At 37.5% G+C, this 72,089-nt stretch overlaps 2 protein-coding genes and 1 long non-coding RNA gene across 9 annotated transcripts; 1 reads left to right on the top strand and 2 right to left on the bottom strand.

The window, feature by feature from the left end:
• Positions 1-4,767: 4,767 nt before the first annotated feature.
• On the top strand, positions 4,768-29,759 carry NEIL3 (nei like DNA glycosylase 3). Of its 4 annotated transcripts, none has more exons than XM_067297930.1 (10): positions 4,768-4,788; positions 7,229-7,344; positions 13,459-13,593; positions 14,714-14,927; positions 16,677-16,751; positions 19,554-19,720; positions 23,077-23,246; positions 25,533-25,935; positions 28,156-28,330; positions 29,164-29,759. In XM_067297930.1, exons 1-10 carry the CDS (start codon positions 4,783-4,785, stop codon positions 29,338-29,340), a joined length of 1,638 nt encoding a protein of 545 aa, XP_067154031.1. In that variant the 5' UTR covers positions 4,768-4,782; the 3' UTR covers positions 29,341-29,759. The 4 variants fall into 4 exon arrangements, with proteins under 4 accessions (XP_067154031.1, XP_067154030.1, XP_067154034.1 ...); XM_067297929.1 differs by having other exon boundaries at positions 4,785-4,918; positions 29,164-29,758; XM_067297933.1 differs by lacking the exon at positions 28,156-28,330 and having other exon boundaries at positions 4,785-4,918; positions 29,164-29,269.
• Positions 24,764-41,771, bottom strand: LOC136992262 (uncharacterized). 2 transcript variants are annotated; one of them, XR_010884410.1, is made up of 3 exons: positions 37,252-38,112; positions 36,507-36,561; positions 24,764-24,845 (listed from the first exon to the last, which is right to left on the bottom strand). It is a non-coding gene; the product is annotated as an uncharacterized lncRNA (long non-coding RNA). The 2 variants fall into 2 exon arrangements; XR_010884409.1 differs by lacking the exon at positions 24,764-24,845 and adding an exon at positions 41,152-41,771 and having other exon boundaries at positions 36,133-36,561; positions 37,252-37,866.
• A 7,479-nt stretch (positions 41,772-49,250) lies between these two features.
• Positions 49,251-68,188, bottom strand: AGA (aspartylglucosaminidase). Of its 3 annotated transcripts, none has more exons than XM_067297934.1 (9): positions 68,062-68,188; positions 66,042-66,195; positions 65,225-65,337; positions 58,094-58,206; positions 56,994-57,114; positions 54,937-55,012; positions 54,048-54,155; positions 51,690-51,823; positions 49,251-50,869 (listed from the first exon to the last, which is right to left on the bottom strand). In XM_067297934.1, exons 1-9 carry the CDS (start codon positions 68,186-68,188, stop codon positions 50,769-50,771), a joined length of 1,047 nt encoding a protein of 348 aa, XP_067154035.1. In that variant the 3' UTR covers positions 49,251-50,768. The 3 variants fall into 3 exon arrangements, with proteins under 3 accessions (XP_067154035.1, XP_013797609.1, XP_013797608.1); XM_013942155.2 differs by lacking the exon at positions 68,062-68,188 and adding an exon at positions 67,641-68,032; XM_013942154.2 differs by lacking the exon at positions 68,062-68,188 and adding an exon at positions 67,237-67,615.
• Positions 68,189-72,089: the final 3,901 nt, after the last annotated feature.

Below are 72,089 nucleotides of genomic sequence, written 5' to 3' on the forward strand. Positions count from 1 at the left end.
ATGAGGCTTCTGCTCTAAATCACTCTCTGATGAGGTGCCTACCTTTTGCCATTGCTTACATACAGAGTTTAGAGCTTGCAGTATCTTCCAAATTTTAAGAGTTTATGTACCTCTATTATTATTGAATTATGAGCAGTGTGAATAGCTTGCCTCTCTCAAGTCTTACTCCCTTTTGTGAATTTAACCCTTTAGTCTACATACAAGAAAAATTCAGATTTGAGATAGATGAGTTCTGCTTTTTTTTCCCAGTGAAGACAGAAAGATTAATAAATACAGTACAAAGGTCTCTTAGAAAATAAGTATGATTCTCAGTGTTTGAAAGCAGTCCACAAGTAATTTTCTGTTCCTGACTGAAAATGACAAAATTACTTTGCTGAAAACTAACATGACAAACAAGCCAAGATTTCCAAAGATTATTATTTGCTCATCTCAAGAGAAATCAAGAACTGATATAGAGATAAGAAGATATTTTTACTAAAAGGGTGGTAAATAACTTGCTCACAGCCAAACATAGTCACTGACAGATGACCCTGTGGTCACGTTACTAAGCATGAGTCAAGGAACTCCAGAAACTATGTGACAACACCAAAATATTAGTAATTTTGTTTCATACACTAGTACACTTAAACCACTTAATTATTTCAGTGTTTTGGTATTTTTTTCATCCTCTGTCTGGCTTCCTCTAACTCATGTTCTGCTTTGGCTACTTAAAGTACATTAAACTTATTTATAAGTAATTGAGTTTCTTATTTAATATATGAATTGGAACCCTAAGAATATGCTCATCTGTGACCAGTTTTTCATTGGTATAAATTAGGATTATGATTTTCAACTATCCCTCTTACTTCCAATCTTTTCATACAAATAAGTATTTTCAATACCTACTTCATGTTCACTGAGGGTAGTACACGAGTTGTACCATTTGTGCAAGAAAGAAAAAGGTGCAAGAAAATCCCATACTAAACCTGTAACTCACAATTTAGTTATCTCTTTTATTTTGATACATTACTGCAATTTCCTCCTTTCCTTCCTTCCTACTGCAAGAACCCCCTTGGTTCATATTTTTACTTTATAATTACTGTAAAAAACAAAGTTACAATAGTATATTTTCTCTAATGAAAAGTAAGGACTTTCTACCAACAAGAGGAACCCACTACTCACACCACCATTTATTTTGACATAATTGACAAAAAATAATTTAACTATGCATCCACGTTGGCTGTGCATGACCTTCAAAATTGAACAGCAGACCATCAATCCATAACCAGAACACACTGCCTGAACAGCGCACTATTTGGATTAATTGAATTAACAGACTTCATTTAGAAGGATTTGGGAATGTTTTTACAAGGTTTAGAAAGGATTTCATCAGGATTACATGATGTGCAGTTTTGAGTGTGCTTGACCCTTCACATAAAACTCTCTAGGCAACCATGTAATAGATCATGTCACCCCCTACTTATTAATTCTTATCCAAGATTTTGTCACCATAAAGGGAATATCTTTGTAGTTCACTGCATACTTCCACCAATATGAAAAAAAAAGCTACGCCTTAATGAGCATTTCAGTGCTGAGTGCTGACATGTTTTTTCTGACTACTGGATTAGAAGAACAGGGTATGCTTGTCTTCTGCATCTTTCTGTTCTGTTGCCTTCAGAGAACTATAACTCTAGTATTTGGTTTAAATATTCCAGTTAGATTAGTCTATTTTTGCCATGTGATATTGTTTCTTGCCAATTCCTTTTTCCAAAGCTTTGTCAATTCCAATTTTAACATATGTATTTAAACTGTGTACCAATACTCTAGGAATAACACACTAATCTAACGGAGAAAATGCATATCAAACTAAGAGTTAGAGAAACTGGATGTTGGTAGCTCTGCTCTTGCAAATTAATCATGTTAATTTTGTCAAATGTCCTGCAACATGAACTAGTACAACAAGGCAGGGAATTAGGCTTCTGGTACAAGCTTTGGAAAATGGAACCAAAGAAAGGATATGTATGTTTTCCATAATTCTGGGAAACCTGACATTTTTAAAATAAATGTTCCACTGATCTTTTTTTCTAAAGAGATCATAACTGCAATAATATACCAAATATGTCAGCAAAAATATGAATGCCCAGTTCTGAGTACACTATTGTTCTACTGTACGCTAATATCTGAATGTAAATATTGCAAATGCATAAGCACATCCAGAAATGGTGCCTGAGAATGCCACTGGGATACATAACCGAGGCAGCTGTGCACATGGCTCTGACAACAGGGGACAAATTTATGAGCATTGATTTCCTCAATTACAGTTTTAAAAATAGATTTTACCTTGCACCATAGGTGACTTGCCATTAATTTCTGTATTTACTATCATAGTACAGCAGAATAACATGACTTTGTTGATGTAATAGCAGACAAGTGAAAAACAGCCTAATATTAAACATCTACTCAAGTGGGATTTATTTGCTTGTTTGTCCTTTAAATTTGAACATTTGATTACCCATGGGGGAGATTATGTCTTGTGGCCACTGAATTTTTCAAAGTCAAAATACAGTGTGGACAACTAATAGTGGAATTATCTGCCACAAAATGTTATATTCTAATAAAGAACCCTGAAAGAAATTAAATCAAAGCTTTTATTTAGTATGCAATCCATCAGCCTTCTTTTAACATTTGCATCTTACAAAATGTTTCCCTGTAGCCCAAACAACTAGGAAGCGCAGTGTTGAAACTCAGCGGCAACAATTGAGATTTCCCAACTCAAAGAATTGTTGTTATAAAAGCAGCTAAGATGATTCTACTTACCACCCTGTAATATGTAAGCAGCAATATCAGCAATAATTTTGCCCAACAGCTGCTGCCATTTATGCACTTGCACTTCACACTATGGAACAAAAACGCCCCAATTTTCAGAGTTCAGCACTGGGCACTTGTTTCAAACTACAGAAGTGTCATATCTCTTACAGTGCTATTACCTCTCTTCCCTTTGTCACAAGGGAGAAAGTTGTTCTTAAATACTTTTCTTAATGTGAAGAAACTCCAAATCGTTATCAACTATCACCAAACACTTTAATATAATGGTCATGAATGATGGTTTGTATGTACCTAGAGTTCAATATGAGGGGGTATAAAATTGTATGCAAAAGATGAGTTATTGTAGAATCTCAATGAAAACTAATTTGTTTACATGATTTAAAAAAGGAAAAAAAGGGAAGAGAACCTTTTAAAAGGTTAGTATTGGAGTTTCAGACACATCTACAGAATTAGATGAAGAATTTAAAACCCAATCTGCTGTAACATGCTGCACAAACCATCTGCTGAAGTATGTCCAGTTATAAACTCCCTTATCATGAAATGCATTATATTTGATAACCAAATAACAGGAACTACTGTTATCTGTAAGGTACTTAGATTCATATGTGACTGCATTCATCTGAGTTATGCACCCATTTCTAACTGCCTTGGGAAAGACAGTAAGGCAAGACTCAAGGGCAGCAGAAAAATCAGGCTGAGTTTCACATATTTTGGAACGCAAGCTACCTCTCCTCTCTGACTAGTGAGTTTAATCCTTTACCTAATGACTGCCTTATTGTTAGAATTTAGAATATTCACAGCAAAAATATCACTGTGAAAAATAAGAAATGGAAAGGGATTACATTTAGCAGGACACCCTAACTTCAAAATACGCAATTTATTTCAGCAAACATAATACTCCAACCTGATTTATTCGCTGCCTTTGGGGTGAAAAAATGTTCACTTTTTAGGAAATGAGAAGCATTTTACTCTGCCCTGAATAGGCCTGAATATTCAAAGCATGAAGCTTGATAAAAGCCTGGATATGGTCTGTTTATATAAGGAGTTAACTGTGAACTGAGAGATTTAGGCCAGTGTGAGTATACCTCAGGAGGTGCAATTAGGAAATGGTGTCTAATGTTCTATCTGCAAATACTAGTTCCCTCAAATTTCTTATAGTTTATAGAGTTTATTATTCTTACCTCAAAAGCAGCAGTGAAAAGAATCTTTTCCTTGTGCAAACAGATTTGGACAACCTCCAAAACCTATTAAGTATTTAATCTACTAATGCTGAACTTTCAATTGTGCACGAAGTGAGCCTCACAAAACGACGTACTTGCAAGGGTATTTTAAACAATAAAAGGAATCCGGTGATAACTGAATTATGTATTTGAGAACATTAGAAGTTCACACTCGAGAGCAACAGGAATAGGATACACCGTGTTTTCTCTGCAGTGTCTCGCAAAACAAAGCCTGTTGCTTAATGTTCACATGGTTACTGTTCTCATCCACGAAGACGGTCCTCTAAGCTCAAAGATCAAGTTGTGATGAGGGGGCCGGGACTGAAAAAAAGAAGTGGTATGTCACGTCCCCACCCTCCGGACTCTCCTCGGAGCGGGCGGGTCCATCATGGCGACGCATGAGGCAATGGCTCATCCCTTTCCGCTCCCCTCACCGCCGCCCCTGACAGGGACCGACCGGCCCCAGGTCCCCCCTCGCCCTTGTGCCCCGCCGCCCTACGAGTTTCTCCCTTGTGCCGCGCCGCTAGGGGTAGGACAAGTGTTTCCACGGCGCTGCCTTCCCTCAGGCTCAGCCTGGACTCCCCCAAACGGCGCAGCCCTCCGCCCCGCCACCGCTACACCCCGCCGTAACGGCGCGACGCTCACCACGGCCGCCCGGCGGAGGCGGAGCGACGCCAGGCCTGGCCCGGCCCGGCAGCACCGCCCCCAAGCGAGCGGGAGATTTGAACGGAAGAGACGGCGGGCGGGCGTGGAGCGTATGGTGGTGAGCTTTGGTCATGGTGGAGGGTCCGTGCTGCGCCTTGTACGCGGAGAGGCTCCGGGCCCGGGTGCGCCAGGGCCAGGCGGTGCGGAGCGCGCAGGGCAGAGCATCGCTAGCCGGAGCTGGGGGCACGGTGAGGGGCCGCGGCGAGGGGCCGCCCTGGCGGGGCACGGGGGGGGGGCGCTGGCGGGCGGCCGTTGGCGGGGCGGGGCGTGGGCAGGGGGCCGTTGGCGGGGCGGGGCAGCCGCCTGTCGTGGCAGCCGCCTGTCGTGGCGCTGCGCCGCAGCCCTGGCAGTGCTGCTGCCTCTGCTCAGACTGTATAGTGTGTGCGTGGGGCAGGGGGGGGGAATTCTGCCGGGTTTGGGAAAAGACATCTCTCGTTGCTGTCAAGAGTTGTTGGGCTGCTGAAGCGTGGGATCATTTGGCTGATTGACGTGAACTTCGGAGCAGGATCATTAGTGTCACTGACATCTCCTTCCCTTCCCCTGTAATTATGGCAGAGCCTTAACTGCAGCAACTGTTAGCTCGCAGGGGTTTTTTTTTCCTTTTTTTTTTTCCTCCTTTAAATTGATATGCCTTAAAATATTCTTGTCATCAACATAATAAATTAGCCTTAGCAGATCGGATGTTTAAAGAGGTGCTAGAGCTGGAGAAACTTAGGCTTTTTGTAAATAATGAGGGAAAACTTTTAGAATCCCTTTTGTTCACTAAAAAGGGTAAATTTTAAAATATCATTTGGCTTCAGGAAATATATGGTACAAGGAAAATTATACTAGTAGTTCCTGGTTTTAATTGCTTTTTTGGTAATCCCATAAGCCTTCAGAAGCCTGAAGGAAGCAGGACAGAGAAAGATACACTTTAGTCTGCAGAAAAGGAATGTATTTACATAACTTTGTTTTAAAAACATCACATTAATTAGACCAACTATTTAAATAAATAAAGCATGTGGCATCTGCTTTCAGTGTACACACAGTATGTAATTTCTCTACTAGTTTTTATCCTTTTTGCTGGCAGCATAAAATAATTCAACAGTATAAAACTGCTGGGGCTTGTGAGGCCTTCTGGTAGAAAAAGATGTCAGGATATAAATGAGCAGGTCTAGCTAATGAGCTGTGAAGATCTAGTACTCTGGTTTTGTTTATGGAGGTGGCTAGGGTTTTTTTTCCTCATGCCTGTTTTTGTTCAGCTGTGAGAAATTTTATGTATTGCTTTTGTCCTAAGTATATTGGATATCTCCAGATAGAAAGTTGGCATGGTTTTTTTTCCCCTTTTATGTATGTAAGACAGTGTAAGATAGTACTTAAATAAAAGATCAATTTCATAAAGAATGTAGTTCAAGATACTTATTTTGTTTAAAAGGTATGCCATCAACAGATTAGTTTTTATAACTGTCTTTCAGGACCTTGATTTCTAAAGTAAGGAGTTAAGCCCTTGTAGTTACATAAAGAAATTTCATTCCCCTAAATATTCTGATGATCATAACTTTGTACAGTAGAAGTCACCTCAGGGTGACTTTGTTCACTAGCAAGCAACCATCACAAGGCTTTTTGCACTGTTTAGATCTCAAAGTGGCTGTTAACCATGGACAAAGCCTTGGCCAGTGCAAAAAAATAGTCTCTATGAGTATGGAGACTCAAGAGTCTCCATAATAGTATTAATGTAAAGGCTTGCCTGATACCAAAGTGGCATCAGTTTAACCTAAAATATTTTGAAGAACAAGTTAGTTTTCCAAGTCAAGTTTGACTCTGATTTAGTTTAAACAATCCTGAGTGGCTTAAAACCAAAATAAACCTTGTTGCACATGGATTTACTTACTTAAGTTTCACAGGCTATGCAAGAAAAGATTTTTGCCTCAATCTCGCAATTACCATTTTCTTCTCCTCTAGTAGTATCCTACCTGCTGCTCAACGTCTTCTGAGATTAGCCTTTCAGCTACTAGGAAGAGAAAAACACTTCTGCAGACTTAGTGTAGGCTCTTCTGTAATACACAATGCCCCATGTGAAACATTGAAAGCATACTACTAGCATGGCTAAAAACTCCAGCAAGAGGCATTTTGAGAAGGCTGGCATTCCACAAATGGCAGAATTAACTCTTTGACAAATATTTAATATCCAAACTGTACCTGTTGGTTTACATCATCCTGAAAATCTGTTTGAATTCATGACTTGAAGAAAAAGGCATAAAATAGCTTGATAAAAAGATGCATTATTTCAGTTCAGAAAAGTATGGGCTGAGTTATGATATCCTTAGTAATCGTGACTATCTGCTTCCTTAGTAAGTAGCCCCATTGTTTTTGACAGAGCTGCTTAAAGAGAAAAGCTTTGATGCTGTGTACGTGGGAGATTTAGTTCATACAGCTACTTGCTGAATGTGTACTGATGTTAGATTCAAATTATTATAACTTCCGTTGTAATTTTTGTGTGTGTATGTACTCATTTTCAGACTGCTGTGAGTGAGGAGAAAATCTCCAGTCACAAATTCCTTACTGGACATGTTTACAGAGGTGTGGAGACTTTGGGAAAGGAGCTTTTTATGTATTTTGGTCAGACAGCTTTGAGGTAAGAGGTGGGGGATAAAAAAAAGTTCCCTATGCATTTAAACTGTACATTTTCAGGGGGATCTTCTTGTTCTCTCTTATAAGTTCCAGAGATTTTGAAAGTTAGTGTTATAGAGAAACTTCTCTGCAGCCTGTCTTTAAGTGCTGGAAATACTAAATAGTGACTTAATTTGTTTCAAACAACTTACTGTTTTATTCTTAGTTTAAGATGTCATGTAAATGTATCTGAAAAGGACAGTTATTCCTTGAAATGCTTCATTTTAAACAGGAAATTGCACTATTTAGGAACAGAACTCATAGAAATGCATACAGTTGCTTAGCATTGTCCATTACAAACTGTATTTGCAATTACCTTTAGCTTTCCTTGAACAATTTAGATTGAGATTGTCTGTACTTAATTTTTGAATAATTCAGTTGCTCTGACAATAAACTCATGTGAAAAAATTGCCAAATTTGAAAAAAATTCTGTGTGTATACATCTATGCTGCCTTTCTTGCTTTAAACACTGTAACACCTCCTTGTTTTGGAACCATGGTTTGAATTTGGCAGGTGAATGGTTTGGGGATCATAAAGGTGTCTTTTAATTTTCTAGTGAAACTGGCTCATAGACAAATGTTAAAAGTGTGCCAAATCATTGTTTGTTCATGCTTTGCAGAGCTTATTAGAGATTTGTTGGCATGTTTATTATTATCAGATGCTTGAGCTCCTTGGAGATATCCTCATGCTAGCTCCCAAGGTCTTATTTTAAATCTAGTTTTCATTTTCTAGTTCAACATATTTCTGTACTGTAAAGGTCAATTAAAACAAGAATCTAACAAAATGTGCAGTGTAATGGCCTATTAAAACAAAAAAGAATTGTTTTTTATGGTAATTACTATAGCATAAATAGGTGAGGCTCTTGCATTTAATAGGTAATGCTTACATTTAATGCCTTTCTTTCACCCTCCTACTTATAATATAATTATACATGTTTTTAAAAAACCTGCGTCACTTCTGCATTCAAGGTAGTTGTTGTCACTTAGTGACTGATCTTGAAAGGTGCCAGGTCATGATTTTTCTTAGTTTAAAATTGATAACATCAACAAATATCTTAGTTTGGTGACATGATATATTTCCAGTGGCACTGCTGTTGTGGGAGAGTGATGGGACTGAAAATGCTTGGCTGAGAACAGAACAGTTTACAGTGGTTGCACTCTGGATAAGTAAAGGCAGTGATATATTAGTAATTACCTGGGATGATATGTAGACTGATCTCTGGTAGCAGGGGGCTGCTGGTTAGCAGATACAGTGCTATATGCTTATTTCTCCAAGTGTTAGAGAAATGCAACTTAGGGAGTTGAGTTAGAAAAAGTATACACGTCTGGCTTTAATACAGAGAGTAATCCTTGAAAAGGTACATCTTTTATTTAAAATAAGAAGTGATAAAGGATGGAAGCAGTAAAATTAAAACAAAAGCCCCAAATCTGATACATGATCGTGTTAAAAGTCTCTAGGAATGCAAGAAAAGTTTGCAAACTATTAAAATAGTCCAAACTTCCTCCAGGTGTTTCTTCTGGAGTTTTTAATCTCTTGATACAACTGTTGGCCTATCAGTTGCAACATTCCAAAAGACTCTTCAGTTAAAAGTCCTTCCTAAAGGATACTAGATTAGGGCCTGATGGTTGAAGAAACCACGATTGCCCTATAGATGAATTCTTACTGCAACTTCAGGATGTTTAGCTCTTCTTACTGAAGAATAGTATCTGTGGAAAAAAGGTAGTGAGAACTACAATTCCCACTATTCCCCTACAGTTCCATAGTGGGATCAACCAAAGTGCCTGACAGTTCAGTGCTAAGGAATTGCTAATTGCTAAGGAAGCTAATTACTAATGTAAAGAAACAAAATGTAACCCAAGTTCTTATTTTAGACCGAGGTATACCAGTGGTCTTTCCCTGGCCCTCTTCCTGTTATATAACTTAGAGAAGAGGTTAAATGAATAAATACTTGACTAAAAATATCTAAAATACATAAAATGTGCTAATAGTAAAAAGATACTATAAAATAGGCACTTCTAACTTTTTTGTTTTTGTTTTTAACCCTAATTTAAGGTAGAATTATAGGTGATTATAGTAAAGGTGGCAGTTTGTTTAAGCTGAATCACTAACAATACTTTACAAAATAGCATCGGGTGACCCTTTCCTCATGGAGTAACAAGGTGCTAGTCTTATAAGCACACTTCAGTGCTTTATACAACAATCATACAAGTAAATACTAGGACAGAACTGTCTGTATTTTAAAGCTACTCATATTTGTGAAGGATAGGATTATGGTCCTAATCAGTTTCTCTTACTTTTTATGGGGCTTTCTTAAACAGAAACAGAGAAGAAAAAGTAATTTTTAAAAAGAAAAAGATAGAAGCTAGTTGTAAGGAGGAAAAAAAAAAAAGGCAGGGGAAGTACCTGAAACAGATGTTAGCCTTTTAAAATGACTGTATTACAAATTAATTGGATAAGCAAAGGGGCAAATTGTACAATAAGAAGACATTTTCAATGAACTGAATTACTTTTAGACATAGGACTTTCTTCATGAGAAGAAAGGGTTACTGCTGTACAGATTCTGAGTCTATACATACATAACAAAAATAGCTTTTCTTGTCTGCCGGGGTTTCCTGTAAAATCCTGGTAGTGATGCTGAAATGTTAGTCATACAAAGCTAGGTAGCACGTCTTCAGAAAGACAAAGCTATGCAAGGTAATGAGCTTATTTTATGCTCTTGGATTTTTCTCAAGTGGGGAATGACTGCTTGGTGGAAGAAGATAACCTGGCCATGAAATCCTTTTATACAGTATGGTTACTGTTTGCCTGACTGACAGGCGAGTGAGGAGTTAACAGGACTGAAGTTTGTCAATTGATATGCAAAAGAACTGATGTGCGCAAAGCTGTTGAACAGAGGACTTAACAGGACTAAAGTCGTCTACCAACCGATATGCGCAAGGACTGACATGCGCAAGGCTGCGGAATGGCAGCATTAACAAGACTGCAGAAGTGAAGTCTGCCACCTGGAATCCGCACGGACCCCCGGGGAGGGAAGAAGCAATACGGAGGTGCTGGGGTCTTGCCTCGCTAGCAGGGTCCTCCCGAGCAGACAAACTGTCCTGTGATTGCGAAACTCGCAAAAAGTCGGCAAAAGCAGTGTTTGCCCAGAGCCCCAGCTGTATTAAAAGAGGCTTGGCAGCTAGGAGAGTTTGGGCAGGCACGGGAATGTGACCTGATCATCCTCTCCGGCTGGACCGTGAGTATCCCCCCCCTCCCCTTTTCCTGGGACGCTGGGTGAAGGGAACTCCTCGAGGTTGAGAGCCCTCTCACTAGGAGAGTGAACAAGAAAGCTTTCAAGTAGGGATAAGCAGTCCTTCCAATTAATAACACAGTAATCGACGGTTTCAGGTTATCCTTTCTAAATTAGTAACTGATGGTTTTGTGTTATCCTTTCTAAATTAGTAATTGCATTATTTTAATGGATGTTACTAATCCAAAAACTTGTGTGAGGAAATAAACATCTTTTTTATTATTATTACTATATTACTGTCTCAGTTGTTGCTATTGAACCTTCATAGCATGACAGTGTGACACTGACTTAAAAACGAGGCACATACTTCTGAGATATTGCCATATTACAGATAGCAATTAGCCAGTGAAGAAAATCCAGTTCAGTATATTTGCTATCTACAAATTGATAAAGTGGGCAGTTAGTTTTGTTTAAAGAGTACAAATGAGCAATGACTCCTAAAGAACTTATCACCAGTACTTTTAGATACCCATTTAAACAAGTATATCAAAGTCACCAAAGAAAGTAATGTAAAGTTTTAAGAAAATATGAGGCACTTTTTTCCGAATGTGCCTTGAAAGTCACTTAAGAAAAACAAAAAAAAAAAGATGAAAGGTGAAAAAATTAGTAGTAGGGGAAATGGCTTAAAATGCTTGCACAGGTTGCTGTCCTATGATACTAGTGAGCTGTCCCAGGGAGGCCATGTTGCCGTGGAAGTGATACAGCTATGTGAGAGAGATTGTACTGGGCCTAGTTTCTGTCGTGTGCTATAAATGTAAATTTGCGGTGATAACCAATTTATAAAAAATTCTAAAAATTGATAAGGTGCCTGTGTTCTTATATAGCTGAAAAAAATACAAAATATTCTTAGACAGGTGGTCTTAATTGCTGACCCCAAATCCCTTAAAGTGAAAGGAAAGACTTCCATTGTCTTGACTGGAAATTACATCTTGGCTGTTAGAATTTGATAATATGAATTGTCAGTGTTTTATTTATCCCTATAATAGACTGCTGTTACTGAGCTCTTTTATTTTTTATGGGGGAAAAATGGTTCAAATAAAACCAGAGCCTTATAATATTGTGTGGCACTAAATCATTCTAAAAACTTGCTTTTTCCCTTTTCTACAACAGCAACAAATTCATAGCTTCTTACTCCTAGTCGTCATTGAATAACAGGTCTATGTTTAATTGGAGTAGCTTCTGTAGTTGTAGTTAAAATAAGAAGAGTTCCATTTTTGTCTCATTTTAGCACATCAAAGATAATGAAACACACAAGTAAAATTTTGTAAAATTCTTAAGGCTTTCTAATGTAAAAGGGATTTATGCAAAGAGATAATTGTGAATTATTTTCCTAGTCATGAACTGGCACATAGCTATGACAGTTAATAGTTGTGACTTTTAATGCTCCTTTTAAACAGTGTACTGGAGCTTGGTAAATGAAATCATCAGCTATTAATGTGCATGCTGTTTCCTTAAAACAAACTTGCAGGAAATGTTTAGCGCATTCCTAATTGATAGCAGTAGGCAAGAGTTTAAAGTCCCCTTTAAAAAAGGGGGGGGGGGCTACTTAAGCCTGTGTTGTACCATTAATGGAACTTGAGAATTGGAAATGCCTAACAGAAACAAAAGCTGCCAAAATAGCTATATTAACTGAATTGAGCTGTAAGAAAAAAGCTTTTGAAAGACACAGCTTTCTGAAAATTGAAGAAAATTAGTGAATAAATGCTATTAGGAAGTTACATAAATAGCTGACTTAAGATTGCACTTAGTGAAATGTTGTCTTCATCTAGCTGTAAATATTTAAAATGCCCATCCTTCCTGATATGCAGCAAAGAGAGAATAAAAGGAAATAGACACATGATATTGGGTTTCTTTGGTCATGTGTAGTTTGATCTAGTAATTCTTTCTGTATCTAGAAAATAATCCACTTTTTATGATATGCAATGTTTTTCATTTAAGAAGTAGGGCACTCCCTCCATTCTTCTCTCTGCTTTCTAGGAGCTGAATGTATCAGGTGAGTGTATAATAAATACATAAACAAAATAGATGGGACAAAAATCAGACTTGTCCTTTGCTTAATTATACTGTCTCCCAGTAGAACACACTTTAAAATATAAAACATCTTAAAGCATTGGTGATCTGTAAAAGGATTGCTTGAAAGAGTCTGCTCCGCTCCTTTGCCACCTGTGTATTTTTCACTTTATTTCTTTTATTAATTTTTAATTGACCTGCAGTTTTTGCCTTGGTCGTAGGCACAGAAAAGCAGAAAACAACATATGGCAGTTGTTAATTACATTGTTTATGGCATTATTGAAAGTGGCTTTGATATGATAACAGGGTTGGCAATGTGAGGACTGAAATCTTTCCTTTCATATTTGATGACATTTTGCCCATTTTAACAGAAAATTATCTGGTGAAGTAGTCTATCAATTCTTTCATTCTTCTCTGGGGACCTTAGAACGTATGGTGGAAGACTAGCACTTCAAGAGAAAAAATTCTAAGTGAGATAGACCAGGAGTGTGTGTTACTTAATGATCAGTTTTGACATTTGCATAATAAATTTTAAAGACTACCTGAAAATTGCTGTGTTTTGGAGTATTTCTAACTTGGGGAGGAAAAGGTTCTTCCCTGTGAACTGAGCACTATGTGAACAAGTCATATGCTGCCATACTACTGTTAATGACTGGAATTATTGCACATGCGTACTGCCTTGGTTAGATCAGAATAGTTCACAACTCTAAAAAATAGACTAGTCTAATGCTTGGAAGCATTGTTAAGGTAAATACCCTCAAGAACTTTGTTTTTTCCCAGGGTTCACTTTGGTATGAATGGTTCCATGTGCATTAATCATGATGGAAGCAAAGACAGAAATGGAGCACTACCAGTTTTGGAGATACAGCTTACAGAGGATACAGTTTGTTTTTTTGAGGCAACAGTAGAGTATAGGTAAAGTAAAAACTAATGAAATTAAACCAAGCTCTGTGTGTTGTTTTTTTTTATTTTTTTCTTTTTATAACATTTTGATTTTTCACTATGTTATTAATGGAATTTTTTGAAGTGCTTAGATTGCCATTGTAAAAGAAATACAATACCTAAACATATCATGTTTATGGGTATGGAAGTCTAGTATCTGTTACTTTTTGTATCAGTTTATATACAGGTAAAGTAGTTTTATGCAATACCTTTCTAAATAGTATCAAGACTGATAATTAAATTTGGATTGAATTCTGTCCTCTGATTTGACTGCTGAACCCCATTACTCCTTTAATTTGCATTCAAGTCTCAATTTCTTAACAAAAACAAGAATGTAAGGGTCTTCGTATTTGCCAGTTACTGGTTTTAAATTTTTATGTCCCCAAGGTTGTGTTTTTACTTTTGTTTTCTTTTTGAAAGCAAATTGATGTAACTGTTCTAATTAACATTAACTTGATATATTCATCCATCAGCACTGTACTTCTCACTGCTAATAAAACTAATAGCAAACTTGATTTAAAAGCACTCGAGGCTCTTGGATGAAAGGGAAATTTGTAGATTCACATATGTTACTTGAATTAATGTTACGAAACATAACAGCTTATGCAAATCTGAGACTTCTTGCACTGAATTATTTTGAAACTTTGTGCTTCAACTTACAATTAGGCTTAACCTAATAAAATCGAGGTTTAATAGAATGTATCTTTTATTGTCATGTTGAAACTACTGGACCATGTACTCTTACGGTTAGTTATGGTTGATGATTCAAAAACATGATATTTCCATGTTGAAAATAGTTTTAAGGCAAGAACCTGGCAATTATTTTTCAAGCTAACATGAACAAGATGATTTCTTGTGTGTTGGGCCAGATGCTAGCATGCTCCATGCATGTATCATTGAGCTGTTTTGTTTTTTCAAGATTTTTTTTTTTTTTTTTTAATGCCTCTGCCTGTCATTGGTATTTTCTCGGTTTGTTTTATCTGCATATAATGTACCATCATATCTTAAAATGTTGTTTTTAAAACCATATTGGTAAATTAGCATATAATTAAAATAAAAAATACACTATGTCTTACTGTGCCTTCTCTTCCAGAATTGCAGCTGAAAGTGAGCAGAAAGTGAGAATGATGGAAAGTTTGGATGTCTGCTCTCCAAAATTTAGCTGCTTAAGAGCAGAAAGTGAGATTAAGCAGCAGAAAACCCACATGTTGTGTGATGTGTTACTGGATCAAGCAGTGTTACCTGGAGTGGGAAATATCATAAAAAATGAAGCACTATTTGACAGTGGCCTCCATCCAGCTGTTAAAGTGGGTGAAATGTCTCAAGATTGTTTTAATGACAACACAGTATTAGGAATATAAATATATGCTTATATAATGTTTTGTCATCTTCTCCTCTTTTAAACCTTCCTTTGTTTTTTCATTTCTTATTTTTTAAGTTCTTCTAAGACCTTAAACTCATGTTTTATCATTATAATCTGGGATATTTGTCGTAGAACTCCTTAGGACCTCTTTCTGCTACTCCTGTCTCCCAGACTGGACATATTTGTAGGGGCTATTTTCATAGCTTCTTCTTCCATTTACTGTGCTGTTAGCTGGGATCATTTGCTTTTTTTTTTTTTTTTGTATTATCATACTTCTTTGCTTTGGATCCTCAAGCATGTATCTGCAAACTTCTGTGGAGAACAGTCTGTTTGCGAATGAGTCTGAAATTATATAGATTGTAAAGCAAAGCTGATGAAAACAGTAACTGGAAGTCCACAACATTTTATATATATATATTTTAAATGTAACTTGTATGAAAGATTTCATAGGATCAGTCTGGATTTGAATCTTATCTAGAGTTGTATGATGATACCCATTCTGAAGTGAATGGATATTCCTTACAGTTTGGGGAAGGTTGTCTTTGCATTCCTAGCAGCTTATAATTTCTGAGACTTAAGTATTGCTGTAGAAAAGAGCCTTGAGTCCTGTTTTCTCTGGGGGTATGTTACTGTAAAAATTGCACTGCTGCTATGCTTGGCTTATTTGAACGAAAGTTAAAATCAACAGGAGCTATAGCCTTCCTGTGTATCCAACAGCCAAAGTTGGATGAATAGGTTAGAAATTGCGCTCTGTCATGTGCTTGCATGCTCTCTCTCAATTAATATTATTAACGAAACAAAATGGTAAATGAACCATTCTCCCTCCACAGCCTTATCAATACCTGGTTTCTGTGGACTTTGAATGCTGGTTCTACAGAAACTACAGAGAAATCCCTTCCATAGGCTTCTCCAGAATATCTTAAAAAAAAAAAAAAAAAAAGTTAGAAAGGACATCCTGGAGGTTTATTCTAATGTCCTTCTCAAAACAGAACTAACTTTCATGTTAAATCAGACTGCCTGGGATCTTATGCAGTGGAGCTTCAAAAATCCTCAAGGATTGAGATTCCACAGTCCCTCTGGGCAAACCACTTCAGTGCTTAATCCACGCCTAGGTGTTAATCAAAATGCACTGGGGTGTGTCCAGCATGTGAGCTGGCAGAGGAAAGAAAAATATGACTTAGAATTTTGATATTCTTAACAAAAATGTGTCTTCTTGATACATCTCTCTAACTGTGGTGCCTTTGGCTCAAGTATTCTTCTTGAAGATCTCTCATGGAAAAGGGCCTATCTGATGATAGTTAAGTCATGTCATAAAATCCCCTAGGAAACCAAGAGAGAACTATAAGTTGTTAACTCCGTGAAGTTAAAACTCATGTTAGTGTCCTATGATGAGGAACTCTTAGGTCAATGTAGAGGAAGACCACTGAAACTTTTTATCTAGTATGTCTTTCAGGGGTTAGGCAAAGTACACTATTTCGTATTCACACAATGAGTTTGTGTAGAGTTATATGTGCAAATATACTATTTTACTGAGATATTACATAAAACGTGTAGCCAGAGAATTCATCATAACAGGAAGCAACGTAATTCCATATTGGCTGAAGATGTCTGGATGGCCAGTGTATTACAGGTCTTCCTACTGTTGTTGCTTAGCATACTAATATTGTAAAAATTGTGCTTGTCTTATTCACAGGTTTGCCAACTGAGAGATGAGCATATACGTCACTTGGTGAAAATGACACGTGACTTTGCCCTCCTTTTTTATAAGGTAAGGCTTTGTGTTTTTGAGAAACCTCCAAAACTTGGCTCCAGCATGTTTTTAGTTGTATGTAACCTTCTAGTGGAAATAGTAAAAAGGTGCAACAAGACAAATGTTTCAGTGAATGAGAATCTTGGTTTGGGTGCTATTCACTGTGAATTGTCAAATGAGGGAGAGGTGGTGGAGTCTAGCCTGTCTTAAAGACTGTGCAGAACCTTGGCACCGTTGCAGCAGATGAGTTTGACGCCATGTTGCCTGGCGAGTGAGTTCAGTTCTGCTGTGCATGTGCTGTAAAGTCACTCTGAGCATGTCAGAATTGATGTATATCGAGCACATGTTTACAGGCAAGATAACTACACCATAAAGGTCATCTTTCAACAGGAAACTAAGAATTGCCTTGGGGAAGTATGAAGGTAATTGAATTAATGTGGCTTCATTTATGAAACTTTGAAATAGTAAATTTTTTGACTAATAGAAGCCAATTGTCAGAAGTTACAATCTAAAAAGTTAATTTTGTATAGTTAACAACAGGGAGTGTACCCAGGTATAGAAGACAAGGGATTAAAACTAGTTTTGGAAAGTAGTTCGCAGGCGTGTGGGAAGTGTCCTGGTGAGATGTTTGGCTGCCAAATGCAGCTGATGAGTAGGGTGCTGAGATTCCTGTCAAGATATTATTAATCATGGGGAAAAGCCTTGTAGCAGAATCTTTCTCCATCTTTCATGTAGTGAGTTGAATCTTGATACATCTGAAACAACTTTTTTGGTTGCTAGAGGGGAGAAGTTCAAGGTTCTCCCAACTGCCACAACATCAGTAGCATTTGTTTCTTCCCCTGAAAACCAGTAATTCCTGGTTCATGGTGGCAGTTGCTCTTTAACTTTAAAAATAGAGAATTTGTCCTAATTCTTGTAAGGTTTTGTTTGGTTTTGCTTTTTTTCCTGCTTGCAGAGAAATGAACAGCAGCAGTGAAATGGCTGTTTCTCTCAGCATTTGTTCACAAAAGGCAAGCAGCTAGTCTTTGTTAGATGAGGAGGAGGGCACTTAGTTAATTTTCCTAATGCAGTCTTTCAGTCATGGAGGCTAAAAATGTGACCGTTTAACAGACTGCTTAAATTACTGCTTCTCCCCCAACCCACTGAAGAGCAGTGTTTGGTCTCTCCAGGCTAGGGAAATCTCACTCTCCAAACTTCATACTGGTGAAACCTACCAGCAAAGAGATAGCACCCAGTTCTGCATCAGCTATAATACTGGGAGATTTAGATGTGCCACAGGCTTTTAGAGTGACAATAAACAAATAGCTTAAACTTCTGTAGCTCTGTTTACCTATTTTCAAAATTTTTATACTCTATACTTAAAACAGTATTTGCTATTCAAGTCTTTTTAAAGGATGAGCTAAGCCCCCAAAGCCCCTTTCAGATAATATCATAATGAAAATAGATTAGTAAGAGTGGTAGTACTTCATCATTGTTTATAGAATGTTCTTATACTATAATTATTATTCTAGTAATAATACTGTATTATTATTTCAAGTAACCCCTTACAGATCCAAAGATGTGCAATCTTATTCATGTAAATACCTGTTGCTTTTGTTTGGCTTTTAACTTACTGAGGGGTGGGAAGCTCTACGGATAAGAAATTAACTCCAACCTTAAGGAGAAGTCTATGAAAAAACAAACTGCTTGCCAGTATTCAAGCAAATATGTAACAGCAATTCTTTCTGGCTGGATTACTGGATAGTGAATTGTACTTTCAAAAGCAGAAACAGCTGTCATTCAGCGAGGCTAATTAGTACGGGTGCAGCAGGAGCAAATATGTTGAGCTCAAAGTCACCTGTATTCTCAGAAAACTCCATGAGTCCTCAAGCATTGTGGAGCTAGAGCCTGTCAGAGCTGGGCTGGTTTTGCTAGGCAAGCTCTGATAACATCTGAACTGTGCTTATGGAACTGTGACTATGGTGCTGATGCCTATGTAGCTCTCCAGAGTTGGCTTGGCTCTCCTACTTTGTTTTCTGTTTGTTTTTTCACCAGTTTTATCAAAGGTATGCCTATGCTGACTCCATGCAAATTCTCTCATGAAATGTTCCTGCTTGTCAGCCCTCTGGAGGCTACTTAGGTCACTGTGTACTAGGCTAGACTGTGCTTCATTTAATATGACTTTCTGCCACAACCTGGGAAGCCTGCTGTGGCTCTTCATGGGCCAGCTTGCATCTGGCATGGCCTGGGCTGAGGTGAAGCTGAGAACTTTACTGGGCTCAGGCTGGCTCATACAGAGTCTCTGGAATCTCTCTGCATTGTGCCATTCTCCAGGTTTTGGGAAGTTTGATTAACCCAGATTGTAGTGTCAGGCCTGAGCTGGCTCTGGGTTTTTTTGGTGGTTGTGTTTTGTTTTGTTTTTTTTGCTCTGTTGGTGCTCGTGAACTCTTTAGGAACACTCCTGCAGGGGCCAGGTCAAAGACTGGTACTGAATCAGAGTTAGCTGATCCAGCCAGACTCAGGATGGATCCCTGGCATATGTTTGCCTGTGCTGTGCAAGTATGTTTTTTGTTTGTTTATTCTCCTTTTTATGATTTGGAGAATTCCAGACCCTGTTATCCTAGATTTAGAGTCAACTCTTCTTACATAAGTCTGAAGTACAGACAATAGTGTTTATGAGTATCCCTTAAATATCTTTGTGTAGTAATTCAGCTGTCAGTTTACATATGTGGGGGGGGCTTTTTTTTCCCTCCTTTTTTTTAATGTTGGCTTCAGTTGAAATGAAATTTACTGGGGTGAAATTGGGTCTTTAACTTGCATTCCAAATATGTTCTGCTTTAGTGCCGCAAAACGGGGTCTCCAATCTACAAATACTACAAAGTATACAGGCGCCCTGCCTGTGGTCAGTGCAATGAGAAGATAACTATATGTCATTTAGGAGAGAACAACAGGATGACCTACTTCTGCTATCGATGTCAAAAGGCTGATCCCCAGCTTGTCAATGTTAGGTATGATTGTGATTCTATAACACCTTTGAGCATAGCTGTCGTCTGAAAAGTGCCGTAACAGTAAGAGGACATTAATTCTCAAATACAGTGGATCCTTGTGCATTTTATATCTAAAGTCTTTTGACTTTACAAAAGCAAATATTTTGGCCATTGGTGTTTACAAATGTTTAAAAACTGTGGTTTCTTGATACCTATATATTTCAAGGGGCCTGTCTTCTATGAAATAGCTAGTACTCTAACCAAATGTGGGAATCATACAGAACAACTCATAGTACTCAGAATTATCCACTGTTTCTGGAAAAATTGCCCCATATTCTTGGTATTATCAAAATAGTAGGCTTGGATGTTTACATACCACTGAGTTGAATGGCATAAGGAAGAAAGAAATGTGTGCCTCTTTCTATTCCTTTTCATAGAAAGACCCCTCCAGTCAAACAGAAACAGCTAGACAGCTTTGCATCTGTGCTATTTTGTTCTGGCTGTAAAGTTACGAGAAAAACTAAAGCTTCAGTAAATTCAGACTGCAGCAAATCTTGTAGAGCTTCTGAAGTCATAGATTCAGTGACCTCTTAATTGTTAGTGTGCTTAGAACACTTTTTCTTCCCCCTTATCAGTTTTGGAAAGACCTTACTACATGTGCGCCACTGAGACACTTCCAGTTCTACATAAATTGTGCTAGCATTGTGATAGCAGCAGCCTTTTGCCTTTTTATTTAAAAAAAAGCACAAAATGCATTTGATACCATGCAGGGGCAGAAAATAGTGGCTTCAAAAGAGTCTTATTCACTCTTAAACACCTATGTTGCTCTTGAAAATTTTCATCTCAGGCCTCAGAAGCTTGCTTTTTTATTTTGAGCTTTGTCAATCTAATAAAACATACTGCTCTGTACAAACTTTGCCTTCATTAGTACATACATTTTTGGGTGGAGGTGAGGGGGGATAAGATTTACACAACACACAAATCCCTCCCCCTCTCCTTCTTTTAAAACAACTGTAACTCAGATGGCTGAAGGGATTTTTGCTTAAATTTAAAAATCATCTTTGAGTACAGATCAAACAAAGAAAAGTCCAGCATGGAAGATAAATATTTCACATGCTGATAACCCCAATTTGCTACATTTTCAAAGGTTATAATGAGAAATGTTTTGCAGGAGGGTAAGAGGACAGCAATGTTCCAGTGAGTCAAATAACTAGAAAATGATTCAGGAAAAAAAAAAATTCTTTACTCTCTCCCTTCTAGAAAAGTAGGTATGCTAGGCTTTATAGAAATTGGGGACAACAGAGATTTTTTTTTTTTTTTAAGAAAACAAACAATAAAAGAAAACAGTGGTATCTTCCAATTAAAAATTCCAATTAAAAAAATGTGGTAATGGTAGCTATAAAATAAAGAAGTCATTTCTAGTGATATCCTCCTCATAATGTCAAATTGTTGTATTCTGCTGGTCTGTGTTTTCTATTATGCAGTAACTGTTATCAAATAAAAGTACATTTAACTCAAGTGGCAACTAAATGCTTATCTGCCATTTCAAGCTTTTCACGTTTCAAGGCCAAAAGGAGCCACTGTGATCAGACTGACTTACTGCAGATCATAAACTGTAGTACTTCACCCAGTGGTTCTTGGGTCAAATTCAGTAGCTTATGATTTTGCTCACTTGAAAATATGAATAAAACACCTATTATAAGCTACCTCATCAAATCAATGTACCCTGAATCTCTAAAACACATTTTTTTCCCTATCTCATGATCCAATAAAACAGGAAAAACATCAGATTACACACACAGGATATGCTGAATGTAATCAGGCTAGTAATGCATCTTTGATACCTGAGTAGTAGAATTGATTTAATAATGTGAAAATATCCATTTTTAATACAAACTTACCACTTAAATTGTTTGTTATCCAGCTGCAGTATTTCAGTGAATGCTACTGCAATGTCTACTCTAGCTCTTGACAGCACAGGATCTCTGAACTGTCAGCATTCCTCATTATTGTCCATACCCTTCTTGCTGTGGAAGAGCTGTGGTAGATAATGGATATCCATACCATTATGAGAGAAGCATATCTTGGAAGCCTGTTGAGGAGAGTGATAATTGCAGGATAAATGACAGGTCCGAAGAATATCACAATTCCCCAAAACAGCATTTTGGTTTTTAATGGAAGTGCTTAAATTTTTAAGATTTAGAAAGTCTCCAGATTGTGCATAATTCCATGAAAAGCTATGCAAAAAAATGTTTGAACACTTATCAACCATAGTACTTAAAAACTTACATATATGTCTCATTGAAATGATAACAGAAACAGTTATATTTAATATGCTAACAACATCTGGATAGTATGGCAGAATTAGTCCTTGATAACATGCAGTGATTGCAAAATAGTAACTATGATTCTAAGCAAATAAATCTGCCAACATGAGAAGGTGGTATCACTGAGTGTGACTGAGCACTGGAAAAGGCTGCCTAGAGAGGCTGTGGAGTCCCCTTCCTTGGAGATATTCAAAAGCTGTTTGGACACGATCCTGGGCAATGTGCTCTCGGTGACCCTGCTTGAGCAGGGGGGTTGGACTAGATGATCTCCAGAGGTCCCTGCCAACCTCAACCATTCTGTGATAGTTTACAGGAAAATAACTACAAATAAAATCTGCAGAAGTGTTTGTAGTACAGCTTTGGCTCACCAGTCACAGGTAGGACATTTCTGAACTCTTTCTTTTTAATGAGAGGGAAAAAAGCATGAAGCAAGAAAGAAAATTCTTAATTCTGAACAGGCTCCTAAATGTTAAAAGTATTTTAGCAAATGGTGACACAGAAGACAGACTTTCTAAGTTTAAGGTTTTCAGTTCTGTTGGCTGTTATAATATGACCTAATGGCTATCATTTAAATGATAACCAAGAAATTTGTTTGTTACATTGTGTGATTTTCTTTATATCAGCCTCTGAACAGTTCTTCATTCACTAATGCATTTGTTAGCAAGCATTCTATAGAGGGGATAGGGGAAAAATACTGGAACAGTCTTCATTTCTCCCCATATTTCTTGCTGCAGTACTTGAAAATGGTACAGAATTTGAGAAAGGCTGGGGCATTGTGCTGTACAGTATAAGGGGATAATAATTAGCTTTCTGTCAATTTTAGTTGGAATATTTTTATTTGTATTACTTCTCCAGCATTGGCGAAGATTTGCCCTTTAGGTAAAGAAAAAGATCAAACTCTAATCATGACATGCTGTCCAAGCTATAATAGACGGTTGTAACACTGTGTACTACTTGTTCTCTAGCCCTGCATATTCCTGCACATAGTGGTGTAAGGTAATTTGTAGAAGAAACATCACAAAATGCTAACATCATTCTTTTGTTTCACAGCAAACTGCCAACTAGAAATAGCCTAATTGGCTGGGCGTATGGCAGGGGGTCATGTTCTATTGAACATGTAGCTCAGAAATCTGAAGAAGAGTGGACATGTATGCGCTGTACCCTAATAAACAAGCCTTCTGCTAAAAATTGTGATGCCTGCTTGACTTCAAGGCCTGAAGGTATTGAAAGCTTGTTTGGAACTTGGATTGGGGGGAGGGGAGAGAACTGTATTTTCAATTCCATTTTCAGAACCATTAAACTATAGAAAAGTGTCTCATAGGTAAATTGTAAATCATTTTTATGTAACTTTCACTAACTTTAAAGCCAGATTTTGGGTGAATCTTATGCAACCAATCATGGAAAATGTCTTGTCTTAAACACTAAAAATGTCCAGTCTTCCAGTGTTGTGTGCAGGTGAGGATTCTACGGACAAGCCACTTCTGTGACCCTTTGTTTTTAATGGGGCAAGGAGTGAGACAAGATGCTGTTCTCTCATTCTTTCAGTTACCCCTAAAATCATAAGAGGTCTGTAGCATGTCTCTGATAGAGAGGAAAATCATTGTGGGAGTAGGGCAAAAAGTAATTCTTATTTTTTCATGTGAACAAAAGCACTAGGAGACTGTATATTTTAGTACCCTTTGCAAAGGGTGTGTCAGGATTTCTCATGGGCTAGTTTTTTTCCTCCAAGTTCAGAATATGGATGGTCCTGGACTCACTTCCTAAATTTGTTGTTTGTCTCTTACTGAAGCTTTACTGCTACTATCTAGACTCTCAGTGCGCATAAGTAGCTGTGAATGAGACCTAGAAAGTGAAAGGAAGATGGAACTGAAAGAGTAACATATTGCCTTCTGTCCAGATTTCTGTTTAGAAGTCTAGATATTAAGAAGAGATGAGTGAAGTAATGGACTTCACCTTGCTCCTGAGACCTGCTTTTTATATATATATATATATATATAAAATATATATATCTATATATATGAAGAGCAGAGCTTAGTTTTCTCTTTCACTTTCTGTAGGAAAAGTGAGGTAATCACTCTGTAGAGGGATTTACAGGAAATTATGTGGATCAAAACTCATGCTCAGAGACATTTTGAACTGTTACATGTATTCCAAGAAACATAAGTCTAAAGGTGTGCACGTATGTGACTTCTTATGATTAAAGCTGATTCTATAACAATTCTTTATTAATTAAAACTTTTCTACCTTAAAAGCTGACCCTCCACTTATTTCTTGTTATGTCTAGAGAATTATTCAATAAAGTGGCAGAAATCTGCATACTACAACTTAATCTTTTGTTTTTCTAGCCCTAATTCTGTAAAACTGAAAGGGAAGATACTTTTAAGTAGTATACAGGCTCTCTTTGTAATTGAGAAGAATTAATGTGTTTATTTAGACTCCTGGACTGATTGTTTAAAAATTCTCTGGATTTAACAACATGACTCAAAGTATATATGTTGAAATTGAAATTAAAGATCGCAGATTCTCATAGCTCTTGAGGGGACTTAGAGCCATACTTTTCAAAGTGCTAAAAAACTCCCAGCCTGCTTGAAGAAGTATCTTGTGGTACTGATGCTTGTTCTTACAAAATCAGTTTCAATGCTTTTTTAAAAGTGTTGATTCATTCTAGAGACCACCTTGTATGAATGGAGTGGTGTGTATCAAACTCCTCTCTTATTCCGGTTCAACTCCATTTCCCCAGGCCGGGAATCAAGAAGAGTATGTCTTTGTGCATAGCATGAGATCTGTTGCCAGCAGAGGCAAATCTTCTTGTTCTTTCCCTGCAAAATCAGTGCAAGAAACCTGTAAGCTTTAATCTGCCTGCAGTCTCAGATTTACCAATTAACCTCTCTTCTGGAATTAATACCCTTAGCTGGATTTTAAAATATATAGCAACCTCTGCACAGCAAAGATCTCTAAAGCTTTGTATCAAAATCCTGTTCCATTTCTTTTCCTGTACTAAGTTTCACTTCTTCAGCTATATGCTTCTACTGAAAACAGGCCTGGAATTTGAAAACCTGTTAGATTTGGTGGAATACTATTACAAACTCCTTTTTTTTTTTTTTCTTTAATAAGATTTTGCATTGTACGTGTTATCTGAGATTTTTTTTTTTTAACATGGCTTTGCTTACTTCTCTCTTTCTCATACAGGCATTAAGGTTCCCTGTTTCCTCCTCTCTCCTATAGGTTTCATGTATAGAATACTCTTCAAATCTAGTCCCATTCAAATAACAGTAATGCTATCCTGAAATACATGATGTTGGCTCCAAAAGTGCATGAGCTTTGGTAATTCAAGAAATTTGGTATTATATCTAATCTGTGACAGATTTTGTGATCTTTCAAGATGTAAAGTAAACAGAAGGAAATTCACTATTTCACTCTCTGTATGAACAGTTACAGCTCATAAATATGATCTATAGACTCACTCTACACAGATGGATTATAACTAATGATTTATTTTTCCTTAGTTCCAAAGATAGAGAATGATGAAGATTCTGCAACCTTTAACAGAAGCTTAATGAAGTATCCTTGTAATGATTTTGGAAAGCCAAGTGTAGAAATAAAGATCAATAGGAAAGCTGCATTTGGACATACAACCCTTGTCTTAACAGATCTTGGTAGCAAAGTTGTTCTAAGAAATGATACCCAAATACCTGATGGACACACTCAGTGTGGTTCGCCAAAGAGCAATTTGGATCAAATCCAAAATAATGCATACCAGTCAGGGGGAAGCATAAACAAGTACTGCTCAACAAATGTCATGGCTATGGCTTCACCCTCCCATCAGCAGCCTCTCTCTTTCAAACCCGTCCAAAAGAAGCAGCAAACTGATCGTATATCCTCTGTTCTCCAGCATAATATAGGAGTCAGGTATGTTATTCTAAAATGTAAATAAGTCTTTTTATAATCCCATAAACTTTATACCTGAAGACTAATGGAATGCTGTAGGGTTCAGACATTGTCTTTGGATTTCTATCAATCAGAGGTAACTTATTCCTGGGTAACTAAAATTACATTCAGATTTCAAAAGCACTTAATGACCTAGACTTTTATTGAAAAAGTCCTGATTTTGGCATCTGGCCAGCCCTGCTGTTAACTAAACGGCTGTTCATAGTTCAGATTTTTACATGGAATAGCACAGTATAACTCTAATCAGTAAACTGGCACAGTTCTGCCTAAAGAACTATCTGATCACTGCTTGCATTAGTAATGTAGTTGCTGTATGCTTAGAGAGATCTTGAAATCATTGTGAAAGATGACAAAATGTAAATTGATGTCCCTCTTTAAAGTACTTAGACAGGTGATGTTTTCTTACTGCCTTGATCATTAATTTGTTTTCCCTGTTTAAAGAGATGTTCTTTAATCCTTTACTTTTGTTATTTGCAAGAGCATGTATGCTTAGTATGTTTGTTTATTGCAACCTATAGAGAAGAGAAACAGGTCTGTGATGGGAACTCTGCTAAAATGCTAGCTATCTGAAAGTTAGTTAGAAGCACTGAAGATATTTATCTCACTTTAAATGTGTAAATTCTTACAGCATAATGAAAGTAACTGAATGACTGAGCTATTCTAATTAAAATGATTTGTAAACTAGCAATTTTCAATATTTTCCCAAGGTATAAACCTCTGTACTGGTAATTTGATGAACCTCCAAACCTTATTTTCTCTTAACTTCCCCCCCCATCCTACATGTAATTATTTGACACTCCACCCATCCTGAATTTTTAGTTACATAGCCCTATTCAGACACATCCATAGTCCAGTTAAGAGAAATTTGGTGAGAACTTATTGAGGTTGTCAGGGAGAAGACTGGCAGAGATGCACAACAGTAATGGGAGTGCAAGGTGGATATAATTAATGTTGGTAAATTATGCAGAGTGAATGTGAAAGATGTCCATGATATGCTACAAAATTCTTGGTCATGGGTTTCTTCTGAAATGGAGAAATTTTTTGCACTGTCGAAGCACCAAGTTGTGAAACCAGATTTTGCTTGCTGGCATACCAGGCTGTATGAATACAGATTCTCCTTACTGTCTCAGTAGAGGGCTATAGAAAACTGAGGATGCAGGCAGGATAACTGAGAGTAGAGGGAAGCACAAAGAAGAAATGAGACAATATCAATCACAGTAACAGGTAGTTATAGCAAGTCATCAATTTAAACATATGTATGGTTTGGGGGAGTCTTTTTGTTGGTTTTTTTGAAGTTGTGCCAGAAAAGGAGAGGTTTTGTGTCTCATTTTAATGAGATGTTGGAAGAAAACTTTGCTGATGTCTACAGAATTGTGATCTTCCAGACATAAAACACAACATAAAATTCCTGAGCTGAAAACTTAACAAGAATGGAGTGAACTAATTAATCTTTTCTGTTTTCACTGTGGTTTCATCACTGCTTTTCTGCTCAGTAAATAGATTAGAAAGATATATTTCAAAGAGGATTAATCTTATTTAAAAATGGTAATGTGAAAAAGAAAGCCTTGTGTATTGCATTCAGATAATCTCTGCCTATTTCAATCTAGAGGAATGAAGAAAGAAACTTTATCTCCTTCAGAGAGCACTCTTCCACCCACTCAGCTAGATTACTTCTTGTCAGAATATGATTTGGAGAATTACAGGAACTTTTTATTAAGGAGGATGGAAAACTTTTCTGTGAAGTGCACAAATATCCATGACCTTGAGTAATTGCTTGGTATTGGGTTTTTTGTTTTTTTTTTTCCTTCTGAGAGAATTCTTTTAGTGTATGTTGCAATTTGGGAAGGAGGATACAACATAGGTAGTATGATTTGTTTTGCAGATGAACTTAAGAATATGTTAAAATAGTTTAAAACAATGGTTAATGCTAGGGAAAACTGGTATAGCACCTGGAAGATGAGCACAGAGTTAGAGTTGTCTATTCACTCCTAGTACTCATTCATCTTTACTTAAAAGCGCAATAGGGTGCATTAGAAAAGCAAGCTCTTTGGCTGTCACTGCATGCAAAAGTACATTGAGTGTGCTATCCTAACAAGTAGGAGAGAGAGTTCTTTGTCTGGATGTGGTGTTGGTAATCCCTTTAACATTATGCAGAAGTAATTTTTTAACCTGTCATTACAGCAAACCTCAAGTTAATATGACAGATGGTATTTGTACATTAAACACAGGCCATCCTCACTGCAGTAAACATAGCCACCTCTGCAGCCTCAGAGTTGTGAGAAAGGACGGAGAAAACAGGGGCAGACAGTTTTGTATTTGTCCTCTACCCAGAGAATCTCGGTGTGCCTACTTTCAAGTATGTATAAGAGTTCAGAGCCTGTTTTCTAATAAAACAAGTAAGATTATATGCCATTTGCTTAATTCAACAGGTCTCCTTGCTGCCCACTAACCCCCGTATCTGTAATTGTGGAAAGACTTGATCCATTTAAAACTTAAGGTCATTTTGGATACTTTTGCACACTGAATTGAAACTGAGAACATAATGGTAATATGAGCAAGTAGTTTATTACTTACTTCTCTTACAGCTTTGAAGGCACCTGCTTGTGCAAATTAAGGCAGATGCACAGTAGGAATGTTGGTTGGAAGAGACTTCTAGGAGCTGATTAGTTCAACCTCCTGCTTGAAGCAGGACTATTACCAACACTAGATCTCGTCAGCCATGTCTCTGTCTAGCCAAAATCTTGAAAACCTTCATGGAGATTCCATAACTTGTCTAGACAACTGCTGTGCTAATGCCTAAGACTGTTCCAGCTGCAACTTGTGGCCATTGCTCCTTGCTATGTATGTTTGACTGAGAAGAGTTGACTCAGTCACTTACCATCAGGTAGCTGTAGATGAATTCAGGACAGTAATAACTGTGATGCCTTAATTTGAAAGAATGTATGTGTTTTAAAGTTACAAAGTTAAAATATTTAACACCAGTTAAATTATATGTAGTTACAATTAACATTACAGAAAAATCTAAAATCACTAAACACAAAAAACAACAAACTCTCTTAACTACCAGGAGAAGTGCCTCTTGACACTTATCTGCTAAAGTCTCCCCTGTAGATCTATTTATTTCTGTTACTAATTTTAAAATAAGGAATTCATAGCCATCACATACACTAAAACTGTTTCTTTTGGCAGTGGGCTGACTTGAATTTTCCATTCTGTAACCATGGGAAGCGCTGTGTTATGAAGACTGTGTTGAAGATTGGTCCCAATAATGGAAAGAACATTTTTGTGTGCCCTTTTGTAAAGGAAAAACAATGTGGCTTCTTTCAATGGGGAGACAATGGGCTAGGTATGCAGATTATTCCTTGATGCTGAAGTTTCCATCTGTAAAATGAGATTTTGTAGTTATTTGCTCCTTAGGATGTCTTAAGAGTATTTGACTTTTTCTTTCCTCGTCTTTACTCTGTGTTTTTTCTGTTCACTGGTTCATAGTGAAATAGGTCCAACAACTAAGTAAAGAACTGCAGATTTGGAAAGAGCAATTGTTACATCTAGTCCTGTGAAAATTAAACATTGCTTGTATCTTCCATACTAATTTGAAATTCACAATACATTGTGAGTTGAATGTTTGTGATACTGTTAAATTCCAATCAGAAAACAGTTCACTTTTTTCTTTCTTATAAATGTCATTGAAGTTTAGCAGCACTGTAAACTTTCAAGTATATGTAATTTATAGAATGGATAACTCAATCTATTTAAAATATGAATTTAGATTTTTTTCATACATGAAAACATTAATTTAATAAAACTGAATAAAAATCATTGCTTTTTTTTTTAAGCACCATACTTTTTTTCCTCTGAACTCAAAATGAAACAACAATGGTTTGTACACTTCAAATCTTACCATAGTTGAATTTATGTGACCTGGCTATATTTGGAAAACAGTGACAAAAAAACCTGCCCCACAACAAATAGCATGACTCTACAGTTTTCTTTATTACACATTTTAAATCCAATTCCTAACATTTGATTCTAGTTGCTATTGATTTCCACCACCACCCCCCCCGAAATCCATGTGAAATGTTGTATTTTAAACCATACCACTTAGGTGGTTTAATCTCAATTTACATTTGCTTGTCTTAACATTCTTTGATAAGGCAAGGGGGAAAGTAAATAGAATATATTAAATTATAAAGTGTGAAGTAAAGGAGAAACAAAACTTTTAAGATCTTTGGAGCACCTGCTGTAGACAACAAGGGAAATGAAACTGTAATGAATATATATACCTGTAGCTTCAAACATAATTGAATAACAATCATGTTTCTGAAGAAAATAATTGGAAGAAGCTTATTCATGAGAGAAAAGAGGTCTAAACATTTTTTTTTATATAGTCCTCCAGTCAGTGTCTATGCTTCAGAATAAATTCTGTCATTTCTGACAGCTAACTGCAGAAGGATGCATATTTAACTTTTCTGAGGATGCCGTGGAACTTCAGTCGAACTTAAACCTTCCATGGTGCTTGTGAAACTAATTCATTCTTGTCCTATCCAACACAAATTCAGACCAGGCTTTTTTCTTCCTCCTTTTAATAGCCTTTTACACATTTCAGGTTTCTAAATCTTTCCTTGTATAAAGGAAATCCTTTCTAATCAGATTATAGAAAAAACAATCCATATATTGTTCAATGAACTCTTTCCAAATAATATATGTCATTCATGAAGCTTATTATTTAAAGCAGGGTATGGGACTCCAGTCGAGAACAAAACAAACTACTCCACATGGTGTAGCCTGTTTTCTCATTGTCATCTCTTTATATGACACTTCTTATAATGTGTTACAGTGACATATCATTGTAACAATGCTTATACCTCTAAATCTTTAAAATTGCTATCTAACCAGTTCCTCACTTGTATATGCACAATTGATTAGTGTGACAAAGTCCCTGATCATTATTTTTAACTTGGACATGCATCATTTTTGGATGTCTTGCACAGAATAATTCTTCAATAGGTCAGCTAAACATGAAAGAAACCAAGAAGAAATATAACCCATTTTGATCACTTGCCTGTAACAAGTGTTCAATGCTCACTGAAGCTCAAATGGCTTTTTCAGATTTTGACACTTGAAGGGTAACAGTTGGACTGTTATGCCTTTTATTTTAACAGCTGGACAAGAAGTAAATAAGTATCTGTTTACATACAGCACATTTAAGTTTTTAAAGGATTACTGCTTTTACTAACTACTGTAATTACTTTCTTTTTACTGTTCTAATAGGTCTAGAATATATTGTATGTAAAAAAGTGCATAAACAATACAGAAAGTTAATCTGATCAACAGAGTAGTGAGGTGTAAAGTGCATTTACCTTTTAAAGAGGCAAAATCTGAATCCTTTTTTGAAATAAGCAGGATGTCCTGCATAAGCTAAGGACATTATATGAGTGTCTAATCTTATATAAAAGAAGGACAGACAATATTTCTCTTCCTAGTGGAAATATATCTGCACTCTTTTTCCAACACTAACTGACATGAATAGGCTTCTAAAATTTCAGTAGGCCTTTAGTATGCATAGTTTTAGAAGAATTGCAGAAAAAATACATTTTGTTATAAATTGCAAAAAGCAATTTAGAAACCAAAAGGGGAAAAAGTGTTTAAAACAAAATATTTTGGTCCTTGTTATTGGTCCATCTATTTAACAATAAATTTCTCCCAAAGCTTGACTAATTTAAATATATGAGAAATAACCTACAGTAAAAATTTCACTCTTAAATAGTAAAAGTTTCATCTTGAATAAAAAAATTATTTTTAAAAACAGAGTCTATATCACCTCATTTCTGCTACTTCCAGAGCATAACTACAAATATTAACATTTTATAGCTTATAGTCATCATCTCAAACATAATGTAATAGGCCACAATAGGTTAGCCAGTTGAAGTAACCAGGGTGACTGCAGATAAAATAGTGAACAGTAGCTCTTCAATCTCTTTATCAGGGAGATTGCATGTTAGAATTTTTATAAACTCTGTTTGTGCCTAAAGTCACAATAAAATATGTTAAGAATTCCAAGCATCTACTCCTCTCTAAAGATGTTTCAGAACTGTTGCATCACTGGTTGAAGAAAGCACTGTTTTGGCCAAACAGGTGTCTCAAAGGAAACAAATATTTAGATTAAATAAATCCAGGCAAGAGATGAAATCTATCAGATAAAATGTTTTAGAGGGATTGAAATGTATAAAATCAAATTTTAAGAAGTTTAAGCAGGAAATAAGGCAAGAGCCAGAAAGAAAGATATGACTATTAGAGAAACACAAAATGAAAGCTTTGTTTATTATGAGAACAGTTATTGAAGAGTGAAAGATTCAGACCTGTGAAAGGTTCTCAAGGTACTGATTGCACAGATATCTTCTCTATTTATTCCATAAACAAAAATAAATTTAGAAATTAATTTTGGGTCTACTACCTCTTCCCTCAACTTCATGAAGAATGTTTCTCGTGAAGGTAGGGAAACGCCGATACCAAGGAGAATCCACTGCTGTTTTAAAATGCTACAGCTGTCACATGCTATACCTTAAATAACCTTTGGTAAAGAAGATTACAAATTATTTAATTGTAATCTCATGTCTCCCCTATAAATACCACCCCTTTAAGCTATAAACTTCAAAAGTTTGTAGACTGTGTTCCCTTGGGCTTGTGTGTTGTAGGGTTGGTATAGCCTGAATTTGCTTATGAAGTATCATGGTTGTATAACATGACAAGCTGCGAAAAAGTAGAAACAATAACAAAGGGCAAGGATACCCAAGTACACTACAGTAAACTAGCATGTGGAGGAACTGGGGAAGTGTGCACTTCAGTGAAAACAGAGTCAAGGTAAGAGATTATGGATTCTAACTCACTATCTGCCTCTGCATAATTTACTGCTTTTACCAGTGCACCAGCCTCTTTGGCAGGAGAGCATTACATAACTTGTTGAGCAAGCTGTGGCTTATAGCTGGTTATAAAAGGTTTTATTAACAAAGCTGTCAAGAAAACATCTCAGAGTGGATTCCACTCTTGATCTTTCAAAAAGAATGTGTTTCAGTATAGTAGGCAGATCTTGAAAGGATCTCTTGTGTTTACTCAAGATAAAACTACTCATCTTCTGTGTTTTCTTTTTACATTGCTTCATCTATTAAAGCACAAATGATATAACACCCTTAATTCAGATTTGTACTTGTTTACACATTTTAATGGCTTATGTTGCATACTCTGAAGGATGGGAAGAATAACAAAGCCTTAATTAAAAGATGTCTATGCTTCAAGATTTTGATGATTTTTTGTTCCTCATGAAAGCCATTACAAATGGCTTTAAAAACATAGCCATTTCTTAAAGACCTTAGAGTTCTAACATACAGTGTTTTTTTTTTTACTTTAACCTGTATCTGTACACAAATATGGGAAATAGGATGTATTACAGGTTTCTACAGAAAGCTATTAGGACTGAAAGGCTTACATAAGTTCCTCTAAATCAATGCATTCTGAAGGAGAAAGTAACTGCAGTTCTATAGTAAAAAGAAGTCTTCCAGTAAAACTAACTTCTAAATACTCTCACTATTTTTGGAGAGTGACTCATAACAGAAGCCTATCTTTAAACCTTGTGCAGAAAACATTCGTTCTGCTTTTATATACCACTAAGCTATCCTCATAAAGCTCTCTGGGCTCAGCTAAGATGCTGTGTAAAACAGATTTTAGAAGATAAGATCAAGGTCACACAAGTTGTGAAGTAAAAACAAACCTAAAAAATGCTAATACCATACTCTGTTTCTGCTTTATGGTAGCACTGCTTTATGGTAGCACACTTGCAGTTTAAGTTTAAGTCAGAGTAAATATTTCACTTTGAAAGAAGTATTTATTTTCAATTTGTGATATTCTGGCTAGAATCAACAGATTTTATGCTCCAGTTTCAGGCCTTTATCCCCTTATTCAGACTGCTTTTATTACCAGCTAGAGGCAGTTAAAGGCATGTATTTTTCTCAGTCTATAATGCCTACCACCTACCATTTGATGGTAATATGAATTCAATGAATATATATTGTGGGCTGGATCAGTAATTCACTGAGGGAGGAGTAAATTTACAACCAAACTACGAGCTCAAGTTTTGAGACATGACTACGTCACAGTTTTAACTACAGTCCTTTACAATTATACATATGCAGCTTCATTTCTGCATTCACCTTTCTGTGTGAAAAGAACAACTAATTCTCACTATTTTTCTGGAACGATGAAAACATAAATAAGAAAGTGGTTTAGCTTTATGGGGGAAAGGAACCTTCAGACAAGTGCAGTTTAAAACACTGGAAGACATCATTCATACAGATATTGAGCAGATGAAGGTATGTTCATCATTAGCAGCCAAATACTTTTTGATTTTTTTTTAAAAGGTATTACAAAGTCTTTCATGGACTTCACAGTATTTGTAAGCCCTCTTCCTCTCTGAAGAAAATCCCACTGCTAGAAGATTTTAAAACTTCTTTCAACATCTTTATTGCACCTTTCTCCACTATGTAGCTTAAGTAAGTCAGTATAAGTGTAGTTACAATAAATTACTTATAAGTTACACTTATACTGACATTTGCTGATGACAGCCAGAATGCGGAATATAGTGCAAATTAACATCCTGCATGTCTTTCTTTTTATACCTCTAATGTTTAAAAGCTTATTTGTATGTCCAATTTATTCAACTGAATATTCAAAATACACATTGAAAATCCATTCAGAAAAGCGTTGAAATAGGCTATACTTTATTTTTGTAAAACAAAATAAAATCCAATCAAAGGAGAGAAGAAAACACAGTGACGAAAGTATTTTCCAGATAAAAGCTTTTTTAAAAATGCAACAAGCACATTTATGGGTTGGTAGAACTCAATGTACAGTGTTAACTAAAGCATTGACTACATTTAGACATTTAGTTAGTTGAATAGCCATTCCTAAGGAAGTTGCAGGTCCCTGTGGAGTTTGTATGTTGTATTGTTTTTATTATAAGAATCAGGCTCAAACAACATGACTGTCTTCTATCTCTTAGTCATGTAGTATGATCATATTGTGGTAAGATCCAGAAGCTAGGTTTCTTTTACTATTATGGTTTAAGGTGAGATATTAATAGAGTTGAATGAGTAAGACACCTCTCAGAAGGGTCTGATGAGCACCACAACCCAGCTCAAAGATGGGATGAAACTGTGTAGCTAGGAACACAGAAGGGAAAGTGAAGCAGAGTTTCTCTGTTTTGGCAGGAGAAGGCCATTTAGACCAGTTCAGCTACAGATGAAGCTGAAGCCTTAGTCCATCCTTAAAAAACAAAGTCTTGCATGGTCTTTCACACCAACCTGTACCACCTCGATCTGCGTTTTAGATCAACTAGACATGAATTAACTGCTTTTCAAAAGCTCTGTGCTCAGACTAAACAGGATTTAATCTCAGATTACATGTAAATCCAACTGCAGACTTCAGTGGTTTAAAAACTGACCTATACATAAGTTTTGCTGACAGATCTGTGCTCCTTGCTAATTCCAGCCAGGTCCAAAAATACAGTACTCAGAATGGGCCTTACCAAAGCAACTTGAGCACTGCATCTTCAGATGAGAACTCACTTGCATCCCACTAGTTTGCATTTTATGCAGAGCAAATGCAGATTTCTGAAGAACACAATTCAGCACCACACAGAAATAACCAAGCCAGTTTTAGTATCCCAACCCCCAAAAGGCAGCATTTACAAGGCACTTTTACTTTAGTTAACTGACTCTGTTGAAAAGCAGAGTATTGGCCTAACATAACCTATATAGCCTATTTCAAACTTAAGGTGATGTTCATCAAGAACAACTAGAGTAAAAATGATTCACAATTAAACTGGTGTAGAACTAAAACAAAACTACATTTCTTGGTGTACAAATATTTTCCTACCAGTAAAAACCTAAGGTTTCATCAAAAAAAGGAGCAAGCTGGATTCAAATTCAAGCACTAATTCAATAATTTATTTTAGAACTTCAACATGATCTTAAACATACAAATGGGAGTTTTGCAATGTCTTCAGATAAATGTTCAAGCAACAGAAGTTACAAAGTATAAGTGAAAATTTAAATTTCCAATTTAAGTCTAAATTACATTTTAAGAGTAAGTTTACAATACAAAATTTAAACTCATTGCTATAACATTACTGTAGAGAGTTTGTGGAAGTGAAAAAAAATTCAGCTAAAGTTCAGCTCTGAAAACAAACATGGTGGGTTGTACTTCTTAAAGACAGTACTTCCAAGTGAAGAGATCTTGAAGGCAAAAGTAATTTGCTTTGACTGTAACTGAGAAATAGCATTTCAACAAATGTTGGGCTTAGTATATGAACAGTATAAAATTGAAAAATGCACTCAATACTGGAATGTACAGACAAGCTTAAACATTTGTATTTAGAAGAATTTAAAAGGATTATGCACTCAATCTTCATCTTTTCTTTACTATTCATTCTAGTATACATAGAATATGTAGTATATCCTTTGTTTTCTCTGATAGCTTACCTTATTTGCACTGTATTTTCCACTTCCCATCTCCTTTCCAAAGTTCAGTCTTCACCTAGAAAAATATGCAGTCTCATGTTATACTTCAGCTCGTCTTCATTAGAAAAATAGGATGCTAAACTTTTAACTGAATCTGAAATAATCCAACAGGACAAGGCTTTACAAGGCTTTACAAACATAAAATAACTGGGAAACAGCCTTTAAGCAATTCTCTTTTCAAAAGTATAAACTGAATCTGTGTAGGCCAGAATAGAAGTCTTGACTATTATATTAGCACAACTTCTTGAAATTGTGTTTTAACAAAATTAAATTCTATAATAAAAAAGATGACTTAATTTTTTTCCTTGATTAGTCAGGATGACTGTAAGTAGGTTAATCCAATATCAGATATTAAGGGCAGTAGCAACAGAAATACAGGAAGTTCATGATAATGTGTGTCGCAGGACGACCGACTATCTTGCAGTCCCGGACCGTGTGGCGCGAGGGAGGGGAGGAGGGGGAGAGGACATTTACTGCATGACTCCACAACTTGTTTCAAAGACCAAAATTTACTACAGAAGCTGCAATGGTACAAAGCAAGAATTCTTGTTAACAGAAGCTCAGCTCAAGTACAATACTTATTTCTAATTACACTAAAAGTTATGCTAACAGTAACTACTTAGCAAAGAGAAAAGGATAGCTAATTTATACTAACTGTGAATACCCAAATGAATGAACTAGGCAAACCAATTCTGATCGATCTTACCCACGCGTTGCCTCAGCGGCCAACGTACACTCAATCCCAGGGAAGCAGCTGCGGGAGGGCGTCCCCGTCCCGAGGGGCTCCGCAAGTTGGCAGACCCGCTGTCACCCGCGAAGAGCCCGGCCAACCTCTTTATGCCCTTCGGGGGAAGGTGGAGGTGGAGTCGCTAGGCCAGTTGCAGTTCTCTTCAGGCAGGCGCAGGCCCTGGCTCTTGGCTGCTGCAGGGTTCAACTCCTCCGTCCTTGTTATGACCATCGCACCCACGGTCACGGGCTGGGGGGGGGGGGGGGTGGCCGAACACCCCCAAGGGCAGGCTAGCTGCCTCGCGCACTCTTGAGCACTGAAGAGAGGAGTGTGAGTGACTGCGGATGACTGCTTTACTCTTGCAGTGGGGGTCCCAAGGAGAGATCCCGTAGCTGGGCTAGGAAGGAGTTAATTCCAGTCCGCAATGGGGCCCCAGCAGTGGAAGCAGGTGTTATCTCTCCGGGTCCTGAGGAGGAGGAGGAGGAGGCAGTCCCGACCACAGCAATTAGCACTGCCCCAGCAGTGAGAGGAGGCTTTTGTCTCTCAAGGTCCTGAGGCCCAAGCAGGCCTTGTCTCGAAGTCTTGACATCCTCCCTTTTGGAGTGTAAAACACAGGAATTCAGGCTACTTGTAACTGGCACCAAATGTGTATTGGGGGGGGAGGGGGGAAGCTGGGAGCATCCCCCCACAATGTGAAAAGGTTTCAGAAAGTTGTTTTAGAAACTTAGAAAGAAGCTTTTGTGTGTTTGCCTGAGATATGCGACCACCTAAGTGAAATTAGAAGTAAAAAAAAAAAAGTATATAAGCACATCTAAAAATGTTTTCCCTCTTTTATCAAAAAAATAAATCCTGGAACATACTAAACATGTAACCTCAATGTTGACTACTAATGGATCCTGGACTTTCACAGAGACCAATACTAACAGAAATCTAACCAAATGACAACTGTTGCAGAGTCAGACTATAGAGTTTCACTTCAAACAGTTACACATTGCTTATTTGTACCCAGTAATACAGAATGAACCATAAGCATAAAAAACTTTTTATAGTCTTGCCATAAAACCATTCATCTATACACATACTATAGGAACTGCAGAAGCTTCAACTATTTATATTTTGCTAATTATAGCTTCCTTTGGTAAACTAAAACAGGAATTGTAATATTAAAACACTGAATCCTGAGCCACTACTAGTAATGGCATGAAACAGAAGGTGGTATTCTAACAGGGGAAGGGGGAAAAAAAAAAAAAAAAACACAACACAACCTTGAAACTGTAATGGACACACAAAAGGAGGCAACAGGAGAGCAGTTAGGCCACCAACCTGAAACTTCATTTAGCAAATCCCAGCTCACTATGTAATCTTAAGTCAAATGTAATAAAGAAATTAGATACTGCAGTGCTAGACTCTCAGGACCTGATAACAATAATCAACTGGAACTCATAATGAGCAGCTTTTTTTCTTCACTGCTCTATAAAATCTAGTTTGGGGCTTTACTTATTATACATTCACTTCAAATTCAGTTTAAAGCCTCTGCTGTCTTGCACAAGATTGATTAATTTTGTTTTTAATTCACTGCTATACCAGTACTTGTAGCATATGAAAAAAATCCAACCACTTGAAATCTATTACTTAATCTCAATAAACTAGTAAAAAGCTTTTTTTACTTATATCCATTTTGCTGTATCTGTTGTAAAGTCTCTTCAAAATAATGGAGCGTGCATTGACATGACTGACAGCCTTGATGATAATAAATACTGTAAAAAGCCATTCCTGGGATAGCACTATTAATCATATCATACTCAGTTATTTTTGTCAAAAATACTAGTCATTGGGTTAATTGCAAGTTTTCAGGTGACTACCATCTAGTGGGCTCTACTGATTGAGACAGATCTTTTAATGATAGTGTAGGTGATTATATTCAGTCCATATTTACAGATTGCTTAGGCTGCTTGATTGAAAAAATTACTGATGAAAAGCTTGTCACTGAGGTTGGGATTGTTTCCTGGGATAGCAAACAAAATCCACACTCTGCTGCAACTTTCAGCTTCTACTCCATCTATGGCAATACTGGGGGCTCAGCCACCAACAGGAAGCAGACTGCAAGTCTGCTCTTGACTAATGAGTTAAGAACAGCCTGTCATGCACACTTTTTAAGTGTCAAAAGAGCACAGCTGTACCTACTTTGAAAATCAAAGGTATACCAAACTAACTTCTAATATATTGAAAATCAGTTGTATTTAGAATTTCTTGGGAACTATCCCCAGGATTCCCATTCACTCTCCATCCCTCTTCTTTTCTGAGGGACAGAGAGGCTGTATTATGAGGATTTAGGAACTTAGTGTTTTAGAATTATGGCTAACCTGTTTCATCATAGACACATACAGTCCAATTAAATAGACTACCACAGTCATAGCCTATCGGATGTTCAACATGCAGAAAAATCACCATTAAATATCAGATTTGTTCTCATTCGCTTACCTACAATACAAAACCTACAGAAATGAAAAAAGCAGCTATTCTTTGTGGAAATTTTTATCTCGTTATTGAAAGCAGCTAAGTTAGAGAATACTGTACATATTCACTGAGAATCGTTTCCCAACTATTTTCAGTAACTAGTTTACTAACTAGTAAAAAGTTTGCCTGTTGGAGGTTATAGGTGGAAAGGACTGACATGCAAATGCACTTTATGTCCATTCACACCCACTTTTTGCCATAATTGCTGTATAATTTCTTTGTGGGCCTGCCAACTGCCCCTAATTCTCTTCTCGTAATGAGCAAATGAACAGTTAAAGGATTTTTTTTTGTATATTAGTTTCTTTCTGAACTGACAGGAGGTAAAAACTAAACTTTTTCCTGAATGTAATGGAAGTCTCCTGAAATAATGTTAACCTTTGAGTTTAGGGTAGTCAAGATTAAAGAAAATGTTTTATTTTCTCCTGCAATCTGAACAAATAATCTCCACGTGTTCCCTGCAATCTTTATGACTTTATGACTCTAGCACTAAAAGACTTTAGAAATCTAGTGCTTCTTACCGTTACAAAAGTATCACGAAACATACAAATCTCATGCACTTGGCTATATCATTACCATAACATGGTAATTACATTCTCTCACCAGTACATCCACTTTTCAGGCTCCAACACTGCTTTGCCAGATACCTTACTCTGAAACATCACATCTGAACACAGGTCCAGGTAACCCCATTAGGTAAGGCTAAACTAAACATTCTTGGAAGCAAGTTTTATTGTTCAGTTAATTACTCAGATTACAATGATATATGTAAGTTGTTCTCCCAGGAATACGCTGCTAACATTGCCAGAACATCATTAAACACTCAGATTTGCCAACACTGTAAAAGGATGAGATTTGTACAGTTCTCCACATATAGGTGATAGCAGGCTTGAAACAGAGTGATTGCATAAAGGGAAACATCCTGTCTACTGTGGTGGTCAGTCTCATAAACTTTGTTTGAAAACAAGATCTATTCAACTGCATTTCACATGTATGATTGTCGCGTGAAAGGGAGGGACGGAAGGCCCTTCCTTATCTTTATAATTTACGTTTGCCTGCCAGAGCCCCCCTGTTTGAGGACTTTCCCTGGGTCAGTTTCGCAAAGTAAAAAGAATCTTTGTAATTTACCTTTGCCTGCCAGAGCCCCCCCTGTTTGAGGACTTTCCCTGAGACAGTTTCGCAAAGTAAAAAAAAGAATAAGGTTTTATTAAAGTGACAGATACAACAGGTTCGGAATTGCCGTTGATAAATGCACTTGCTGCTACAAATGTTCTTTCTATGAGCTCAAACTAACAATTAAGCGCTTTCAATAATAATATATTTTCCCGGGTAACGTCCAACGTTTGTCGGAGGCGCAAGTCTTACCAAAGAGGCGTCCCTGTTTGGGGGAGGGGAGAAGGAGGCTCGCTCGTCAGCAATCTCCGGTGAACGGTCGGCGGTTCAGTTTTCTTCCCTTCCAAAAACTTTAGTGAGCTATCCTCTGTTTTATAGTTGCTGAAGGTGGGATGTGGAAGCGCGGCAGACATACTTCATTGGCCAGATTGCCATTTGCGCGGTTGTTGGGGGTATGCCTCCCTTATTTACATATCGTTATGCAGCAAAGGGCGTGATTTTTAATATGGTAAGCAGGGATAATGAGGCTGGGGGTACTATAGGTCAACAGTTAGTCTGTGAGCAGCAATTATTTTTTTGGGATGCAACCCTTTGTGGTCAGGGGAGGACTGTGATACCTCCATATCGCTCCCTCCTCCGCCGTGCAGCTGGAACAAACTGTCTGGCCTTCACCAGCTAGTTCGTTACTCATGTTGCAAAAGGGTGATGTGCTTTGGCTGCCACGTACTGTTTTTCCCATGTGCCCCCTTATCTTTCTCCCTGAATTCTCTCTTGTTCCCACATCAATGATAAACACCTAATTTGTAATTCTGACAGTGCTTCAGCATGCAACAGGTATGTTGTTGGTCATTCACTACTACGACCTAGGCCAATATAACATCCTTGGGAACAGACCTTTAATATTGTAAAGACTTAAGAGATTAGAACTCAAGGAACCTAAGTGATAGATGATTCTTGATGTTGGAAATCTACATTTATTTCTTAGTCACCTGAAAGTTGCTCTTATGGCCCTGATGTCAGTGAGCTGCTCAGAAACTTAGCCCATTTTCAAGCTCTACTGGGATTCAAAGAATGCCTACCAGATGCTGGGAACCATGCACAACCTAACCAATACTGGCAGAGGAACAGACATAATCAAAAAATCTTACTTCTGCCTTCCTAGAGAAGCAGATCCTCACCCTAGATCTTCCCGACCATCTCAAGTTTCTTACTGAAACTGTTTAACCTTGTATAAATGAATTACTATTTATGATAGGAGAATAAAGAAGAAAAAATTATTCAGCCTCAATGTTCTAAGATAATCAGGCAGGTTACTATTTGAATACCGATTTTCATTTTCACAGTGATTAGAACAAGCACAAGCAACAGACCACAGAAACAAACTCACACTAGCTGTCTGTTGAGCAGCATTCAGTATGTTAGCATGCTTTGAGACTGCCTGTCAGAAGAGGCCCTGAGGTTACAGGAATAAAAGGATGACCAGGGCTTCAGTGCCAAATGGCTTCCTAGCATTAGGAGTTAGTGGGGTTTTTTTTGTTTTTTTCCTCCACATGCTCACTAACAGAAACACGTATAGGACACATGGGATACCTACAAGGCTAGAAAGCAGCATCTGAGATGAGGTTAAAATATTGGACACAGATGCCTAAGTCCCCTTTAGATCTTCCAAAGAAAGGACAACTTTTATTTCTGTAAGGATGGAGCATTCAAATCTTTGTGTACTGAGACTAAAGGGTTCAGTGGTTCTGTATTGTTCAGTGATTTTGTTATTCGCTGTGAGAATGCTTTAGAGGCATTTAAATGAGATGGTCTATTGTCTGACCAGATTGCCTCAACTTCGTATGCATTTGAAGCTCTTCCAAATGCTAAGCCTGAAATAATCACAATTATTAAGTAGAACATAATGGTTAAGACAGACATTGATTGGCATACTATGAATACCTAAGACTGACTAAAAGGTACATCAATGACCATTATAAATGACAGTTAGAATATTGTTCTGGCATTAGCACTTACATCTGACATAATGAGACACTACATTATTGTTATACATTTCAAAGTACAACTTTATGCAAGATCAAATTTCTATTCAACTTTGAAAGAGACTTGATTTTTCAAATCAAGTTAAAGAGTTACAGTTCTATTCCTGAATGTGACTGGAGATGATATCTTGGCTCAACTGAGCATACTGGCTCTTATCTCATGCCTAAACCTCTTTATGATTCACTAACCAGACATGTCTGTGACAGAAACCCCCAAGAGACCAGTATAGTAGTCTGTCTAAAATACAGTAGTATTAACACAAAGCACATCTCAGAGCCACTTTCAATTAAATAGCTCATCAAGGAGAATGAATTGATGGTGCTCACCTTTTGATAAAGCATTGTAGTAAGAGCACTTGCCCTGAAGTAGGGGATCTAAGTTGTATAACTTCCTCAGTCAGGGGAAATTCAAATTCACATTTTTAGCAAGAAAAGTCCATCAGAAAAAGAAGTGGACTCTGCACTTTCTCCTCCTGCAGATGGGAAACTATGTCAAAGAAACATTTAGGAGAGAGAGTATGAGGAACAAGATCATAGTCTGTCTATGAGAATGCCCCTCAAGTAGTGGAAGTCCTGGATTCAAATTCCCTCAGATTTCTCAAGTCTCTTGCTGAATTTTACTGGGGAGAAATGCTAGGATGGACACCCAGCTTGAGGGCTGAATCCTGAAACCTACTGAGAGATAGGCACCTTGCTTCAGTCTGCAGGAAAACAACTAAGATTGATTACACAGCCTGCTTTTGCCAGCCTAAGAGTGTGAGCTGTCACCAACTGGGTAATTCCCTGCCTTCCTCAACCCTCTCCTGTGTGTTGCTGCAGCCAACCTTGTGTTGATATTAACAACTGGGTTGTTGTATGGTAAACCAGACCAGTTTGCTGACCTGGCTGAAAATGCACTGGGGGGGGGGGGGAGTTAGAAAAAAAAGTATTAATTTTCAGCCAGATCAGCAAGCCGATCACCAGAACCAATTGCTCAACTGGAAAAGGGAATGAAAGAGAATGCCTGTTGGATGCCAGAGGGTGGCAGCAAAACCTTTACCCAGCTGAAACCACGCTCCAGAGATGGACATGGCTTAAAATATAACCTTGTCTTCAGCACTTAAGTATTAGCTAACTGTTCTCTGTTCAGTATAGTGGCTCTTTGTGGAACCCGTTATCACTAGCCTAACTATGCGCCTGGGAGCTTAATTTACAGGAACAAGGATGGTATTATACACGCACCTGAGGGCTTTGATGCATACTCCTTCAGCAAACAGCTGCAGTCAAATTGCCCTGGAGCTGTTTGTTACTGCTCTTTGATCAGAAGTTATGAACCCCACAGCAGAGCCAGGGGAAGGGAGTGCAGGCATCTGCTATTCTGAGTGTATTCAATTGGTAAAGTGCAGATGGAGGTCAGAGAAAGTTAAACTGCTGGATTTCATAATAAAGTAGTTTGGGTGCATGCATACATTCTAGTCTGCCACTCAGTTCTGGTATAGTAACAGTAATCTCTAGCAAACACAGAGAACAACAGCTACAAGAAGTAACACTGCAGCAAGATAGTTAAAGGCTGTCTGCTAACATCCTAAGCCCATAAGGCAAAGTAAAGTTACGCCCTAAAGTCCCATTTTGTGGCACTGCCACTTCCACAGAAATTGTCATACTTGTCCGAACTGCGATCACAGGACTTTTCATGTTGACAGCTTTGTAAGAATGGCAAAAAAAAAGAATTTAACTACAGTTACAGTTCACTGACACTGCAGCCACTCCGATACAATTTCATTTCCACTTCATAACACACAAGTTTTTCTTCAATAATGATCAACTAAATTAACAAAACCCACGTGACAGTTCAATATTGCCCATTAGTTTTATGTGTTTATAATACTTCTTACATTTATCCTTTTAATTTACAATGCTTTGCTTCATCTGTTACTGTAAATTCTTCAGAAAAAGAAAAAATCTTGCATAGATAAAGAATTGCTTGCTTTTCACTGTTCTGCCAAGGTGAGAAATTATTTAGAAAGTATTCATAACAGTCAAGGCTTTTCTCTTAAATGAGGCAGGTGTCTGTCTTCTGTAGAGCTCACCTCCTTTCACTCCCCAAAGTGTCAATTTTTTAATGATACGACACAAGGATTATTTTATATAACTGTAACAGGTTTAGTAAAGCAGTAAAAACTATGTTTGACACACAGCATTCTTGACAGAAAACACACGAGTGATGCAACAAAATAGGAAATTGTCAATTTTATATCGCTCTTCAATACTCAGGAAATAAGTGCTGCACACAGAAATATTTAGTTATGGAAAATTTCAGTTTCTGCATGCTTCTGTATGTATCAGCCCGCCAACGCAATGTTCATCCTTGCAGACTATCTAAGACAATCTAAGGATGAGTATCCAGGAGCAATGTTAAGCTGGCAGCACGGCCATTTTTATTTTCAAATAGCCTGTCACACTGTATTTGATAAATAACCACATATACCATAAAGCATTTATTTATGAATAAGCATTCATAGCCTAGCTAAGTATAATCCTAAATCTGTTATACCTAGTGGCATATTTCTTCTCAGTTTAAACAACTCCTCCCTCAGTCCTCAAAAATGCAATTTCTGTAGTCAGCATTAAATCACTAACACACTAATTCATTTAGGATAATAAAGTACTATTTTTTGATTTTTTGCTTGTGTTATGTTTTTATTTTACAAACAAAAAAACCTCTAAACTAAAAAAAGGTCAAGACAAATGACTAATTGCTTTGGTAATTATGCTGCTTTCACAAATCCTTAACATCTGGAATTTTGACACTCCCCTCCTAACCCTACTTGGCAAAATAATAATACAGGGCAGTTTATATCATGCATTCATCTTCAGCAAGAAAATTAACCAGCAGCTGAACTTGTATCGGTACAGTCAGAGCGCATCAACGTTGCATCCTGTGCAGCAACAGAGAATCTATACAGCAATTTTAAGTGATGGTTTTAAGTGAAATGATTGTGGCAACATAGCCTGTGGAAATTAACATGAAGGCAAATATTCTTCAGACCTTCAAATAATAATAAAAAAAATCCAGATCCTAAAATTCTAAGTGAAAGAAATTACTGAAGTTTATATTTCCCATTTCAGTTTTGCAAATACAAACTGATCATACGGCCGCTTAATATTATGTGGTAGTACTGTAACATGTACCTATGCATGTCACACTGAATGCCTGCCGTAACTTCATTTCTTTCATAAGATATTAAGTGGTAGGAAAAAAAGTTTACAAAAATATGCCAGTGTTTGACAAAAAGCTCATCTGTAACTGAGACCTTGTAAGTTTGTGAATTCAAATCACTGAACTTTCAATAGGGAAGTAGTTTAAGCATTTTGATAAGTGACAAAAAATTAAAACCAAAAGGAGGTCAGGGTATCACTGTGCGTTTTTCCTGTTCAGTTAGTTTGACATTCTACAAAGACTAAACACAGTTTACAAATACAGACAAAAGATGAGATTTAAGTTCACGTGCTTTCACAAATGCCTTTCTCCTGTATTAGTAGAGTTAGGTTCTATTACAATCTCCGTATGAACTTCGTCTGTCTTAGAAGAGTAACAACTTCAGGTTCTTCCAATCTGTATATAAGAATATTCAAATATACCATTGTCACCGACTTCTTGCTAGACTGAATTTCTTACTCCTTAGGATTTTCATATTTATATTTTCTTAGCACTTGTCATTTGAAATTCAACTGAATGGCGCAACTACATTAAAAGGGACAGAATTCTTTTTTTTCTTTTCCTTTTTTTTTTTTTTTAATATATACTTGACACAACAGGCAACCAAAACAGTTACATTTCAGGAACAAACAAGTACTAGTTGAAAAGTAACTTGGAGTTTGCCTGAAGAAAACAGTATGCAAGCATGAAAACAAGAAACTTCCTGTTCATGTCAGAACTCTGAAATTATCATTTCTAAATAATAAAAAAACCCAATACTTACAACAGCATTGCTGTTGTAAAACTCTACCCGGGCAAAATATAATCAAAAACTTCTCTTTCAAAGATTTTTCCCTGTCCTATTAGGAAAAAAAAATCACCAGTAACAGGAATTCCCTAAACAACTGGCACTTAAGTTGCTATTGCTCTTAGTTCATGGAACGCCACCTGTCACTGTAAACAGATCAGCCAATCACACCAACAGAGCATTACAACAGCAGGTGTATTTACCTACATTGATTCTAACTGTCAGGGGAAAAGAAGAAAATGAAAACTCAGTAAATACTGTTAAGTGCACAAACATCTAAAAATGTTCTCTGCCTGACTCAACAGCTCAAACAATAATAGCAAAACTAGTCATAAAAATCCTGAGATTCTGATGCATCTGCTCCACGGACACTTCAGTAATGTTCCTTTGCTGTAAATTTAATGGAACTTACACGGAGGAATGAACAGACCCCCTAGTGAAAACATTCGTAGTTCAGCACTTAATGTATAACATCCCACTTCTATATTAGAGCTAGAGTAAATTTAACTATATCACTCATGTTTTTTTCGCCACAGACTAGAGTTATTAGCTGTGAAATCCTACACATTTTGTTTCAAAACAAGAATAAATGAAGTTGTTAATGAGTGACAACAATCATGCAATAAGTAAACCTAAACAACACCTGTTAATAGAAGCATTTTAAGTTAAAAAACAATCAGTACCACTCTTGGTTTGACTTAAAGTAATTACAGATTTTCTCCAATTTATATAATATTACTTGTTGCTTCTATCTGAAAGACCAGCCTCAATTCCTCTAAACATCTGAATTATTCCCTGTTGAGGTAATTACAGACAAAGAGAAACATTTCAGTGGTAAACTCCTAACACTGAAATTACAGGGAAGTTTTCTTCAATAAACACATACAAGATATTGTTGGGGCTCATACAGATTTCTTTAATAAAGAACAATTCATGCAAAACATGGCACAGCTAGCTTTATCAATCAGACCATATAGCTAAGAAATTCTATCTTTTTCTGTCTACATTAGGTGAAGCAATAACTTGATAAGAAGCTTTGGAAACAGAAAAAGGGAGGGCAGCTAGCAGCTAATACACTTAAAACACTATAAAAAAATCCCTTATAGATAGGAAACATACAACTATGCCACTAACTTACAAATACTTATTTTCTGTAGTTTTATTCTGTAATAAAAGTTGCAGAGTAAAACCTTAAAAATACAAAATTCCTTGAAATCAGAAACAGAACTTTTTTTGCAATGACAGCAGAAACCACTGTATAGTTTTTGCTTGCTTTTGACAAAAGTTTGTATTTGTAAGATTTTTTTTTAAAGAAAGCATGAATTCATGTATCTGCTCAGCATAAGAAAACAGCAATACTTTAAGAACCTTACAGAAATATTTTTAAGACAAAATACTAAGCAAATAGTTTAATTCATAGGTTCAGTCCACATCATTGGAAAGGTCTATTTATAAATGTTATATTTCAAAATACTGTCAATTGAACAATATATTCAAATAATTCATGCAAAGTAACCCTCCTAATTATAACTAATTAACACAACAAAGCCACCCACATTATTATACCAGATGTATTAGTATCTCATGGAAACAAGTAATTTTCTTCTCATTTACAGTAATTTCAAGGATGCACTGGCTATGCAGTAAGCAAAAATTCTGCTTGAAGTATATTTTCACAGAGCAATCAGGAGTTTTCAGCATGGGTAGGCATAACCCTTTGCTGCATATGCTAGCTAAAACCAAGACAGAGTTGCATAAGCACACCAGAAAGCAATCCATGGATGTTCCCAAGCTCTTCCAAAAATGAATCCTATTGGCTTCAGCTGCAGCACTCTTAGCTGCCAGTACTGAACCACTTACATTCACTTTTAAGGTACTAATCACTGGGCTTTTTGTTAATCCATTTGCATTTGGTTGCTTCAATTTATGAGTACAGATGCTGTTCTGTCCACTCCAACTAAAGATACATCAGCCATGGCAGAAGGGTAGTAGGTTGGACAGGTAGAAACTTTATCTTAAACCACTGTAGATATATTCAATAAGAGCTCCTCTGACAAAAGCTGTGTGGCTTTTGCAAAGTGTGGCCTGCACTGAAATCTGTCCTATGAAATGCTCTAAAATCCAGTGACAGCAGCAAATCCTCCAAATAAACAATTTTGTTGACGAAGTTTAACAGCAGGCCATTAAAGAGGGCTATTCTAGTTTGAAAGTTTTTTCCCAGCTTTTAAACATACCAACTTGGAACATAAGGCAATGATCATTCTAAGGCACAGTATACAAGCATCAAAACAACCTTAGTTATAAAGGATAAACAGAAGTGTGCTTTTATTACTCAATGCTTTTATTCAAGTAGATAAATAATTAAAGTATTTATGACAAGATGTGGTCATTTTACTCCCTCCCCCTTTTTTAAGTTTCCCTAGCAATTTCAAGTTTAGTAAAGATTCAGCCAAATGATCAGCAAGCCATCAAGTTAAGAGAAGGATCAAACATATCTTCAAATAGCTATAGAACAATCCTCAAGATGCTAAAGTTTTACTCTAAGTGAACCCTGGTATCTCTGGACACAGAAGGAGAAAGCGACAAAAATACCTTTGTTAGCTATAGATAACTGCCATACTGTACATATGCAATTGTTCTTTTTCAGGGATAACCTGCTACAGAAAGGGCAAGCACACAGGAAAATAATGACGAGGGAATTACTGTGATTAAAATTCATAATTAATTTCAACTACAGAAAAAAGGTGACAGGAAGATTTCCATCTGTCTTCTCATCCACTTAAAAGAATCAATAAAAGACTTCAATGCTCCTTGAAGGCTTGTACTAACAGGGATGTCTGGATGCCCTCTCTATTCAAAGACATTCTCAGCCATTGCAAAACAAGTTAGAAGTGTCCAGCAAGCAGATGCTCCTTATCTCTTAATTAAGGTTTCCAAATCTTCTCCACCACCACCACCACTCTTCAATCCCCTTTCTTCGCTTACCAGAATTGGCATGTAATTTTCTTTTCAAAGAAAAAGAAACCTGGACTAAATCTTAGAAGAATGATTAACAATTCTCAAAATAAATCCCCCTTTCTCCCCCACCCCCCCTGCCATTCATTCCAGGTTTCTGCCAAAGACTTGATTGTAAATGGCAAAGTGAAGGTCCAGTTCAATGATTACTATGCATCACTTTTGGCTACTTAGCTCTTATGAAAACAGATTAGAAAGGCTATTAGACACTGAGTCTTTGCATGCACATGAAAATCTGTCCACTTTATGAAACCTGGAATTACTCAGATGTAAATATTCAGAGAACTTTTTGCCGTATTTAGAACCACAGTTAGATTCTTAGGTTTGCACAAGTTTAAGAACTGACCTGGGATGCAATGGAAAGTCTACTGAATTCCTGACTTAAGTGACCTCAAGCATATCCAAGCACAAGGCATTTCAGCCATTTCACTTAGATGTTGACTTTTAAGCAGAGATGAATTCCCTATGCTAACTGTAAAAGTGTAAGCACACTCTAATTGTGCAGATATATTCACTTCCCTAAACTACACAGAGTCAATTTCTTAAACATCACTCAAGATTAAAATCCACAATCATTTAGAAGTAATTTTACAAACTAATTAGATTAAGCACCTAAAGATTAAGTTTACTGGCACTATACAAAGTAATTACAAAGTAGAACTTACTAAAAAAAAGTGAAGTAATAGGTGCATCTCCAACATACCTTTGTACTTGCTCAAAGAATTATACAACAGTAAAAAATGAACAAGCATTTTGCAAAATAACACCTGAGGAACATTTTTAGCCCTCCCCCCTCTAAGTTTAGATGTTACTAGTACAAAAGCAATTAAATACAATCTACTACTTGCTCGGATGGCTGACTTAGCAAAGGGCTATAAACCATGAAGTGAAATTGAGTGAATCCTGGAATTTTATTACACGCAGCACCTAGAAAAGAAAGAAAAAAGTAAGATTTCCTGCATTTAGGATTAGTGTCTTTGTCACTGCACTTTATCATCTAAAGATCTAGTCATTAATTCTACTACAATGGTGTAATTATCCTTTTACAATCTGTTTAACCCAAGATGTCTCAAAAGTATTTAATTTTGAAGTAAAAATACAGGGCTACTGACTGCTGCTGTAGTGCAATTAATGCCCTTATAATACCATTCAAAACAGTAACGTAAGTTAGGAAAAAATATATATATCTCAGTCCTGATTAATGTAATGAATTCCTCAAACTCTAATCTCTCAAAACACAGAACTATGGGAAATAAAAGATCAAAGAACGGCAATAAGCAGTCTAACTCAATAAGCCATGTTGATTAGCAAATTGTATTTTCGATTGATCTAAGAGTTCACTAATGAGATGTCTGGCACAATGACTGATCTTGGATTGCTTTGAAGCTAGGCTGAACTGTCACAGTCTCGCTGCCTTATGCCATATCTAGGGGAGGCACAGGTATTCTTTTTTAAACAGTCAAATTAATCAGAGACAATCCAGGACAACACATTAAGGTTGTATTTTTGATTTTTACTAAAACTTAATAAATTTCTGTGAAAGTCTAACACATCAAAAGGCAGAGGAATAATTAAGATACTTTAAGTCCACACTAGGACAGTAGCCCTGATAACCAGCACTTGATACTATGGAGGGACAGTACTGCTGCAGTGGTTAAAGAATAATGAATGATTGTTGCTTTAAAGTCCACCTTCATTTTTGTATTTCTGTGGCCTAGCTAGGGTGTTTGTTGAAGAACATACATACCATAACTTCCAGTTGCATTGGCACATATAACAGCGCCAAAGAACCTTGGTGCATACTTCTGGATTCTGGAAATAACTTTCTGACAGGCTACTGTTGGGTCTGTTCCCATCCTCATATACTCCACAGCTTGATAGCTAAAACAAAACAACCCCACACCCAGCGAGTTAGCCTTTCTCAAGTTATACATTCCAAAATATGATTGAGATCTCAAGTTCTTCAAATAATGGAAAAGCATGATAAGTAACCTTTAGCCAAACTTCACATTGGTGATTATCATCCAAATGCTATATAAAATGTAATTAGAAACAGGACTAAAAGGGACTGCAAGATGCCATTGATGCCATTCATCATTCTAAGGCAGTACCAAACCTGGGATTTCTCTGTCTAATCATCTGCAGGAGAAGAGGCTAAGCAACAGACCAACTCCAACAACAAACCAACAACAACAACGAGCAGCTAAAGAGTTCCCAGCTTTTATTTTCCACTGCACAGCTAAGTTTGACTTCAAATCACAGAACTGTTGAGGCTGGAAGGGACCTCTGGAGATCATCTAAGTTCAACACCCCTGCTAAAGCAGGGTAAATGTTAATACTAGTGTTCAAAAAGGCCTATGTCAAGATAATTTTTTGAAAAAAAATTGACCTCTGATACTACACGATCGATAAATTATTGATTCCTGTAAGTATCAAAAAGTCTTTCAGAAAAACATGTGTTTCTGAAAAACTCAAAATTGACCAGCTTTCCTTATTCCATGAATGAAGGTACAATGTTTTGATCAAGCCTTTCATTCACTTTCAAATCTTTTGCAAACTGATTCTTTTTCCAAATATTTATTCTAAATGAAAGAGCAATCAAAATTAATTTCCTTTTTATCTACAGTATCACTAGACAAATGACAATATGGACAATGCTTGAGATAAATCATCTGCATTTCCAAAATGTTCACAGAAGCAAAAAACCTACTTCTGTTGTCATTTACTTTCATAACCCAAAGGTTAAAAGATAATGCATAATATAACTCAAGCTCAAACAATGCTTTATTTTGATGAAAAATACATAAAGACTTCAACTCTTGTTACACTAACACTGACTCATCTAAAGACAGTATTAACTATAGATGTCATCAAATTACTTCAGAAGAGGATTTCCCTTGCATTTTGAGACTCCCTATTACCTTTGATTTATTATACCTATCAGATGGGTTCAATTTAAACCAAAGATATCTGAATATACAGCTATATTTCACAGATATCTCTTCATTAATCAGTAACTACATTAAGATGTTCCTATTTCAAAGAAGGTGGTCAGAATATAATAGCAATTTTGCCCTTGGACACATCCTTGACTTCTGGCCTGTTGATTCTGTTCATATAAGAACGCACCTTTGCTTTTTATTTGTGAACATCTAAACAACATGGAATTCCCTTCTATTTAGGAAAGATCTGTATAAGGAACTTGTGATTAGTCATCTAGTCCGAGTTATTTTCTAAAACCAGTTGGTGCAAACAAAACATGTTAAGCATTTCAACTAGATCCTTCAGGCTGTTAAGAAGTAATGTGAACTTTTATTGATTAGCCTCATAGTGGAAGCCAATTCACTACTACTGTCAGTATCTCATACCTCAGAATAATAGTAGTCAATTTCCTCTTATTTCAACACTGGCTTGGAAGAGCTAGAAAAATCTTTGAGGACTGCAACATTTATAAATACCCATCTGCTAGCAAGCATTTGTAAGAACCAGAGTTTCCAAAACAATACAGTTCCTTCAAGCATCGGTGTCTGTTATGTTCAGCCTGGACTTCCATAATGCATTCTCATTGAGATCTATCCACAAGGATGACTGTCAGGATTCAGACAGTAATGAAAACAGCCTTATTTTATACAGGTTAGGCAACCATGACAGAATTAAAACATCTCTCTTCCAAATGCAAATTAGATACCAATTACTTAAGATACAATTACACCACACACCTCTGAGTAATCTGAGACTCCCTCCTCATCCTTTCTACAGTTTATAACACTTATTTCCCACACAACTAAACACTCCTGAGGAGAAAGTTAGTCAGTTTTGTTAAAGACCATGCAGATCAGGAATACACTCACTACTACTGCCTGTTTGCTCCCAGCCTGGCAGTACTGAGGGGATCAATCACCCAGATGTTTAAGAAACACTGAAGTCCTTTGTTCCTCTGAAGACAGGTTGTAGGGACAACTTGATTTTGCTACTGTTCTTTCCCCTTTCATTCCTCTTTTACCCCCACTTCAGCACCCCACATCAGACTGTCTTTTCAATCAATTACTTAAATTGCTGAGTTCACATTTTGTTAGAGAAAGCCAGCAAAGTCCTAAGGACAAACCTGGGTAAGAAGCGCATCATGATGTCACCATCCCCAGTGGCTGCAGCTCCTCCAGCTGTACTATCAGCATAAGCTCCTGCTCCAGGTATTGGAGAGTCTCCTACACGGCTTCAGTGACCAATGAAAGGAAAAATTTTTAAAAAATATATATAATATGTGTATATATACACACACACATATATATATAAATTAATTTTATAGAAGAAAATTGGGTTATAACTTATGAATTCAGTGGGGTTGCATTAATGTAGTTCTTCACCTGATACTTACTGGCAAGTTCTTATGACTTGGACACCAATTTGCTAACTTTACTGCCTCCAGCTGTGTTAGTGTTAAACCCACAGGAGAATAGAAGAGGTAAGGAGGTTACACTATTGCAGTCAGAAGTCCTGTCTTAATACTACCGATGAAAGTACTCTGTGATAACCTGACTGACCTGAGGCTTAATCCACCTCCAGACACACCTTCTTGTCATTATACTGACTCCTCCAGCTGGGGCAGTCAGGTTCAGCCATTAGGCAACAGTAAGTAGCTGGGGACACTGGTATCTTCAATAATACTTGTTAAATCCAAAAGATGTCTGACACTGTTGACAGACAAGACTCCTGGCTATGGAGGGAAAAAAAACACCTCAAAGATAAGAAATATAGGCCTCAGGCTGTGATTCTGTGTACATTTCTTTGGAGACTGTGCACCTTTCCAAGATGCTCATTCCTCTCTGGTGCCTTACCTTAACATTGTGCCAAATCATTTTCCAGCTTAATCAGTTTCTCAGTACTCAGATTCATGGCAGCCCAGAAACAAGCAAGGTCATTTTGTGATAGTCATAATCTAAAACATACACTGTCACAAGTATTCCAAGCTTTTTTCTAAAACCACAAATACTAACCCTGGAATTTTGTGAACTCCACCATTAGTAGATGTCCCGGAAGCAATGGTTCCACTCTCACCAATTACAATCATACCTAAAATTTTCAATAAGGTATGAAACATACTCAGAAGCACTCTGACATATTTGTTAAACTGACACTATAGTTATCATTAACTAGAACCATGATATCCAGACTGTTTGAAATTACTGATACTTTGAAATATGGGAAAACCAGGCTCTTAAAGAAAACAAGTTCTTTGTAAAACATATTTGGAAAGTTTTGGACGGATTACAAGAGTCTAAAAAGGAATTCTTAACCAGTGACACAGTAGTTATTTCAGAGTTGTACATTACTGCTGTCCAAGTTGCCAATGCCTCTTGATATGCACCTATGTGACCTGGTAAAGAACCAGGAGCCACAGTCTGCACTGGTACCATCAGAACAACAAAGTTTGGAAATTCAGTAAACAGTGCTTGAAGTAGATTGAAAAAAGAAAAAAAAAATCAGAGAGAAAAGCTTAAACTTGGCAGAAGGTGAAATACAGCCTATCAAAGAAAAAAAGGATTACATGACAGACGGTCATACATGTGGGTGAGCCCACCCCTGACTAATTTCATGCTGATGAGGAAGCCACAGCATCATATTGAGTGTCTTTAAGACAGGGCAGCAACTGCTGCTGACAGCAATGTCAGAACATACTGATAGCCAAAAAACAGAATTCAAACAGTTGAATTATGGTTCTCTGATCTCACTTAGCAGTATCTTCTTTCTCATAGAAAAAAGTTTTCTAATCAGTAGAAGCTAAAAGCATAGAGGCACTGGCTCTACAGCCATCATTAGCTTCTGCAAAGAGACTGGAAGGACATCAGTTCCTACCAACTTCCTAAATGCATTCTGAATGAAGACACTTTTCAAGATGTGTTAGCCAAGGAGATGTTTCATATATAGAACACTGGGATGAGAGAACATGGAATACAAAGATAAGCACCAATATATACTACAAAACAGCTTAAGACTGCTTAATGATAAATAAAATTCAGGAGTTGATGTAACAAATTAACCTCTCATCCTGACACTCTACAATCTTTGAGTTTTCTGGAACATATTGAATATTGTATACCCTAGTAAAGAAAAATTCTTAAATTGGTAAGTAGCCTGACATCTGTAGAACATTAATTTGTTATTAGCAAGGAAGAGGAGAAGCAAAGACGACAGACTAACACTTGAAATGACTTGTTAATTCTTGATTTTGAAAATACTGTCAGACAAAAGGTTCTGAATTGCTAAATTGAGAAAAATCCAGCCTAAAACAAAAAGTGTAAGTTTTAAGATGACAAGGTATAAAGCTTTGAAAGATGTGAATCTGTAACTGCTCCATTCCACTCCTGTAATGGTCGCTGCCTTTGTCAGATCTGCTTATGAATTAGCTGACAGACTTAGCAATTAACAGTCCTTAATCAGTAGGCTCTTAGAAGTCTTTGGGACTACTAATGCTAACCTGTTTTAAGCATATCAGTTTCTGTAGAAGTTTACTGCTTCAGTTAAAAGCCAGAATGGAAGTAAAATGAAACTAGGCTTTATTTTTTAAGTTTAAGGACAGTCTGACAAACATTTCTTTTGGCAACAGCACTAACTTAAAACTGTTTACTCACTTCTCCCACCTCTGCAAAACTTTAAGTTGGGCTGACAGCTATTGGGGAGATTTGACCCAAATCAGCCATAATTCAGATATCAAGGTTAAAAATAACCATTTCTTATTTTTCTAAGTACCCATATCTGCCCAAGCAACTGTGCCAAGACATCTGAGGGAGAAGCAGTAGGGCAACAAACACAAGATGAAGCAAGTGGCTGTGTAGGCAGCACACTTTAAAATAAGCGAACAAAAAAAACCCAAAGAGCCTACTTTATCTAAGAACTTATAGGCATTCCATCATAACACAAGTAACAATCTTGAAACCACTATAAACAGGAAATATTGCGCCTATATGAAATATTTTTATTTAAAGTCAGCATGATTTAATCAGCAGGGGAACAAGAAAAAAAAAATCATCAGAGAGTTACCAAAAGTTGTTACCAATAGTATCATGATTATGAACACTTATTCTTCTTTGGGAGATGGTCCAATCTTCTTTACAAATTACTTTTTCAGCCTTTTTGTATGGTCCACAGGATTTTGAAGAGTCTGGTACTACATTCTGTAATTATTTCATTATTTGCAAGAACAATATATTATGCTCCATTACAAATAGATTTAAAAATGTTACACTACCTACAATCTACCACCCACATAGCAGATGCCCGATTTTTATATTATACAGCTCTACTGAACTATAAACCCTGCAAGCGTTTTGAGCAAAGAACAATGACTGACTTTGGGCATTATTTGGTGAAAGGTTTTCCTATGATTAGGTATTTATGTTGGTCAAATTAAAGATTCTCTGTTGCTCAACAGACTAGTCAAAAAAAGCTCATATTATTCCTCAGAATGAAGAGAATAAAACATGTTATAGATTTTAGGCAAAAAAAAAAAAAAAAAATCAACTGAACCTTTTTTAATAGAATCCAGATAAAGCATTATAGTATTTTCGCAACAAAAAAGAGAATATGTATTGAATTAAAATGGTTCAATACTACAGCATTTCAGATGCAAGAAACAATGAAGACTATGTATAAACATGTAGAAACCTGCAATTCCAATTCCAAAAGAAAAAAAAGAAACACAACAGGCACGTTTAACATGGACAGCTGCACTGATTTAATTTGTTCACAGGTCTGCATAAAGCAACTCAAACTATGTATGGAAGAAAGAGGACCTTAATTACTACTGTGAAACTTCCTTTTATAAATTTATGCATGCATCAAAAAATACACTCACTGCTTAGTTTAGTTTGCCCAAATTTAGGGGAAAAAAAACAAACCAAAACAAAACGCCCCTCCAAAACCAAAACACTACTGCAGCAAGGTTAAACCCAGGAGGATTTAAGAAAAAAGTGCTACACACAGTTTCTGAATCTACCAAACATTTGACAATTCCAGGTTTGTTCTGTATGTTAAACAAAACACTTCCCTCCCCCGCCCCAGATACCAAGCACAATTTCAATATGTTGAAAGGAAGAGGCAATGCTGCATGACTGACTTTCCAAAACCCTCTTTACCACCACCACTGTACTGTACCTTCCAGTAGTTTGGCTGACAGCTCTGATTAAGCCACTCTGAATACACCGAAAGAGATTTTGGGGTAGTTAAATCTTCATATGGAAACCCCATTCTTACAGCAAACAGGGAGGCTTTAAAAAAAGAACCCAACAACAAAAAAATTAATGTATTCATGTTTTTATATATTTTATGATAATGGCTTCATGTAATATTATCTAGGAATCAAGAAATTCTATATTCTCTATAGGGTTGAGAAGTATTTCTTCAGAGAGTAGTATCAGCCATTACAGTGATGTACAACTGCAGTACCCAATTCTCTCTCTACCAGTGATATCAAATTTCCTCAGTTCACTGTAACTATGTTAGCACACGCAAATTGCACCACTGAAAGGGAGAAAAACTCAATTCTGTTAATCAACTGGACACAAATAACTGAGAGCAAGAATAGCCTTGGCTGTGTTTCACAGAAATATTTAAATAAAAGCAAACAATATTAAATTTTACTTATAAAGCTAGACTTCTATGAAATGTGAGTAGCAGAGATATTTGCACAATATTTGCCACTTAAACACTGATTCTTGCAGAAATCCATCCACCATCCTACAAGGCATTACACTTCTTTCTTGCAGCTTTAAGAGTGACTGCTTCCCTGTTTTGAAAATTAATATAGTATGTAACAAGGGAGCAGAAGAAATATCAACACTAACAATGGAAAAATGTTCCACTTTTAGGAAACATTATGGCAAAGTAAACTGGAAAAAAAAAGATCAATTGCTCTAATTTTTTAGTTATAGCTACCTTTGATTATTATTATTAAACAGATAGTGTTGCTAGATTCAGATGTTTTACGAATTTGTATTACCAATCCTTGATATTAATGTCACTGTAATACACAGCTGAACAAGTTTCTCCTGTCCAAGCAATAAGAAAAGCCTTCAGTTATTTCTGGACAGCCTTTCTGTGTTTTTCTTAAAAAAAAAAAAAAAAAAAAAAAAAAGACACAAAGTCTGTTTGCACTCAGGGTAACGCTCATGTAATGGAAAACTGACATGTTCAATGACACAGATCCTCATGCTCCCATTTCTTGAACAAGCAGGCAGTTTTTGGGGGGGGGGGGGTTGAGATAAAATTGTGCTTGTGCATGTTTTCAGTCATCCTTTTATGACTTTTGCAGCCTTGTTTCTATTCTTTGAACTTTTCCACTTAGATATTGGTCTAAGTATTGCTAGGACATAAAAAGGAAAAGGTCAGGCACACTGTGATTATGAAACTTTCCAATCTGTTGGAGACAGATCTGAAAAATTCTCAGCAGACAATAACCAAAATAAAAATTTTGTTCACACTTGTGATCATTCTGCACTCAATGTCCCTCACCAGACTCAGTTCTATGTTGGTATACAAAGTCACAGAATCACAGAATCGCTGAGGTTGGAAGGGACCTCTGGAGATCATCTGGTCCAACTCCCCTGCTCAAGCAGGGTCACCTAGAGCACATTGCACAGGATCGCATCCAGGCGGGTTTTGAATATCTCCAGAGAAGGAGACTCCACCACCTCTCGGGGCAACCTGTTCCAGTGCTCTGTCACCCTCACAGTGAAAAAGTTTTTCCTCATGTTCAGATGGAAGCGTCTGTGTTTCAGTTTGTGCCCGTTGCCTCACGTCCTGTCGCTCGGCACCACTGAAAAGAGTCTGGTCCCATCCTCTCGACACCCTCCCTTCAGATACTTGTACACATTGATAAGATCTCCTCTCAGCCTTCTCTTCTCCAGGCTAAACAGGCCCAGCTCTCTCAGCCTTCTCTCATAAGAGAGATGCTCCAGTCCCCTAATCATCTTTGTAGCCCTTCGCTGGACTTGCTCCAGTAGTGCCACATCCCTCCTGTACTGGGGAGCCCAGAACTGGACGCAGGACTCTAGATGTGGCCTCACCAGGGCTGAGTAGAGGGGGAGAATCACCTCCCTCGACCTGCTGGCAACACTCTTCCTGATGCACCCCAGCATACCATTGGCCTTCTTGGCCACAAGGGCACACTGCTGCCTCATGCTTATCTTGGTGTCCACCAGCACTCCCAGGTCCTTCTCCGCAGAGCTGCTTTCCAGCAGGTCAACCCCCAACCTGTACTGGTGCATGGGGTTATTCCTCCCCAGGTGCAGGACCCTGCACTTGCCTTTGTTGAACTTCATGTGGTTCCTCTCTGCCCACCTCTCCAGCCTGTCCAAGTCTCTTTGAATGGCAGCACAGCCCCCTGGTGTATCAGCCACTCCTCCCAGTTTTGTATTGTCAGCAAACTTGCTGAGGGTGCACTCTGTGCCTTCATCCAGGTCATTGATGAAGAAGTTGAACAAGACTGGAGCCAGTACTGACCCCTGGGGGACACCGCTAGCTACAGGCCTCCAACTAGACTCTGTGCCACTGATCACAACTCTCTGAGCTCTGCCATTCAGCCAGTTCTCAATCCACCTCACTGTCCACTCATCTAACCCACACTTCCTGAGCTTGTCTATGAGGATGCTATGGGAGACAGTGTCAAAAGCCTTGCTGAAGTCAAGGGAGACAACATCCACTGCTCTCCCCTCATCTACCCAGCCAGTCATTCCATCATAGAAGGCTATCAGATTGGTTAGGCATGATTTCCCCTTGGTGAAGCCATGCTGACTACTCCTGATCCCTTTCTTGTCCTCCACATGCTTGGAGATGGCCTCCAGGATGAGCTGCTCCATCACCTTTTGAGGGATGCAGGTGAGGCTGACTGGCCTGTAGTTCCCTGGGTCCTCCTTCTTGCCCTTTTTGAAGACTGGTGTGACATTGGCTTTCTTCCAGTCCTCAGGCACTTCTCTTGTCCTCCATGACCTTTCAAAGATGATGGAGAGTGGCTTAGCAATGACATCCGCCAGCTCCCTCAGCACTCGTGGGTGCATCCCATCAGGGCCCATGGATTTGTGGGTGTCAAGTTTGCTTAAATGATCTCTAACCCACTCCTCCTCCACCAAGGGAAAGTCTTCCTTTCTCCAGACCTTCTCCCTAGCCTCCAGGGTCTGGGGTTCCTGAGGGCTGGCCTCAGCAGTAAAGACTGAAGCAAAGAAGGCATTCAGTAACTCTGCCTTCTCTGCATCCTTCGTCACCAGGGCACCCACCCCATTCAGCAAAGGGCCCACATTTTCCCTAGTCTTCCTCTTGCTCCTGATGTATTTGAAGAAGCCCTTCTTGCTGTCCTTGACATCTCTCGCCAGATTCAATTCCAAATGGGCCTTAGCCTTCCTCCTCGCATCCCTGCATACTCTGACAACGTTCCTATATTCCTCCCAAGTGGCCTGTCCCCCTTTCCACTTTCTGTAGACTTCCTTCTTCTGGTTGAGTTTTGCCAGGAGCTCCTTGCTCATCCATGCAGGTCTTCTGCCCCCTTTACTTGACTTCCTACTCATAGGGATGAGCTTGGAGGAAGTGATGTTTGAATATTAACCAGCTCTCTTGAATGCCCCTTCCTTCTAGGGCCCTAACCCATGGGATTCCTCCAGGTAGGTCCCTGAAGAGGCCAAAGTTTGCTCTCCTGAAGTCCAGGGTTGCGATCCTACTTGGTGCCCTGCTGCCTCCTCGCAGGATCCTGAACTCCACCATCTCATGGTCACTGCAGCCAAGGTTGCTCCCAGCCTTCATGTCTGCAACCAGTCCTTCTTTGTTTGTTAGTACGAGGTCCAGCAGCACACCTCTCCTTGTTGGCTCCTCCACCACCTGTGTCAAGAAGTTGTCACCAGTGCTCTGCAGGAACCTCCAGGACTGTTTGTGCCTAGCTGTGTTGTCTTTCCAGCAGATATCGGGGTGGTTGAAGTCCCCCATGAGAACCAGGGCCTGGGATCGTGAGGCTACTTCCAGCTGTCTGTAGAAGGCCTCATCGACTTCCTCATCCTGATCAGGTGGCCTGTAGTAAACACCCACAACAGTGTCACCCATGCTAGCCTGCCCTTTAATCCTTACCCATAAGCTCTCGACTTGCTCTTCATCCACCCCTAGGCACAGCTCAATACATTCCAGTTGCTCTCTCACATAAAGAGCAACTCCACCACCTCGCTTTCCTGGCCTGTCTTTCCTAAAAAGCACGTAGCCATCCATGACAGCACTCCAGTCATGCGAGCTATCCCACCATATCTCTGTAAGTCCTTATTGCTGGGTTCCTAAGTCCTGTCCTAAAGAAAGTATGCAGCAAATGAAGTAGCTCTTTCAAAACTACAAGAATTGGTCAGTGTGGTTATCTGTTCAACAAAAGCTACACCAATATGCAACTAATTTTTGTGTAGACCATCATCACTATAAACCTCAGCTGTAAAAATACATCAGCTTTGGTTATTCTCTGGTTTACAACTACAATGGCAAGACTAAAAAAACGACATCAGGTTTGAGTTTTTTTGTTCAAGGCAAATTCTACCACTGTCATCCTCTCCATAGAGCATGGCTTAACCTTTCATCACAGCTTGTGATTAGCTAAAAATTGTTCACTTATAACCCACAGTATCATCTTCCTTGCACAATATGATACAATTATTTGCTCACCTCCTCAGTTTTGCACTGTTTTCAAAGCCTCTTTTTGCATGTTTTTTGGGGCAAAGGAATGACATCTACATTTTACTCACTGCGTGAAAATGATGCAAGATTTGACTTCAGACATCAACAACTATCATGTTTGAATGATTTTGCTCTCTAGTCAATTATTTTAGTGTTCACAGCCTCTGACTCAATTTTTCATTTCCAGATCTAGAACCTGGTGACTCACGATCAGCCATTTTTAATCTACATTGGTTGTTTTGTTTTCTTCTACACTGAAAATGCTGAGAATGAAATAAATTCAAAGAGATAGCTACAGAGTCTAGATAGAAGCCCAGATGCAGACACTTCTGAAAGTCCAAAGACTTTAGTAATTCTTTTAATTTTATTAATAATCAGAGATACTACCATTTTAAACAATACATACTATCATTTTCTTTGCATTGTAAAATCCAAGACTATGAAAGGTTCTCAACAAGGATATGACAGGACATGAAAAATATATCCTCTCCCTTAAGTTCTCTTTGTACTAAAGGTTTAAAACATCTGCACTTCAATTTGAGTCAAAGGAAACAGACCTGTGAAGGCTATTTAGGTATCATGGTACTGTAAGAGATTCAGTCAGGATTTTTAACATGAAACTGAAAATATCACATTACTTTCATTAAAACTTTACTGCCAGGAACCACACACTGGCCACACATTATCTTTGGTTAGTTGATGATTTTTAAATGTGCGCTACAGCTTGCCTCCTCCTCTCTAGTGTCAATCACTCAGTGAAATTAAATTTTAGGAGAGACACTTTCCTGAACTGCATCACTAAACATATTCTAATAAAATTGCAGAAATATTTAAAGGTCAGGAAAAAAAAAAAGTAATTATCTCCAGCATCTTCAATGAAGAGTGGGGGGGGGGAAAAAAAAGAAAGAAAAAAAAGCTTGCATGGATTACAGATATTTAAGGTATTGATATGAAAAAGTTTTACTGCTCTAGCTAGCTTTTTGGTGAAAAACGTAAACATTTTTATGTGGAAAAGAAACTGCCATTTCCCTCATATAGTGATTTGAATGTCAAAATGTATTCTTCTGAAGCTGTAGCTCTACTTTCTCTTTATCTTCAGCTGCTAAAGTGATCACGGCTTCTTTTATCCACATTCTGTATTTCCACAGAAAATACTCCACATTCCTTCACAAGGAATATTATTTTTCCTCAATTTCTCTACCACTTTGATTCATTCACTAATATATACGACCACCTCTGATTTTTACTCAGATGCATCTTTAGCTTTCCTGTCATTCTTCTGCCACTACTGCTAAACAGTCTATTAATGAGAACTTCCTCAGAAGAAAAAGGACTCAGCGTAACATCCCTGTCCACATGACTTTGTTATGCAATGTGCTATCATCTTAGTTTGGAAAACATATTTTAAATCAGTACTTAATTCCTCACTTTCTTCTTCATCTTTCTTATCTTTTGTGTTCATTCATTCAATCACATTTTTTAAATATTCTGCTATCTACCTAAGATGAGGAGAAAGAGTATCATGAGCACTTCTTCCTCCTCTACTTAACACCTGACCAGTTTCTTTTTCAATCATCAGTGAAACCTCTCTTACCAAAGCTAGTTGTAATCTAAACATGGCCAACTACCTGAATTAAATAGAATCTACAAATCCATCTCTCTTTTCAGATCTCCTGTCAAACACAATCATCATCTCCTCTATTTGCCCTACTTTACTTCATCCAAAAAACCCTCTGTTGAACTTACTTCTCTATCATTCTGTACACACTAATTCCTTCAAGAACCTTTTATTTTTTCTTGTCAATTTCAAAGCACTTGACTCACCTTTAAGGCTCAGATAATGTCACTTCTTTTTAAATCTCAACTCCTACACTTGTCTCCACATTTCTTTCCAAGCAGACCCATACATTTTAAAAATCCTTAACTGTCAGCCAAGTAACCTTCCACTTACTATACATGTACCTTCCTGGAATATGCATCTCTTTTAAAGCTAATATTATTCTATCAGCAATAGCTCCTATTTTTAAATCCCAACTGTTCCTTGAGTTTGCTATCACTCATTTGTTGTGCCTAGGAGTACAGCCTCTAGTTTTTGTTTGTTTGTTTTTCAGAAACACTCAAGTCCTCACTAATATCTTTAAACTATGAAATACAGTAACGGTGCTCAATATATACTAAAGCAGCCATATGTAACTCTACAGTCTATTAATTCTGTGATTCTTTAGAAACAGTTACTCCATAGTTTTAAACGAAATATTTATGTCTAACAGCTTCAGCTTGTACAATGCCTTGTGTTATGTTTTCAGTGATATTAGCAAAGCCTCAGGATTACAACTTAATATTTGCAGCTGAATTTGTGAAGAGACCATAAAACTATTTTTCTTTTCATGTGGAAATAATGGAATAAAACCTAATTCATACACATGTAATAAACTTAATAGAGTAAATACTTCAGAATTACTTGAGTATGTTCACTTGATTGTCAGGTAATCTCCAACCATGTTATCAAGATAAATGTATGGCAATTGTAACTATAATAGGAAGGGTTTTAAGAAGAAGCTAAGACTTGGAAACAGTTAAAGTAATAATTACCTGACTCTCCAACTAATAATGTATGCTTAGTGTGTTCAGTGACTTTTCTCGCTACACCAATTGCATTTTTTACACGTCTCAGATCCGCAACTGCCCCAACTTCCATAGTGTTGCTGAAAACAAAAAAATATTTAAAGCCTGCTTAGATCAAATTTAATAAAAATACAAGAATGTTTGCACATTTTTTTATTAAACAAAATCTGTTCTGATATAAATTAGAAAGATTACTGTTTTAATGTATTGCTTTAATTGTTCCATGGTAAACAGCCATAGACAGATGGTGTCACACTACTAGGGTAAAGCTTCATACATACATAACTTCCTTGCACTGACAGGGGGGTATTATTTAAGTAGCAACAACTCCAGGCAGAATAATACTTTTATTAGAGTAACTATTCTGTTACATAAACTCATATCATGAACCAAACAAACACTTGTTATTTTTTTTTGAAGCACGACACGTTTAAATAGTAAATAAGGTATAGAAGACAATTCTTTTACAGGTAAAATATTTATGGAAGGAATCTAAAGGGAACGCTTATGATGCTACAAACATGAAAATTTTGCCTTTGTTACCATCTGCTTTTTAGCTGCTGTATCTACAGCTGAATTACTGCACTACATGTACAGATTTAATAATGAACATACTTAGTTACTCTTGCACCAATTAGTTAAATATTTTTTTCTAGTTCCACAAGTTAACATATTAACTTGTCCAAACTCAGCTCTAAAATCAACAAGATCTCTGTAACAACCCTTGTATTAAGATGTGCTAAAAACTACAGGGATCATTCTTTTCTCCATGCACTTCTCTTACCCGTCCATAATCATTGCATCCAGTGTTGTTTCTCCACTTTCATCTGGGCTTCCTCCATATCCCACACTCCCATCACATTGGTCAATCTCACACTGACCACAACCTTTTTCAACTGCGTCCAGCTCAGAGCCTCCCATCTGTAATATTCTCCACGCTGTAATCAACACAATTAAATGTCAACAGTGAAAACAGTCTCCACAATTACATTAAGAATGTTTTAAAGATGGACACTATGAAGATGCATTATGTAAGTAGACAAAAGTAAAGTATAATTTACAGGTGAAATACATATATATTTAAAAGAACCAAAACATAAAATATTACTTCTCTAAATACTGATTTGCTTGCATATCTGATCAGTGTTCTGAGAAATTAAGCTTTCTTTTTCCTAAATGGAAAGGTATTATTTACTAACAATCACAAATTCTCCATATTAAATAGCCTCCTCTGTCCAGAACCAGCCAATACTTTATCACCATTTGGGTAAAGCCTTTTGGTTGGGGGGGGGGGGGGGGAAGGAAGGAAAAGAGGAAGAAGATTTAGCAAAACTCTTATCTCAGAAAAGAGAAACAGCTTATAACAAGCAGCTCTCAAAAGCTTCCTCAGAGAATTGTGCCCTAAGTGCCCAGCTACATTTAAACCTAATATCCGTAACAATACATAAAAACAAAAAGAAACTGAAAACAAGATATATAAGTAATATCAGTCTCCACTTTCTATTCAACCCTTAGTTGATGTCTTCTATTTCTTTAATGTCTACCTCATGGCCTGATTTAGTAAGACATTATAGATGTGTCAAACATACATGACTTAAATAAACTGGGCCTGAAGGCTTTGCTCATGAGAAATACTTCACAAAATTGGACCTCGGGCAAGATTTCCCAAGATGCTTGGGCCTGCTGCCATTGACAGCTGCAATACTGCTACCTCCTCCCTTGCGCTGGCTCTAGTGCTCCCCTGGTTGCCAGACTCTGCACAGGAGAGGTAGCGGAAGCACACAGCCCAGCTCTTTTGGCAGCAGAAAACTATTACTTTGGCTCAACAATCTCAAAAAGCCCTTGTCTTCACAAATGCTGCATGCAACTGCATGAAACTGGCTGCATGAAGAAAAAAAAAAAAATTAGCATCCAGCTCTACAGATGCTGGTCTGCATAACAAACTTCAGTGTGAGCAGTACTGCTCCAATTCCAATTACCTTTTCTTTCAGATACTTTCAGATATTTGCAAAAGAAGGGTCTTGTTTCCAAGAGAGTATTTCAGTCCTGACCTACACAAGACTTTAGGTAATCCACTTCACCAGCAAGGCATCACCAACAAGGAGTTATTTACAACCTAACTATGCTAATATAGCCTATGCTTATTTCTAAACCAGCATCAACTAATTTCTGTTGGCACATTTGCCATAGAAAAAATTTGTCTTAACAAACTTAATAACACTTCACAAAACTACACAGAGCACTAAAAATATAATATTCCAAATTATCTAAATCTTCAGGAGGAAAGAATGATTATTGCAGACACTACTAAAAAATGAACAACTAATTTTAACAGCAGCAACAACACAAATCACATTATTAGGAAAAATATACTTTTTTTAACCTAGCTTTTCCGCAAGTTTCCACAAAATCCATTTGCTTTATTTTTTTCCAGCCTTGAGCTTTAAGCCCCCTCCTCACAGCTCTCAGGGCCACGCTACGGCTCGGTGGCAGAGGGCCGCGAGTGCAAAAGCCAGCCCAGGGGCTCTGCCCTTCCCACACGGAGGCAGCCGGGGGCCGGGCTCCCCCAGACCCGACGTGCGGCCTCCCCAAGCACGCAGAAAGGCTTTTTGCACAGTTTCCCCTCTGGCAACGCTCCAGTGCGTTTTTCTGCGCGTTGTCAAGGGCGTTTTCCAACACTTTTGCTGCTTTTTGGCCAACACCGGCAGCCTCCGCCCAGCGGCCCCCGGCCGGACGGCGCGCCAGGGACAGCCCGGAGCGCCCGGCAACGCCCCGGCCCCCCGCCCGGCCCCCGCCGGGGACACCTGTCTCCGTGGCCTTCCCAAACGCCCAGGTGTTGACGACCAGAGGCAGCGCGGCCGGGGCCGCGGCCGCGGCCGCCGCCAACTGCAGCGCGACAACCAGCAGCTGCGCCCCCCCGCCCGCCGCCATCTCCATCGCCACTGCCCCGCCCCGTGACCCGCCGCCCGCCCGCGGCGGCGCATGCGCCCGGGCCCCGCCGCGAGGCCGCTGGTCGTTGGAGGCCGAGCGGCGCGGTCCGGAGGGGACTGCCACCTGCTGCCCGCTTCCAGGCTCGCAGCTGAAAGTGGGATCCTGCAAAGAACGAGGCCCCAGAACTGTCTGAAATACAATGGGTGTTTATGGAGTTCAGTTTCTGGGTTCCCGTTAAGGACAGTCTCGCTGTTCGGAGATGACAGCATTGGGGTGGCCAAAGGCGACCGCCGGGAGTGGGGACGGGTCTGTGTCCTCTCTTAACCAGCCCCGTCCTAGGGATGCGGGACCAAGGCCCTGTGCTCAACCATCCACAGGGCGGTTTGTCAGGGAACAGGACAGAGCAGCTTCTCGTGGCCGTTTCTGGAAAAAAAAAAAAATGCTCGTGAGATTCACAAGCGTCGTCTTTTACATGCTGTCTTGTCACGTGTCTGTTTTGCCAAAAGCATTTTGCTTGTGGCACAGAGACGTTTCTGTGATGGAGGTATTTGGGGGTCTTCTGCGGTAAATAGTTCACTGAAGGATTTATAAAAAGCCTTGCTTTAAAAAAAAAACCTAAAACATGTAACAGTTTCATAATCCTGCCAGCACCATTCCAGCTTCTCATTTTAAACCATTTGCAATAGTTTAAAACCATTTGACATGTTGCCGTAGTAGTCTGAGGGAGTCTAAATCCATAGGCTCACATGCTGTTAGACACTGCCAGTATAACATGCTGATTTGTGTTCAAGGCTAATTCCATTCAAGCAGCCGCTGATCATCAACCAACTAATATTTCTGAAGAGGACGAGAAAAGGTGGCTACTGCTTCTACCAGCAGAAGTGGATGTAAAATATATGGGTTTTTTGGAAATACTTTTTCAACTTGGTGTCATTAGTCTTTTGCAATATATCATGGACCAAACTCAATTATATTCTATCAGCAATGTAGCTGGTGCTGTATCTCTAGACAATTCATAGTAAGGAGGGAGAGGAAACATTTGCACCTCATGTGTGACAAGGTCAAGTTTGTAGGCATGCAGAAATTGTAACTGTACCCAAACTGGTTTAAAAAGCCTGCAGCAATATTACTTTTATTATAACAAAACCATCCACCGACTTTGGAACGAAACAGTAGTCACAAAACAAGTGTATTTTCCTTTATTACAGAAGTGACAAAATAATAAAACACTTCAGTATTGGGTTTGAATTTAGTAATAACTTGGTCTTGGTTTCAGCCGGTTCCCCAAAGCAAAATTACAGGTAGTCTGGAGAAACCTTTACTCAGGTAAATGCTGGTAGCTACTTTATTTCTAATACTAACGTTCTTATATCTGTCACATAGTTCTGTGTAAGGCTTTTAGGGAAAAGAAAAGGGCCAAAATAAAGATCTAAGTTAATGCTAACTAAAGGAAAACAGAAAAAAAAATATTATCAGGAAAGTAATTCCAGGATTAAGTGAAAAGGAAAACATCATCAAGCATCTTTCTAAACTTGATGCATTAATGATTTTCTCCAAATATTGTTTTCTTTTTACAAGGCAAATAACAGACCATTATGAAGCAATAAGACTTTGATACGGGTATTGTTCAAATAAAAGTATTGGCTGCAATGGATGCATCTGCAGGCTGAGGATGAAGGATTGTGGAGTGAATGTTATGTGGGACTTGAAACAGCACAACATTATGCTTTGAGGCTCATATAGAAACATAGTTGATTTTATTTCGGTTATGTTCTTTCTATCTGGCATTCAAAACTGAATGACTTCTAGCTATAAGTAGATGCAGTGTTGAATCCATGTGTTTAATGTATATAATATTACTATTTAATATCTTTTTTAACTGTGAAAAAAACTCATAAAGCAAAGTTTTAAACATAGTGTGTAAAATCAATAGGGCTTTAATTTAAAATTTACATGGCTAAATGGAATTTGACTAGTATGTGTCTGAGACAACTCTGCAAGTCAGTGCTGCTAAATCCACCAGCTATTTGGGCTCTTGATTTTGCTTTCTGTCTCTGATATAAGCGGCTTTAAAATTGTTCTTTATTTAGAATTTGCTTGTATTTTCATGAACATTAGCGTTCTTTTATGTCAGTTCTTTCTACACCAGCAGTGAAAATGCAGCTCAAGCTTACTTTCCTAATACTGTTACATTGCAGACCATAGCTAAGGTAAACGGTGAGCCCAGTAGACATTAAGTGTCCCTGCAGCTGAAAAGCAAATCGATGATTCAATGAACAGAATATTTCTTCAAATGTGTAATATAGAGAGAATATTCTAGAGAGAGCCTTCTATGGACAGGGGATTCCTGCGAGGAACTACACCAGACAACACTGTGATTGAATGGCACTGAGTAATTAAAAAAAAAAAAACAAAACACAGGAGGAAATTCACCTCTTTCACTGAGAGTGTCTAGTCCTACAGTGGCCAAATTCTGACCTCAATTATATCTAGGTAACCTTATCTAGCACCATCTGTTCAAAAATGCATGCCTACCTCCTCTTTGTTTTCTCAAATTTTCCATATGTGTGCTTTGCATTCTAATTATGTATTGTAGTTGTATTTGCAATTTGTTTACATTTTTATCTTGATTTTACTTAGAATTTCTACAAACACAAACACAAGAAGAGCAAACCTCAGAATCATTTCTTAATAAAAGTAAACAATTGTTTGATTAGCATTTGCTATGGAAACTTGCATGGGTGTGAATTTTTTATGACACCTAGGGTTTTGAATCCATCTTGTTACTAATTAAAATACATTTTTAAATGACCCTATGTTGTTGTGTTTTCTTTTGGGTAGATTTGTGAAAGCACTGTCCTCTTAATTTTTTTCTTACAGTGGCTTTCATGCCTTCTTTTCATCTTACATATGTTCTCTCATTCACTGAATGGCACTGGAAAGGATGAAAAAGTTTATTCACAGTGAAGGTCTGCATCTACCTATTAAATCTTCTAAGAAAGACCTTTGTGCTCTCTCTCATGCTTGAGAAGAGACATCTTATAAACATTTTCAAAGCTACCTCATTATCCAGCTCTAAATCCTCCTTAAAACACAGCGTCAATATGAGGTCTATCAAAGTATCAAGGTATAACATTTTCAGCTTCCCATTTTGTATCCATATTTTCATGTGATCCCCAACAATCTTTTCCCCTGTGTATGTCCTGTCTTTTGCTTGCACTGTAAAGCATCAATTTGCTTTTCAGCTGCAGGGACACTGTAAGTTGTTTTAGGTATGGGTTGTCATTTTATTTTATGTTTGTACAGCACATAGCACCAGAGTGTCCTAGCTCACGATTTGCACTCTTTGACAAGACATTAATGAGCATTAATATATATATAAATATACAGAATAAGAAATAATGGAGAGGCCAATTATAATAATCAGTTATTAATAGTGATTAAATAATTAATAATCATGTTTCCATTGTTAAACTTGCTTTTGTTACCTATACATCTTTTATTAGCTTGCCAGATCGCAGTGGCTTACTTTCTTACTTTCTTACTTTGTGACCTCAGAGTAATTATGGTGTCACAGAATAATGTGTTCTTACAGTATTATTTTGGCCTATTGTGCTGTTTTGTCTCAAAACAAGTTATGTGTAATATATTTCCCATTTGTAATTGCTATACTGGTCCACTTTGGTGATAAAGTTGTCATATGGAACATGTGATGGACCACTTCACATTGTTGGAACTGCTTTTTAATTACAACTGCTTGTAACTTTATGATTTTTCATAAATGTGATCCATGGTAATAACAAAATTGTTGGATAACTATGGCAAGGTACTCTTTGCAACTCTGAAAGTTACCTTGACATTGTAAAATGAGCATACTTAATGTTCTCAGTGTTGAAAGGAA

The sequence above is a fragment of the Apteryx mantelli genome, chromosome 5, assembly GCF_036417845.1.
Source record: "Apteryx mantelli isolate bAptMan1 chromosome 5, bAptMan1.hap1, whole genome shotgun sequence".
Lineage (NCBI taxonomy): Eukaryota > Metazoa > Chordata > Aves > Apterygiformes > Apterygidae > Apteryx > Apteryx mantelli.

What these genes read in the sequence shown, in the direction of transcription:
- NEIL3 (XM_067297929.1), top strand. Translation starts at nt 4,802, where the DNA reads ATGGTGGAGGGTCCGTGCTGCGCCTTGTACGCGGAGAGGCTCCGGGCC. An exon ending in CTTGACTTCAAGGCCTGAAG is followed by an intron (nt 23,247 to 25,532) that starts GTATTGAAAGCT and finishes ATTTTTCCTTAG; the next exon opens with TTCCAAAGATAGAGAATGAT. An exon ending in CTCGGTGTGCCTACTTTCAA is followed by an intron (nt 28,331 to 29,163) that starts GTATGTATAAGA and finishes TTCTTTTGGCAG; the next exon opens with TGGGCTGACTTGAATTTTCC.
- AGA (XM_067297934.1), bottom strand. Translation starts at nt 68,188, where the DNA reads ATGGCGGCGGGCGGGGGGGCGCAGCTGCTGGTTGTCGCGCTGCAGTTG. An exon ending in GATGCAATGATTATGGACGG is followed by an intron (nt 65,338 to 66,041) that starts GTAAGAGAAGTG and finishes TTTTGTTTTCAG; the next exon opens with CAACACTATGGAAGTTGGGG. An exon ending in ATTATTAGTTGGAGAGTCAG is followed by an intron (nt 58,207 to 65,224) that starts GTAATTATTACT and finishes CTTTTTTTAAAG; the next exon opens with CCTCCCTGTTTGCTGTAAGA.